Source organism: Hibiscus syriacus, unplaced genomic scaffold (genome assembly GCF_006381635.1).
Source record: "Hibiscus syriacus cultivar Baekdansim isolate YM2019G1 unplaced genomic scaffold, ASM638163v2 tig00112737_pilon, whole genome shotgun sequence".
Lineage (NCBI taxonomy): Eukaryota > Viridiplantae > Streptophyta > Magnoliopsida > Malvales > Malvaceae > Hibiscus > Hibiscus syriacus.
In genome coordinates, this window is record NW_024063391.1 from 71250 (window position 1) to 143338 (window position 72089).

The window sequence follows — 72089 nt, forward strand, 5'->3', positions numbered from 1 at the left end:
AAATTTGCAAACATACAAGGAAAACCTCACAAGGTAAGATGTTTGCACAATTCTAGAACAAGAAAAGAACACTCAAAAATAATTACAAATGAGCACAAATGGTGTTCTTGAAAGCAAAATGAATATTGAAAGGAAAATTGGCTTGATTTGCACAAACTTGGTGTTTGATGCTTTCTCTCTTGTTTCTCTATTATTTCTTGTTGATCAATGGCTTCAGAACTTGTTTAAATACTCTCTCATTTGATTCTGAACGTTGGAGATGATTAGTGGAGTCAATGGAGCCGTTTAAGTGTGAAAACCATTAATACAACATCTTGGAGCATGGGGGGATCGGTTCCCTAAGTGTAAAATTCAAATATTCGACCGTTGAACAGTGGGGGGAATCGATACCTCCTGAGGGGAATCGGTTCCCTCCGAGCATACTGGAATTTCTCATTCAGGGGGGAATCGGTACCCCTTGGGTGGGAATCGGTTCCCTCTAGACATTCTGGAATATTTGGCTTTGAAACGGTTCGAAAAACTTTGTAAAATTATTTTGAAATAATTTTAAGATTAAAACTTAATTTTACACTTGAGTAAGGATTAAAAATGACTTTTGAAGATTTGGAGTAATATTTTGATATTCGAATAATTATATCGAATATACTTAGAAAATCTTTTTGGAAAATCTTAAAATTCATTTATCTTAATTTGTTATATCGAAATATCAAAATATTTTCAACAGTGTATATATAGTACATTATATAAAATATATATTTTTTATTCCTCCATTACTTTACGTAGGCATAGTATATGTATTTAGTATTCATTTGTTAAACATATTTAATATTTATATTAACGTTTTCGTTCTAATGCATTATACCATATGTATGTATTTATTTTAGTTTGTCTCCTATATGTTAATGTATATATTTTATTAATTTTCAGAATTAATATTTTTGGATAAGTTCAAGAGTCATTTTTATTTACTAATATTTTCAAAGACTTTTACTCATATTAATTTTCAAGAACATTGTTCGTAGAATGGACGTGAAAAGTACAACTTGATAAAAGTAGTGCGATTCGACAACATTTAAACAAAAAGTGAACTTGTAATAAATTAAAAAAATTAATAAAAAAGATCGTATTTTAATTTTTGAGTTGAGTTTATGGTTTCTGGTGTTACGACTTCGTATAAATGATTGGGTACCAAATTCGGGTGTTGTGTGGGTGTTTACCTTTTTACATGCGTAATCAACTCTCGAACCCTTTAAATTGAATCTTTGGTGAACGCAAACCAATTTTTGTTTTTAAAATGATTTTTCTTAAAATTGTTTTAAAAGACGTTTTTAGGTATTCGACCAACCTAACCCAGTGGTCAATAACAACTCCAAATCAAATTTAATTAATCCAAAGTCAAATTTATTCAAAAGTCTCAATTTTCCAAAAAGTCATAATTATTTTAAAATTTGATTTAAAAAAACATTATGACAATATATTTGTCCTGTTGACCATTCAAATAACTATTATAGATAAATTTTAAAAATATATTAAATATATTAATTTAAACTATAAGAAATATGAAATAAAAAAATATAATCATAATTAAAATATATTTTATAATAACTCACTCTTAATATTTTAATAGGTAAATCATGAATTTTAATTACTTTTAAGTAATTAAATTAAATTATCAAGTAATAAATTATTTTTAAGAATGTTACTATTAAATTATTTAAATAAAATATAAATACATAATTTAGTGAGTTCATGCATTAGTAAGGGTAAGAATATAATTTCTTTCAAACGAAAAAGTTGAAACAAAAAACTAGAAATCCTAATTTTTGTTGTTGGTTGAAACCATCTTTTCCACTTCAAGATTTTTTACATTTTCACCCGTTTGAAATTGATTTTATAATAAAAAACAAGCTTTTTTTTTTTTAACTAAAAGCACTTTTAGAAAGTCACATCAAAGATGATCTAAGTATCAAATTAAATTTGAATCTATGATAAAAATATTTATTTTAATTAGAAATAATAGTATAATTTTTCTTTATACATTTAAAAGTAAATATTATAATATTTATTTGGTTTAAGTATACAAAAGGTGTTCAACATATACTCATTTTTTTGGTTTAGTGCCTAACGTTTATTTCGTTCTAGTTTGGTGCCTAACATTTTATTTTATTACTCAAAATGGGTCAAGATGTGACAAACCGTTAAATTTGGTCGTTAACCTATTAAAAATGCCACCTGGCATATTTTTTTAATATTAAAAAATCATTTTTGAAAATAAGGAATTAATTAGTTCCAGTTTGGTGCCTAACGTTTTTGTTCCAGTTTGGTGCCTTTTTGAAATTGAATTCAAGAACACTAAATCTAGAATCAACATCAACCATGCTAGCTCTAGAATCTGCAACAACCATGGCACCTTCCTTGAAGATGAAGGCAAGCATGGTGGTTCCTTTAACAGGTTCACCATTTGAATAGCTTCCTTTTGAAACCAATCAAACTGCTACACCAAAACCAACCAACCATCAAAATAAGCCGCAAATTTTCTCCTTTCCAATCATAAAATTGTAACTAATTAGCACAACATATTAACTCACATCAATTGTAATCGAGAGTTCAAACAATGGAGCAGTCGAAAACCCATCGAAAAGCTCACTAGAAGAACTTCAGTGTCGCCGATTCTAGACATGGTGGAGAAGGGAAAGAGAGGGAAAGAAATGTTAGACACCAAACTGAAACGAAAACGTTAGGCACCAAACTGAAACGAAAACGTTAGGCACCAAACTGAAACAAAATAAATATAAAACATTAAACTGGAAGAACAGACATAAGTTGAACACCTTTTATATATTTAAACCTATTCAATTTTTATATATTTTCAATTACCTTCCTACTTTTACAAAATAGAAAATAAAGGAAATTATTATAAATACCCTTATTTGTATTTCATTTTTTTATTGTTCCTAATTCAATAAAATGAATAATTTTTTATTTATTTTTATTGAGACGAACTTTAGTCTCAAAATCTACGTTAGGTTTGATTCAGATAAAATCATCAAATATTAAATTGAATTTGAATTCAAATATAATCTTCAGCAATTTACATCTTTATTGTAATTCTTTTTGCCTATCGAAATTTCTTAAGGAATTCTTCAGTTGAATAAAGCCTTCAGATATCCAAATCCTCTAATTAGTCACAACCCTTTGACATGATCTCTAATAAGTCCATGTGATCTAATATAGTCAAATCTACTATCAAACTCCGAGTCATCATCATGTCAATCTACGAGTCATCATCATGACACTAAGCTTAACACCTAATGATCATTATAAGAGTCGATCATACAAGATTGAGGGTGACTTAACAATTTTCCGAAACTCAACAACTACTTCTCTTTATTCAAATAAAAAAGAGTGAATTCTTTACTATTATAATTACCTTAATTTTACCATCTATCAAATATTAAGCACCACTTATCTGTGAGCCAAAATTAACATTTCTCCGACTACATATATAATCATAAATGTACACGAACCGAACCCTACGAAAGGATGGCCACGAACAAATCCAGTGATAGGAGGATATATGTCAGAAAGAGACCGAACTTGTTCTTCTAAGTTGATATTTAGGTTCTGACGTTCAAATTGAAATTTAATATCAAATTCCTGTAAGAATGTTATATATAGTCAGATACAACAATCTCCAACAAGTTAAAACATTCTTCGAGCATGGCAGTTCCAATAGGTTGCAAAATATATATATATATAAAACTCCAAACTAGTAAACAACATAATCTCTAGACAACAGTAAACAACATGCAAATTCAAGAGTCTTGGATAAAGATTCTACCTTGTCCTTCTTGAGCTTCAGGTTATCCTCTTCCAATCCTGGAACCTTGCTCACCAGCTCATCACGGTAAGCCTATGCGAAACCATAAGGCAAGAGGTGCATACAATTAATGGAACAATAGTTTACATGTACAAATTAGCCAAAAGTAAGTTGAAAGGCTTGCCTGCTGCCTGGCTCGTGAACGTGCAGCGGATTCCCTGTTCTTCATCTTTCTCCTTAACCTCTTCTCAAGTTCATCTTGTGGATCCCTTTTCGGCCCCGTCATAGGTGGATCAGATAGTGTGCCAATTGACCGTGTAAGTGACAATCCGATCTGATGTGGTGTGCTTGATCCGACATCGAATTCCATGTTCTTGACCTTTCTCTTTAACTTCTTCTCAAGTGCATCTTGTGCATCAATTTTTCGTCCCATCATAGGTCGGTCCGATAACATGGCGATTGACGTTGTAGGTGAGGATCTGATCCGATGCAAAAATCTTTGCGTTGTGCTATCCAATTCCATAGTCGGAGCTAAAGCCATTTCGGCAACAAAAAGCCCTGCTTGCACCAGAAAGTCTTCCAATGTGGTTTCACCGAGTGTTGCTTCTCCTTGTTGATGATCCATCTCATTGTCATACCTCTTCTTCTTCCCTTGTATCTCCTTCCACACTTGATCGACCGTCTTCCCACTAAGAGCTTTAACCAAGGGTAGGTAGCCTGATGTTGGAGAGAAGACCATGAATTCTGCCTCGCCGGAGAGTCTTGACGGTTGCTTTGGGATCCCATCATTTGAATCTCCGGTAACAGCAACTCTCACCCTTGAAACCCTATCAATACAATTACAAACTGTCAAGCACAAAACCACCCACAACTTAGTATTGAACAATACTTCACATTCCACTAACTAACGAAATTGATTTCTTTTTTACTTCCAATTTCAGAAGCAAAATTGAATACTAACCAAAACCTGTATACAATAAAAGTCCCTAAGAAATAGAATAATTTCCAACATAAAAAGAAAAATAATATCAAAACAAGCAACAATAATCAAATCAATTTCTCCTCTTTTCCACTGCTCACAAAGTAATCTTTCTCATCAGCTTTTTCTTGCTTCTTGGCTTTTACCTGATTAACTTTGTTCCTTTACAGAGCTTAAAACTTAAACAAGAGAAAGCAAATAACAAGCCCTAACATTTCTACAATCCTTTAATTACGAAAAAAAAATAGAAAAAAATAAATTAATCGAAATTATTATTAGAACAGCCAAATCAACAGCTAATTAAAAAAAACTCACCAATGTAATTAATAATTAAAAAATTTAAAAATAAAGGAATTTTATGTGTTATTTCCTCCGACACTGAGCTTCGACCATAATAATAGGAGGGGAAATCATCTTCTTCTCTTTGCTAAGTGTTGACTTGGCGTGCAGGGCAGAAAGTAGGTTTGGTCTTGGAAAGTTTTATGGTCATTTATGCTGATCTGTACTGGGTGGACCCTATGAAAGACCCGGATCCCGTGGATATTTGAGGTTAATGAGCCAACAAGAGACCGCCTGGTGGTGGATGCATGAAAAGACGTCGTTTATAGTCTTATTTATGATATAGCTATGGCTTATTTAAATAAAGATTTTTTTTTGAATTAGAAAATAACTTCAAGTTGATGATTTAAAAATGAATAATTCTATAATTCAAAGATTTTTTATACAATTTGAAATAAGATGTTGAATGACATATAATATATAAATCAAGAGCATATATTTTCGCTAGTCGATCCGATATCATGTTGAATTCTCATGGGATTCAAATAAGTTCTATAAATCATACTTGATTTCAAATAGTGTAGGTATCTTTTACTAGTGGAAGAGTGATAGAAATGCAACAACGGATGAATGTTGCTCTTGTTGAAGAATCAAACCTAGAAAGCTCTAGACTCGATCAAAGAACGAGGGGGAAAGAAGAGATGTGGGTGGTGGCAAAGATGGATAATGTAGGGATTAAGGTTTCTGTAAAATCAAGAATAAAAATTAAGAAAATAAACATTAAGATGATAAAAATAAATAAAGACAAAGAAGATGAAAACAAAATAAAGAAATGATAAAGATAGAATGACTTAGCCAATTAGGGTTTATGGCTAAAATCGTAGAGATTGTGGTGTGGATGTTATTGATAATGAAGATGAATATGGTGAAAATCGATGAATAAGTGTCCTACAAACCCTCCTAGTTACAATTAACTAGGCAAACTCGATAATCAACTCTAACCAGCACTTCTAATCGCAACGAAGAGGCAAACCGGAGTGTGAAGATCTCTATCACAAAGAGCATAAAAAGAACTTAATGAAAAGAAGCTACGGAAGCACAAGCAATCAACACTTGCAAAGATAATCTCAATATATTGTATTCGAGGAAAATATGTGTTTACAATGGTGGGAGGAGCCTCATTTATATAGGGTGAAGAAGAGCTTGTTGTAGCATGACAAATGCTTGAAAATAATAATAAAATAACAATAAAATATTATCTTAATTCATACTATGTAACACCCTAATCCGGCCTGACTCGAAGACTAGAGGATTTGAATGTCACACGGTGTTATGTTAATCGATCGACGGAATCGGCCAAGAGGGGGGTGAATTGGCAATTAAAAATTCGGTGGAAGCTTTTGCAGAAAATTGAAAAGATTTGCACAGCGATTTAGAGTGGTTCGACTTTCTCAATCAAAGTCTACGTCCACTACCTTAGCTATCCACACTAAGGATTTTCCAACAAATTCACTAATTTGTTCTTTCTTTTGAGGCCAAAGAGATAACCTTACAACACCCTCAAGAATATACCCCAATTCTTGAGAACACTCTTTTCCCAAAGAGAAGATTACAAATTTGCAAACTTACAAGGAAAACCTCACAAGGTAAGATGTTTGCACAATTATAGAACAAGAAAAGAACACTCAAAGATAATTACAAATGAGCACAAATGGTGTTCTTGAAATCAAAATGAATATTGAAAGGAAAATTGGCTTGATTTGCACAAACTTGGTGTTTGATGCTTTCTCTCTTGTTTCTCTATGATTTATTTTTGATCAAGGGCTTCAGAACTTGTTTAAATACACCTTGAATCACTTCTGAACGTTGGGGATGATTAGTGAAGATCATATAGCCGTTTTAGTGTGAAAACAATTAATAAAACAGCTTGGAGCGTGGGGGGAATCGGTTCCCCCTCATAGGGGATCGGTTCCCTAAGTGTAAAATTCAAATATTTTGATCGTTGAACAGGGGGAATCGGTACCCCCTATGGGGGAATCGGTTCCCTCCGAGCATTCTGGAAATCTCGGAGCCAAACCATTCAGGGGGGAATCGGTTCCCTCTGAGCAATATGGAATTTTTGGCTTTGAAATGGTTCGAAATACTTTGAAAGATTATTTTGAAATTGTTTTAAGATTAAAACTTAATTTTACACTTAAGTAAGGATTAAATGATTTTGAAATATTTGGAGTAATGTTTTGATATTCGAATATTATATCGAATATACTTAGAAAATCATTTTGGAAAATCTTAAAATTCATTTAACTTAATTTGTTATATCGAAATATCAAATGTTTTCAACAATCTCCCCTTTTTGATATAACAAAACATTTTAGTAATTTTAAGATTTTGAAATCAAGTTTTGAAATTACTCCCCCTTACTTTAACACTTCTCCCATTTATCATTTTAAAACACACTTAAAACACACACTTCTCCCCCTTTTTGTTAAATCAAAAAAATTCAAAGAAACGTGAAAAACATTTAGCCAATTGATTAGGTATATGTATGCATAAGCTGCTAAGATCACAATCAAGAGAAACGTTAGCCATTAGTTCCATAATCAATATTCATAAACAATGTGATATGGTAAAATTGGTCATATTGCTAATAATGATGTAATGATGCAATAATGAATAAATCACACCAAACATATAAGTTCACACCATCTATAATCCAAACAAATTCACAATCCATAAATTCAAACATTCCAAAACATTCAAAATGTTAAAACAATAAGTTTGGAGTTCAAAGTAAAACATTTAATCACATATCTGGATCAGGAGGAGGAAAACGAGCTCGCATATCGGCCATTTCGTTAGTGAGGTCATTAATACGTGCGTTGGTTGCTTCATTATTTGCACGCATTTCCCGAAGAATTTCTAATTGTTGATCTCCCATTGTGGATAAATGAGACTCTATAGAAGTAAAGCGCGAATCCATGGTCGCATATCGGTAATCAAATGTCTCCATAAAAGATTGAAAATATGGAGGCATTTGAGTCGATTGTTGTGCTTGCTCTTCGGGCTGCTCTTCGGGCTGCTCAGGTTCATCTTCAGCTTCATCGATGTCTCGCATTAATTGCTCAAGCTCGAGATCTTCGTCAGCTTCGGGTGGAGCTTGTGAAGAACTAGCTCCCGGAGTAGTTGCAAAAGATCGAACCCATTCACCGGTTTCTTTATTTTTGACCCATCCCGCTCTTGTTAAAGAAAGAAGATTGATTTGTTTCTTAGCGGCATCTAGACCAACTCGAAGCTCGGCTTTAGAAAAGAGATTACTAAGGATACAACCGTAAACTAGTGAAGAACAGAGTTTCTTATTTGGCACTAGGTTAACGGTTTCAATGATCTCAGCAAAGATAATCTCGGAAAGGTTTATTTTTATGTTGTGTTCAAAACAATGCAACCACCAAAGGTCTAAAGCTCTGAGAGTAGAATAACGACCCCCAGATGGTCGAAACCACCAAGTGATCATGAGATGAAGAAAACGCTCATGAAGATCTAGAACACTTGCACTATCATTTTGTTTATATCATGAGACTAAAACTTGTTTTTCATTTGATAATCCTTCATTATCCAAGCCTAAGGCATTGGCTATGTAATCCGGATAAAGATGGAAATATTGACCTAGGAGGTAGGAACGTACTCCTATGGTTTTGGTTTTGTCACTATTTTTGATACAAACGGCATTACAGTAGAAGATACGAACAAGTTGATGATAGACAACGGGTTCAAGTTCGAAAAGTTTATCAAATTTCCATTCGTGCAAGATAGGGAGATATTTAAAGTTAATAGAAACCATAGCTTGAAGAGATGGGATACGTTCTTCCCTAATCTTATACGAGTCAAAATATTGGTAAAACCAATAACGATAATCTTTAGGACCCGGTTGATTGAAACAAGAATTTTGGATAGTCAAGTTAGGATCAAGATTTGGAATAGGATTTTGAGGAATAGGAAGAGGATTTGGAGGTGGATTTGGTTGATGACTAGAACGACTAGATGAAGACCTAGCACGTTTAGGATTAGACATGGTGAAGGAAATCGGAATAGATTGGATAACCTGCAATTTTAAAAACAAATGTATGCAATTCAATTAATCCCAAAACTCAATTGAGTCCTCAATATTTCAAGGTTCTCTAAATCAATCCTAATGGGCAAAGTTTTTGGAAAACTTTTGAAAAATATGGTTTTGAGAAACAATATATGTATAGTTTTCATAACAACAACATAATTTAATCAAAACACAATAATTTGAAAATTAACTTTTTTTTTATTTCGAAAATTTAAAAATTTTGGAAAATTCTTGTGTTTTTGATGAAATTAGTTGTAACATCTAGTTTCTAATCACTAAACAATCAATTCCCGATCACTATTTCAACCTAGAACTAATTAAAACTAATCCTATGTTCAAAATCAATGAAATATAAAGTTTAGAAAAATTTAGCTTGAAAGATGAAGATTGAGGGGATTTAGATGTTGTTTGCACGATTTTAATGATTCCAACAGGTTTAGAAGATGATATTTGAATCGAATTCCGATTAATATCTTTGATTTGAGGCAAAAATGGAGATTTGAGAAATTGAGAGAGAGAATGGTTTTGGGGTTTTGGGGTGTTCTGCCCGATTTTAACAGAACCCTAGGGGGGTATCGATTCCCCTGTGGAGGGAATCGGTTCCCATTCAAAGGGGGAATCGGTTCCCTCATGGGGGGGATCGATTCCCTCTGCACCAAAATGCTAAAATCCGATTTTTAAGCACACAAAATGCTAAATTAATCTTCTCTAGTGGTATAGGCAACTCATATATTGAAAAATAATTATGTTCATACAATTAAATTAATCTTTAATCGATATTTGATCATAAAATTAATTTTTCATCAAGAATCATAAACTCCCCCTAACTAATAGCAATGAATGCAATCAAAAATTACTATTATGAGCATTTTTCAGTATTTATTAAAAGTGTTGAATTATTTTAAACACTAAGTGAAGATAGGTCAGTTAAACCTAATTCTCTCCTAAGTGTCCAAAATCTTTCCTTATCTAAGGGTTTTGTAAAAATATCCACTAATTGATGCAAAGTATCAACAAATTCTAGAACTACATCTTCCTTAGTGACATGATCTCTAATGAAGTGATGTCTAATGTCAATGTGTTTAGTTCTAGAGTGTTGGATGGGATTTTTAGTGAGACAAATAGCACTAGTATTGTCACACTTGATAGGAATAGTACCTACTTCAATTCCATAATCAAAAAGTTGTTGTTTCATCCATAAAACTTGTGCACAACAACTACCGGCTGAAATATATTCCGCTTCAGTAGTAGATAATGCAATACAATTTTGTTTCTTTGAAAACCAAGAAATCAACATATTTCCAAGGAATTGGCAAGTACCGGAGGTGCTTTTCCTATCTAATTTACATCCTCCATAATCCGCATCAGAAAAACCATGCAAGCTAAAGCTAGAGTCTCTAGGATACCAAAGTCCTAAACTAGGAGTGTCCTTAAGGTATCTAAAGATTCTCTTAACAGCTAGTAAATGTGATTTCTTAGGACATGATTGAAATCTAGCACATAAGCAAACACTAAACATAATTTCCGGTCTACTTACAGTTAGATAAAGCAAAGAGCCAATCATTGACCTATATAATTTAACATCTACACATTTACCTCCTTCATCTAAGTCAAGCTTTGTTGAAGAGCTCATTGGAGTGTCATGAGGTTTCCCATTTTCCAGTCCAAACTTCTTGAGCATATCTTTGACGTACTTAGCTTGATTAATGAAGATGTCATCTTTTCTTTGCTTGATTTGGAGTCCCAAGAAAAATGAGAGCTCCCCCATCATGCTCATCTCAAACTCACTTTGCATTAGCTTAGAAAATTCTTGGCAAAGAACATCATTAGTAGAACCAAATATTATATCATCAACATAAATTTGAACTACTAATAAATCTTTACATTTATGCTTTAAAAACAATGTAGTGTCAACCTTTCCTTTTGAAAAACCTTTTTCAATTAAAAAATTTTACAATCTTTCATACCAAGCTCTAGGAGCTTGTTTTAAACCATAAAGAGCTTTTGTCAATTTAAGAACATGATCTGGAAATTTTGAATCTTCAAAACCTGGAGGTTGTTCCACATACACTTCTTCTTTTATAAAACCATTTAAAAATGCACTTTTGACATCCATTTGATATAATTTAAATTCATGAAAACATGCAAATGCTAATAACATTCTAATTGCTTCCATCCTAGCTACGAGAGCATATGTTTCATCATAATCTATGCCCTCTTCTTGAGTATACCCTTTAGCAACAAGTCTAGCCTTATTTCTCACTACATTACCACTCTCATCAAGCTTATTCCTAATACCCATCTAATACCTACAGTAGATTTATTACTAGGCCTTTCAACTAATGTCCATACTTTACTTCTCTCAAATTGATTTAACTCTTCTTGCATAGCCATAATCCAATGTTCATCATTTAATGCTTCTTTAATATTCTTAGGCTCTATGCATGAGATAAATGCAACATAATTACAAATATTTCTAAGAGAAGATCGAGTTGTTACCCCTTTTGATGGATCACCTATAATTTCACCATCCTTGACATAGTTGTATTCTCTTGGGTAAGATACTTCCCTTTCTTCAATGGTTGGATTCTCAAGAGGATCATGAGTTTCCTCATTTTTCGTTTCTTCCTTTGATGATGGTTCTCGAACTTCATGTCTAACATCATTTGTATTTATAACACCTACATCATCATTCACACAAGAATCCTTCCTTGGAAGGGGATTATCATCGAAAACAACATGTATAGACTCTTCTACAACTAAAGTTCTTTTATTAAATACTCGATAAGCTTTAGAATTTAAGGAGTAACCCAGAAAAATTCATTCATCACTTTTAGCATCAAATTTGCCAAGGTTTCCTTTACCGTTGTTTAAAACAAAACATTTACATCCAAAAGGATGAAAATAGCTAATGTTAGGCTTTTTTATTTTTGAAAATTTCATATGGAGTTTTCTTTAAAATTGGCCTAATCATTACTCAATTAACAACATAACAAGCAGTATTTGTGGCTTCCGCCCAAAAATATTTTGGCAAATTATTTTCACAAAGCATGGTTCTAACCATTTCTTCTAAAGTTCGATTTTTCCTCTCAACAACTCCATTTTGTTGAGGGGTTCTAGGTGCTGAAAAATTATGACTAATACCATTAGAATTACAAAATTCAATAAATCCAAGATTTTCAAATTCAGTGCCATGATCACTCCTAACACTAGTTATAGAGTAACCCTTTTCATTTTGGATTATTTTTGAAAATGTGATGAACTGTTCTAATGCTTTATCTTTAGTACTTAAAAATAGAACCCAAGTATATCTAGAATAGTCATCTACCAAGACAAATGCATATTGTTTTCCACCCAAGCTAGTAGTCCTAGTTGGCCCAAAAAGATCTACATGGATCAATTATAATACTCTACTAGTTGATACGTCATTAATGGATTTAAAAGAAACACGCTTTTGTTTTCCTTTAGCACAAGCATCACAGATTTTATCATTATCAAATTTAAGCTTAGGCAACCCTCGAACTAAATCACCTTGAATTAGCCGTTGCAAAACACTCATACTAGCATGTCCTAGTCTCCTATGCCATAACCAACTATCATGTTCATCCTTAGCAACTAGGCATAAATTAGTTATATCAAAAGAATCTAAATGCACCATGTATATGTTCCCTATTCTATGACCAATAAGCATAATCCGATTAGATGCAATGTCAATGACTTTACAACCATTAATTTCAAATAAGACATTGAATCCTTTATCGCATAATTGACTAATACTCAATAGATTATGATTTAATCCATTCACATATAAAACATTTTTAATTTGTATGGAAGAGGTATTACCTATTGTACCAATACCTTCAATGTGACCTTTTGAATTATCTCCAAAAGTCACTTCTCCTCCATTTTTGGCGTTAAGCTCAATGAACCGGCTTTTGTCTCCGGTCATATGTCTTGAGCATCCACTATCAAGGTACCATGAATTTGAATTTGTTTCCCGTGCCTTGTAGCAATGCTCCTTTCCCTACAAACATAGATTAATTTTTGATTTTTGGTACCCAAATTCTTTTGGGTCCATATTCATTAGTTTCCAAAATCCTAGTCCCCTTAGGTATCCATTTGTGTAGGATATTTTTATCTTTAGTAGTAATGAGTTCTTTAGGAACCCACATACTTCTAACGATTTTTCCATTAGAGGTTCTTTGGGGACCTATGATTGTAGTTTCTAAAACTTTTTCTAACAAAGTTGGATTTTGAATTTCCACCTTTTTCAAAATGTTTTGTTCCAACTTTATCAAAAGAAATTTTAAGATCATCAATTTTCTTTTGATGATTATCATTGATCCTTGAAAGTAAATTTTGCAAATCTAAATTTTTTCTTTTCAAACTCTTCTAGTTTGATTTGCAAATCTTTGATTTTACTTTCAAGATCGTTGTTGGTTTTGGATATGAGTTTGTTTTCATTTTTCAATTTTGAAACATCATTTTTATATTTTAAAAATAATTTCTCATAATCTGAAGCCAACCCATTATATTCCTCTAATAACTCATCATAGGATAAATCATCAAAATCAGATGAGTTAGAGGTTACCTTAGAATCTTCCCCAAATGCCATCAAGAACAAGTTAGCTACTTCTTGTTCCTCTTCATCGGAACTTTCTTCATCGCTCCATGTAGCCACATGAGCCTTGTGCTTATTCTTTGATTGACCCTTTTTCTTCAATTGTGGGCAATCATATTTAACATGCCCTAGCTTTTTGCATTCGTAGCAAATGATTGGGTCATTCTCTTTCGGTTCATTTTTTAGGCCTTCATTTCGTTTGAATTTTTCTTCCTCGATAAGGTCTCATCATTTTTCTGAACCGTTTGGCAAACAATGCCATTTCCTCGTCATCGTTATTCGAATCACTCTCATCTTTTGTGGATTTGAGAGCAACTCCAATGTTTTTCTTCTTCTCCTTCTCCTTTGGTGTCTCGTCAATTTTGTCGAGGTCCACCTCATCTTCGAGCATCATTTCATGAGTGAGGAGTGACCCAATTAGCTCTTCAAGAGTTAAGGACGTTAAGTCCTTAGACTCGATGATTGCCGTCTTCTTTGATTGCCACGATTTTGGGAGGCAGTAGACTAACTTCCTCACAAGCTTTTCATTTGAAATGATCTCTCTATATGATTTGAGACCATTGAAAATCGTTGAAAATCTATCCGTCATAGCTTTGATATCTTCATTTGGTTTCATCCTGAAATTTTCATAGCTATGCGTTAGAATACTAATTTTAGATTTCTTTACCTCATCGGTACCTTCATGAGTGACTTGAAGTTTGTCCCATATTTCTTTGGCGGTTGTACACGATGAAACTCTTCCGTATTCATCTGGTCCAAGAGCACAAAAAATGATATGGATGGCTTTGGAGTTGAGCTGGAACATTCTTGTCTCTCATTCACTCCACAGCCTTGGATGAGTGAGAGGTTTGATGTATCCTTCTTCTACAGCATTCCATGCTCCCATGTCACTTACTTGAATGAAGTACATCATTCTATTCTTCCAATAAGCATAGTTAGCTCCATTGAAGAAAGGATGCTTGTTGACGGGCATCGAATCAAGACCGGAGTCGAAGTTTGAAGTGGAGGCCATTGATGACTTTGATAATCGATAAAACTCTTCCCGAATCGACTCAAGAGGCGATTAAACCTTCAAATGAGTTAGGCTCTGATGCCAATTGTTGAGTTAATCGATCGACGGAATCGGCCAAGAGGGGGGTGAATTGGCAATTAAAAATTCGGTGGAAGCTTTTACAGAAAATTGAAAAGATTTGCACAGCGATTTAGAGTGGTTCGACTTTCTCAATCAAAGTCTACGTCCCCTACCTTAGCTATCCACACTAAGGATTTTCCAACAAATTCACTAATTTGTTCTTTCTTTTGAGGCCAAAGAGATAACCTTACAACACCCTCAAGAATATAACCCAATTCTTGAGAACACTCTTTTCCCAAAGAGAATATTACAAATTTGCAAACTTACAAGGAAAATCTCACAAGGTAAGATGTTTGCACAATTCTAGAACAAGAAAAGAACACTCAAAGATAATTACAAATGAGCACAAATGGTGTTCTTGAAATCAAAATGAATATTGAAAGGAAAATTGGCTTGATTTGCGCAAACTTGGTGTTTGATGCTTTCTCTCTTGTTTCTCTATGATTTCTTTTTGATCAAGGGCTTCAGAACTTGTTTAAATACACCTTGAATCACTTTTGAATGTTGAGGATGATTAGTGAAGATCATATAGCCGTTTTAGTTTGAAAACAATTAATAAAACAGCTTGGAGCGTGGGGGGAATCAGTTCCCCCTCATAGGGGATCGGTTCCCTAAGTGTAAAATTCAAATATTTCGACCGTTGAACAGGGGGGAATCGGTACCCCCTATGGGGGAATCGGTTCCCTCCGAGCATTCTGGAAATCTCGGAGCCAAACCATTCAGGGGGAATCGGTACCCCCTTGGGGGGGAATCGGTTCCCTCTGAGCAATCTGGAATTTTTAGCTTTGAAATGGTTCGAAATACTTTGAAAGATTATTTTGAAATTGTTTTAAGATTAAAACTTAATTTTACACTTAAGTAAGGATTAAAAATGATTTTTGAAATATTTGGAGTAATGTTTTGATATTCGAATAATTATATCGAATATACTTAGAAAATCATTTTGGAAAATCTTAAAATTCATTTAACTTAATTTGTTATATCGAAATATCAAAATGTTTTCAACACACGGAATGACCAAAGTGGCTACCATTTTTTCATTTAAAACACCATATATTTATGAAATGACATTAATAATAGTCATAAACTACTTTTACAAACCGGAGCTCAGTGACATATAGTTTAAATCAAAATAAAAAATATCAGAGAGTACAAATCTGAATACAACAAAAAGGGTCCTATGAATACACATGCCCACTACAAAGTAACCAAACAGTACTTTGTGAGGAATGTTGGAAATCCTGCTACGATGGTGCTCCTCGAACGACTCAATATACTAACTTACGCACGAAAACATATTCTAAACACTGAGCTTACAAGCTCAGTGCCACACAAATAACACAGCTATACTACATCCATCCAACAAATGAGCATGCTACAGGCATAGTTATGAACATAAGAGTAAATTTAAACCATAACAACAAAAACAAGTATCATGGTGTAGTTCGGGGTTATAAAAGCATCATGAAACTCACACTTCTATTTTCTCACAAGTACCTTAGGCTAGGTCCAGGTCACATAGCATCGACACCTTGCCAAGCCATTCTACTCCTTTAGAGTACTCATAACGTGTATGGGTCACATAACATCAACTTAATGTCCAATTAACGGTTTTAAGTGCCCAAGCACTATATTGGATTTATATTCGAATAATCCTCTACTTAATTATACCAATATCATACATAAGTAACTCGAGTTTCTTCAATGTCTTCCCAAGCATCAACCAAGGTATAAGTCTTATGAAATCTTACCTCATAGAGACTTTATGTTATCAAACAATTGTTAAAGTTCTCACTTGTAAGCCTTTATTAGTGTTCCCCTTTGATTTTAACCATTACCTGAATCCCGAGATGAAATCAGGTTTACAACCATTATTATCAGTACCGATACTCCACCATATAATATCAGTATTTGCCTCATTGTGGTACCAATATTTTCCTGAGTATTAGTACGATTTGGGTATATTAGAAATCATAAATTTTTTCATAGTATCAATACTAAACCCCGAGTATTGATACCCTATGAATAGTACAAAGACCCAAAGAATCGGGTATCGATACTTCTATAAAAACACTTTGATCTTCAGCCTAATAGACGAACTGTACCCGTACTATTCCTAAAGTACCAATACCCCAAACCTAGATTATCATGACTCTCACAAGTGCAATACTTTAAATATCTCCTAAAACCCTCCCAAGGTCCCTCAATGTTATTTAAAGCTTATATAGGTTCAAAGGATTATAAAAGGTCTTTGCATTATGCATGAATAACATCAATTACCCATTTTCATGCTAGAACCCAAATGCTCCATACACTTGTACAAGCAACTATACTACACATTTTGAGCTACAAGTCGTAGAGATGGGTTAAAAGTGTTTTCCTTATAACTAGGAGCCGGAGAAACAACCTCAAGCTCACCCAAGCACTATTTTCTCCTTTCCTATAGTCTTGGAGCATTCCCCCACTTCTTTCACTAGAACAACATAGAATGAGTCATTAACCCATATAATAACTTAGGAGAGAAAGAAACATGATTTTAAACCTTAAAACGAGTTAGAACCACTCTAAGGTTCTAAAACCTAAAAGCTCTCTAAAACCCATATCTTGATCACAATAGCCAAAACATGAGAAAGTGAGTTTGAAATGGAGTGGTAATAGTGAAAGTTACCTTTCTTACCTCTATGAAAACGTAATGAGAAAGAGAGATATCAAAGCTTTTCACCTTTGCTTAAAACATTAAAAGGAGAAGAAGAAATTTGAAGTCGAAAGAAGAAGAAGACAATGAAACTTTTTCCTATGTGAGTTAAACTTCTTTAAATGATTTTCAGCCTTTATGTAACTTTAGGGGCAATTTACAACTTTAGTCCTTTTTCAAATAAACCCAATTCAAAAATACCCTTTTCAATCTGACAGAAACCATGTCATCTTCCCGGGTTGGAGTATTCCCAAGGTAAGAGAAAATATTAAAATCTCTTTCTTAAAAGGGAGAATCACATCACCTGAATACACATACCAAGACTTGTTCAAAAAAAAAAGGAAAGAGCTACACAAGGAAAGCAAAAAAGAGGCATCACCAAATTTGGCTAAACTCGCGGTCTAAAATAGCTTATGGTCATTAACAAAATCTTAGGCTAAAATGGAAGTCTTGATGCGGTCTTCTAGAACTCAATTGAGGATTATAAGGAAGAAATCGAGTAGATTTGACTAGAATAAACATCAGGTGGTCTTCCCAAGGAGTTTTGACAAGACTAGATATTGGGTTGTCTTCCTAAGGAGTTTCGACAAGACTGGATATTGGGTTGAAATGGTCTCTTATTTTTATTTTAAAAATTCACTCAGGTTTACTAGAAACTACTAACCTGGTATTTAGGGCTTTACAACTCTCCCCTACTAAAAGAAATTTCGTCCTCAAAATTTACTTGGATTAAATAACGGCCTACTCTTAGGTCAAACACTTAGAAGCCTCAAAGCACTTAAACTCTTATCAAGTATGATCCTTAGAGAAGAAGTCCCCACAACATGACATGCCACTCAAAAACTCACCAAAATCAATCTATGATTTTTCAAAGGACATTACATGCGTCAAACTTAAAGCAAAAAACACTCAAGAAGCATAAAGCCAAAGAATCTTATTCTTGTTGTCTAACACTGAAAACTCGAAACATTTCGCAATGTCAACGCTACTCTACGATTCAAACTGCTATTTCTAAACTTTTTTCTATCTAAATCGACACAATTGAGTCATATACTACATGACTCTATAAGTCTCTTTTACTTACCAAACTCTTAGGTAACTCACTATACTACACATTGAGATCCTGCACACACTTGCCATATACAATCTTGATGTCAACCATTGAAGAAATGATGACGAATATTGACTTTCTACACATCAATCCAAACTTTTCCATTACGCAACTATGATTCATTATTCATCCATGTTGCTCGATTGTTTCTCATTTTCGTTGTTGTTTACAAATGCGTTACTCACTAGATCCTGCATCTAAGGTATCAAAGCTGAAAATTAGTTACCCATTTAATGAAACTAGCAACATCTAACTCTCATAGAGAGAATACATCACAGAGCGAAGATCCGTTACGGACTCACTTGAACACTATTAAATCCATGACTCCACGTCTTGTAGAGGTGAGCAACATCGGGTACCCGCTTATTTTTTTGGGAACCGGAACCTGTTCAACTGGTTCCTAAAAATTGGGATCCAAAACTGGAACCTGTAGGTACAGGTACCGGTTCTGGGTACCCTATTATTTTGACAGCTTTCTTATTTAACCTGTTAATTGTTACACATTAAGTGGGATGGTATGCCGCCTCCACGTTAAAATTGGCCCTTTCATAACCTATTAATTTATTAAACTAAAATACTACTACTTATCACAAGTAGAACTCTTTTCTATACAAAATTTATCCACCATTTCATACTTAAATAGTAATAAAAACACTAGCCCAAAGTACATATTACGAAAATGCAAAGTTAGAAATCAATTACAGCAAGTTTAATCCAAATTCAAAAGTATAGGTCACAAAACGCATAAAGTCCAAACCAAGTAGGTTCACAACTAAAAGATATTACATAATATTTGCAATTCCAACACAAATTTTGCTCAATTCTCAAACTTTGATGCGGTGATTGAGTGTTTCATCAATGAAGACGTGTGATAGGGAGAAGGAGAGACAAAGAGTGACTGCAACTGCTAGGTGGGTGAGTTAGAGTTTTTAATTTTGGCTCTATGTTTTTAACTTTTTACGTTCAAAGTATTTTTTGAGTATGGGCTCAGTTTATTTGGGCTCTAATATTTTGGATAATATAATGTTATATGGTTTCGGTTTCAGGGTACCCAGTATTGGAACCACTTTAGTCGGGTACCCAACCGATTTCGGTTCTAAAATTTTAGGAACCGAAATCGATGTCGACAAGGTCCTTATTTTGCTACCCCGAACTGTTGGGATTGATTCCAATTCTGAAACCGACGGTTCGTAATCGATTTCGATTCCAAAATAGGGTTCTCCATTCTTTTACTCACCACTAACGTCTTGTACTCATTATCACTTACCATGATATGTTATTTAATGTTAGCAACACTAGTCAACTGACACTTAAGGTACTTGGTCTCCTTTAGCCTCATGCAATAATTTTTTTTTGTGCTACTCAAAATCGTATAATATTAAGCGTTGTATATAGATCACGTTCGTATACCAACACCAAGACATCAAGGACTAAGTTTGAGTCGTAAAGCTCAAAAACTTATCTAATCATATAAGTAAAAAATATTGTGTAGTCTGGGGTCACATGGCATCGTATGACTTACACCTCTACCAGTCTACTAAAAAGATACTTTGAATGAGACCTAGGACTCACTCGCACTTAGAACGTACATCCAACAGCCCCACAGAGCTAACACCTCAGTATAACTATTAGAAACTTCAAGTAATCCATTACACATGATCAACGATTAACAACACAAGCAACTCAACATATTTAAAACTTCCTTTGGAGATATAAACCTCTAAATCCAAACTTAGGATTATTCAAGCTCTATGAAGATGGTCACACGAACCATAAACTCTCGAGGCAGACACACACTCGCATAACCTCAGTCTTATCCTTGAATAGTGTAACATCCTTGTAACACCCCAACCCGTACCTGACCCGGATACGAGTCAGATATGTCACATTGACTTTTTAAAACGATGTTCTTCCAAAATAACCAAATATTTGAACTTATTTTAAGAAAATACGATGATATATTATTGAATTATGCTTCATTATAAAAATTTAAGGCAAAAACGTATTCATGAACAGTAAAATATTGTATGAACAGTACCGTGAACAGTGCTCATCTGATTTGATTCTCTTACAATGGATGCCATTGACTCTGATTGTGCATGAGATCGGAAACTAAAATCTCTACTTCTCTTAGGTGGTGCAAAACTTGATGAAGCCCCAGTTCTTTTTAGATGGTTGGGTTCTTTGATTCCCAAACCTTTCATTTTAAGCTCTCTCTAAGGCTTTAGCACGATTTACTACCTCTTGAAACGAGGATAAGTTCAACACTATCAGCATCTTTTTTAAACTTGGGTGTAAGCCCTCAACAAACCACTCGCAAGCATTTTTCTCTGTAGGCACCAACTTTGCTGTAAAGTGACTTAATTTATTAAATTCGCACTCATACTCATATACAGTGCGGTCCAATTGCTTCAGGTTTAAGAATTCTTGCTTTATTTGCCTGATAAACTGGTCTCATATATATTTATGTTTGAACTCTTCTGAGAACAAGGACCATGTCACTTCATTACTTGTCATTCTTAGAGTGACATTTGTCCACCAGATTCTCGCTTGCCCCACGAAGCAAGGAGACCACTCCATCTAACTTCTCTACATTAGAACAGTGGAGACCATCTAACATAATTTTTACATCATTAAGCCAAATGTCCGCAACAACAGGACCTTCTTCGGCTTCACCTTTAAACTCTGGAGCTCCTAAACCCTTCAACTCCTTTGCAACATTCATTCTCAGAGTTGAAGTAGCAGGAGGTTGGAAACGCGTCAATACCGCATCTAATGTTCTAAAGAACACATCTTTATCACTTACAGACACTCCAGAAGGTGTCTGTTCTTCACTTTGCCTGGCCAGGGCAGGTGAATTACTGCTCTCAGCGAGTCAATCATCTCCCGCTTGACTTTTAAAACTATCATGTCCGGACATCTATTAAGAATAAACATATTGTTCTATTAGCAAAACAACATACTCATTACTATATCATATCAGAAGTTTTCACTATTTTGTTGGCATGTATACATTATAAGACACTCTAGACTCTTGTTTATGCATAGAATCGGCTAAACCGTAGCTCTGATACCATTAAATGTAACTCCCCAACCCGTACCCGTCCCGGATATGAGTCCGAGATATCACATTGACTTTTTAAAATGATATTCTTCCAAAATAATCAAATATTTGAACTCATTTTAAGAAAATACGATGATATATTATTAAATTATGCTTCATTATAAAAATTTAAGGCAAAAACGTAATCATGGACAGTAAAATATGGTATGAATAGTGCCGTGAACAGTGCTACAGTGACTTTCGTAAAACTTCATAAAACTCGTAAAAATTTAACCGTTCATTACTATACATTTACATAAATACGTTTAAAATATTACAAAACTTAATCATAGCATAAATACTTAATTTACCAACTTTGTTTACATATCGACCTATTTTCACATAATAAAACATACTATTTAATCTACTTCTGATCTGACCTTCAAGTGGAGTTATGTTGTTCTGCTAAGCTTAGCTTTGATCTTCCTGCTTCTTAGTACCTATGTGTAAATCGCTTACACGCTAAGTCATAGACTTAGTGAGACATATAAATATAATAATAATGCATTCCGTATGAATATGTACATGCAATCTATCCATTCAATCATATCATATGTAATTCAATATAAACAATAATAATATGATAACATATAACTATAATAATGCACTTACCTTTGATAACCTTTTATAGGCCCATGTACATTTTTGAGAACTCTAGGTATTCGAGTACATTGAGGTTGTGCACTATTGCTGTCACCACAGCTCATATGGGGTCCCACTAAGGGCTATAAAATTGTCCCGAAGGACCTATATATTGTATTTGTCTCGAATAATCACTCCTTAAGAACCATATACATATTCCAATGGATCAAATATGTCTCAAAAGACCCTGTAAATATTTCAAAGGATATATATATGTCCCGAAGGACCACGTAGAACCCTCGACTCTTGGCATGCCAACTATACCTATAGCTCTCATATCGTATACCATGGGCATTATTCTTATGTTTCATGTGTTCATGTCGTTTATCTTGTGATCACATAGCTCATATCACTTATCATATTACATGTGCATTTGGGTCTTTTCACATATATCATTTATCAAATCATACGAACATATATACTTTATGCATGTATCATAATAATTATCATGTATTCATGTTCATAACTATTGTACTATGAAAATCAACATAGGAATTAGACTTATCACAAGTCTTATTCCATTATACCATACTTATAGTGTGCACTCACCTATATCCCTTTTCCTTTTCCTCGATCGATCTTACTTGTCACTTGTTCCGGAACTTGTTTAGGCTCAATATATACATCGATGCACCCCTTAATGCATCGATGCACATTCAAAAATTCTCTTAGTGCATCGGTACACACTCATAGTGCATCGATGCACTTGCCCAGAATAAACTATTTCCACCCGAAATTCATCAACACTTCACCCAAATTTTTATGTATAAAATCCTTATTATGCTACTAAATTCATCTATAACAACTTTAACCAATTCCTATCATTCCAACACCTTATAATCTTCCATATTTCATCCAAATTCTTAAGGCTAAGAATCATACCAAATTTTCTATGTTATCCAAACTTTGATTTAACACTTATAACTTCTTATTCACTCCTATGACAAGTCAAATTTAGTTTCAAATTCAACTTATCAACTTTTTTCCAATAATTCACTTAAAAACCCATTTTCTTAAATCTTTCAAAACTTCTTCATCTTTTGATTTTAAGATTACCAAAGCTTTCCTTAAGCTTAGTTATCATCTAATGATCAAAACCCAATCTTAAAATTAACAAATATTTACTAAACCGAAAACTTACCTTTAATGGAGACCTACGGAGAGAAAAAGAAGGAGAAGAAGATAAGCTTCCAGATGCCCATTCAACCCCCATGCTTATCTCTTAAATAAGAGATAAATATCTTTTTCATGAAAAGACAACCTTACCCTTCATACTTTCCTTCCTCACAATTTAATCCAATACTAGAATTTATCACTTTAAAATTCTGAACTTTTCAATAAATTCTACTTTAATCACCAACTTTTGAACTTTTTACAATTTGGTCACTAACCCATAGTTTGGGATGTTACAAATCTTCCCCCTTTAAGAAAATTCGTCCTCGAATTTTATTACACAAGGAGATAAGATACTGTCTACATATCTACTATTCATTTTCACATATCACCTCTTCAATAAATCTTTCGTGCTATCATGAACTTTACTTCATTACTTTAATTCTTCTATTACCTTTTTCCTTTATGCTCTCACATTCCTTTCATATCCCTTATACTTATCCCTCTTTATCATTTTAAACTTTTATGTCAATTCTTACTTCCATCAACATACCAACCCTTTAACTTTATTACACTCACTATCATACTATTTTATTATTCAACTTATTTCTTCCAGTCAAAACGTAACCTTCCATCAAACCATCCATATATATTTTTCCCAATCAAAAATAGTTCATCCTCCATTTCCTTAACTTATCAAACCTTTATTCTCACTTATCCATAATACAACTTTCTTGGTTCACATTCAAACATTCCATTTACCTATGTCTTATAAATTGATTTCTAATGAACATATTTTTCAATTCCTCCAAAATAATAGTATATATCACTTGTTCTTTTAATATCCTCCTAATAACATCCATTTCTTCTACTTTATCTTGTCACTGAAGTAAAGAAACTACTTTATTTCAGAACGATGGAGATCCTCTAACTCTATAGTTTCCAATCTTACTTCAAATCATTTGAATAATAATTCCATCAAATTAACATGGAATTCATTTCTCTGAATTTTAATGGAACATTCTCAATATATCTTATTTATCCAAACATTGTACCCTAATAAATTTGTCACTTCCACATCACTATAAATAACTTCTAATTGAATTCTCAATTATCACATCAATTTACTACTAATATATGAATATACAAGTCCATATCAATCAATATCATAACGTATCTATTACATAATAAAAAGGTACCTGTTATTATCTCTGGATCATCAAAATCTTCATTAGTATTAATATTATACACTCGAGCAGTGGAGTGTATTTCCTATTGAGTAGAGGATTCAAGTTGACTTTTATCTCTTCCTCTACCTCTTCCTCTTCGAGACATCAAAGCATATCGCTCCGACTGTACTAGTTCTCTTGTCCCCAATAGACAATCTCTCATGAAATGTCCTACTTCACCACATCGAAAACAAGCTCCAGTAACTACCCTACACGTTCCGCTATGGCTTCTTCCACAAATTTCACATTGTCTAATTTGACTCTGTTGTGCTAGTCCATCACCAGACCCTACAAATTGAGTTTTTCTAGCTTTCATCTGATTTGATTCTCTTGCAATGGATGCCATTGACTCTGATTGTACATGAGATCGGAAACTAAAATCTCTACTTCTCTTAGGTGGTGCAAAACTTGATGAAGCCCCAGTTCTTTTAGATGGTTGGGTTCTTTGATTCCCAAACCTTTCATTTTGAGCTCTCTCTAAGGCTTTAGCACGATTTACTACCTCTTGAAATGAGGATAAGTTCAACACTATCAGCATCTTTTTTAAACTTGGGTGTAAGCCCTCAACAAACCACTCGCAAGCATTTTTCTCTGTAGGCACCAACTCTGCTGCAAAGTGACTTAATTTATTAAATTCGCACTCATACTCATATACAGTGCGGTCCAATTGCTTCAGGTTCAAGAATTCTTTCTTTATTTGCCTGATAAATTGGTCTCATATATATTTATGTTTGAACTCTTCTGAGAACAAGGACCAGGTCACTTCGTCACTTGTCATTCTCAGAGTGACATTTGTCCACCAGATTCTCGCTTGCCCACGAAGCAAGGAGACCACTCCATCTAACTTCTCTACATTAGAACAGTGGAGACCATCTAACATAATTTTTACATCATTAAGCCAAATGTCCGCAACAACAGGACCTTCTTCGGCTTCACCTTTAAACTCTGGAGCTTCTAAACCCTTCAACTCCTTTGCAACATTCATTCTCGGAGTTGAAGTATCAGGAGGTTGGAAACGCGTCAATACCGCATCTAATGTTCTAAAGAACACATCTTGATCAGTTACAGGCACTCCAGAAGGTGCATGTTCTTCACTTTGCCTAGCCAAGGTAGGTGAATTACTGCTCTCAGCGAGTCGATCATCTCCCGCTTGACTTTTAGAACTATCATGTCCAGACATCTATTAAGAATAAACATATCGTTCTATTAGCAAAATAACATACTCATTAATATATCATATCAGAAGTTTTCACTATTTTGTTGGCATGTATACATTATAAGACACTCTAGACTCTTGTTTGTGCATATAATCGGCTAAACCGTAGCTCTGATACCATTAAATGTAACACCCCAACCCGTACCCATCCCGGATACGAGTCCGAGATATCACATTAACTTTTTAAAACGATATTCTTCCAAAATAATCAAATATTTGAACTCATTTTAAGAAAATCCGATGATATATTATTAAATTATGCTTCATTATAAAAATTTAAGGCAAAAACGTAATCATGAACAGTAAAATATGGTATGAACAGTACCGTGAACAGTGCTACAGTGACTTTCGTAAAACTTCATAAAACTCGTAAAAAATTAACCGTTCATTACTATACATTTACATAAATACGTTTAAAACATTACAAAACTTGATCAGAGCATAAATACTTAATTTACCAACTTTGTTTACATGGCAACCTATTTTTACATAATAAAACATACTATTTAATCTACTTCTGATCTGACCATCAAGTAGAGTTATGTTGTTCTGCTAAGCTTAGCTTTGATCTTCCTGCTTCTCAGTACCTACGTGTAAATCGCTTACACGCTAAGTCATAGACTTAGTGAGACATATAAATATAATAATAATGCATTCCGTATGAATATGAACATGCAATCTATCCATTCAATCATATCATATGCAATTCAATATAAACAATAATAATATGATAACATATAACTATAATAATGCACTTACTTTTGATAACCTTTTATAGGCCCATGTACATTTTTTAGAACTCTAGGTATTCGAGTACACTGAGGTTGTACACTATTGCTGTCACCACAGCTCGTATGGGGTCCCACTAGGGGCTATGAAATTATCCCGAATGACCTATGTACTGTATTTGTCCCGAAGGACCACTCCTTAAGAACCATATACATATTCCAATATATCAAATATGTCTCAAAAGACCCTGTAAATGTTCCAAAGGATATATATACGTCCTAAAGGACCACATAGAACCCTCGACTCTTGGCATGCCAACTATACCTATAGCTCTCATATCGTATACCATGGGCATTATTCTTATGTTTCATGTGTTCATGTCATTTCTCTTGTGATCACATCACATAGCTCATATCACTTATCATATTACATGTGCATTTGGGTCTTTTCACATATATCATTTATCAAATCATATGAACATATATACTTTATGCATGTATCATAATAATTATCATGTATACATGTTCATAACTATTGTACTATGAAAATCAACATAGGAATTAGACTTATCACAAGTCTTATTCCATTATACCATTTTTATTTTAAACTCAAATACCCTAGGTCACGGGTTCAAGCCTAGCCAGACCCTTATTACCATTTTTATATTTTTGTTGTCAAGAGAGTATGGGAAAATTAGGATTAGTCCATGAACTTCCCAAACTTTTGAAATTAACCCAAAATTTTCAAAAAACTTACAGTATAATCCTTAAAAATTAATTAATTAATTTTGGGGTGTGACATCTAGTTTTTTTCAATTTCAACGTTACTTTTGGAAGCAGATTATAATTTTACCTTTAGCAATGTATAGATTCCACTCAATTATGTATTTATATTTTATTTTAATAATTTAATACTAATGTCCATAAAATTAATCTATTACTTAATAATTTATTTTAATTACTAATATTTTTTTAGTATTATTTTTGTCAAAGCAAGTATTTAAAATTATTATTCCATAATAAATTTATGTCCCCATGTAAAAAATTGATAATATATTTTTACTCAAAAATATTTCATATATAAAAATATTATTAATGTGTTATCTCAAAATATTTTTATTATAGTATAAGTTGATATATTTTATATATCATAGTATTAATAAATGTAAATATAATTTAAATAATATATTTTTAATTTACAACATAATATTTATAATAGTCAATATATTTTTTTAAACTCGCTATTTAATTTACAACTCAATTTTAAACTACACATTTATATAACACTTTTAAAAATTCGTTTATACAACATTTCAAAAACCAATTTTCAAAATCTGCGCAAAACTATCCCGGCCTAGGTATGATTGAGCTGACTCATATCGAAAAAGTTCAAAAATTAGGTTATTAAACATCTTCGTCTACCGAGTAAAATACACGTGTCTTCAGGGCCTCACAACAAAACTAAAAAGATCATTCATATTTTCAAAACAAAAAATAATAGAGAAAATAGAAAAACAATTATGTTTAAAAGAAAATCAAAGGTAAAAATGAATCAAAATATAATTATAACAGAAAGGCTTAACCATGGTTTGTTTCCAATTTCACATTGGAGTCGAGCATATACATGAACATTTTTCATATTCATATACACTCATTTTCAAAGAAGTGGAAGCTTGATATTTCTCACAAATTGGTTTGGTTCAATAATTGACATTTTGTTTCTCCTTATCTTAGAAGAAGCATGAGGATTATGAGTAGCTGACATCAAGTTTCTAACTTGCTTGACATTAGATTCGGTTGAAATTAGAAAGAAAAAAAAACAAAACAGCTACTGGTCTAAATCTAATTACAGGCTGTAAGACCATCGTAGGCTAGTTAAAGGTAAAAACTGCCAAGAACATGATCATCAAGTCAAAACATCACTAACCGAAGAACCGAGCTTGATGACATAAGCTTACATATTTGATAGACATTTGCCTTTAAATTATGAACACTAGTTCAGTTTCTACCACAATATGAAGTAATCATCATTAAGATCCCTCATCCACGGAAAAACATTTCACCTTGGATGAGCAGAGCTCCTAGTTACCCTTTTCATTTCAGCTTGAGAACTACATCCGACAGTATTGGCATCATCATTTTGGCTTAGCCTTTGCCTCTTTCTCTTGGATCTTAGAGATGATTGACTCTGGGCGGGCCTGGAAGATGGCTGGCTTGGCATGGGATCAGTTTCTTCTTCCTTGAGTTCTATGGGTTCCGTCTTGGGTGGCTGGTACTGCCACCGAGTATCACAACTTGGACAAACAACGACACCCTGCAATTTATCAAGCCAAACCTGTGAACTGACATGAGAAGTATTGATGATAGGAAATGAAGAAGAAAATGTGAAGAAAAAAACTCGTACTTTCTGAGAAAATATCTTTTTTAGGCAGTGCTCATGGATTCGAACTGTACAACCTTCATTTGGGCACAGTTTGGCCTGCCAAAGACAATGGAGTATTAATATGTATATAAAAGCAATCACTACACCATCAAAGCTTCAATATATCAACCCTCTACAAAATATTTCCCATTATGTTATATTTGTCAGAACATTAAAAGAAAGAAACGCAATGAAGTAACCAAACTGGGAAACTGATAAATTCAGGCCAAAAAAGTGTAAAGGAAGCATCCACAAGAAAGACAAGGCAAACACTGAAAAGAACCTTCAATCCAGCTTCATTGCACACTTCACAAGAAGGAACACCAGCATTATTGAACCAACTACGCAGATCGAGAACGGACCTAACACCGACTCCAATATTATCATCTTCAGTGTAACAAAGCCACTTGTCTTTCACAAGTTGATCAAGAGTCTTTTCCTTCTGGGACATTGTGAAGTTCCTGAACGCAGCAGGGATGCCAAGTGAACCATCCTGTGATTGCGCAACCCAGAAATGATTAGAACCTAGAGAGAGAAAAAGAAAGAAGGTTTTTCATGTTTCGATATGGAAAATTATTAACATAAACCATTGTTCTAACTTAGCAAATGGTTCACAGGCCAAGCATACTTGTTTGACTGAATAATCAGTTAAACATTCAGCATACACACTGAAATGTCAAAATCTTCAACAACCAACACAGACAGGGGAGATGCCAAAGGATCCAAAAACACTAGGTTTTTGGTATACTCTTCTTCTTTATATTAGCTTAGGGTGAATACAAGATAATACTTGTTCAAAAACTTTCAACCATTTGACATTGACCACTCATAACACTGCATACGTAGAGCTCGAATCCGGAAGCTCAAGAAATAATAACAATTCCTTAACCACTAAGATGACTTGATTCGTGCAAGTTTTTGGTATACTCATATTCGAGAAAAAGATACTACAAAACTATTTTGGCCACGGTGGAAAATTCATAATTTGCCCCTCTTTTACTCCAGCACCCCCAACATAAATTCCTGGATTTCCATTTAAATATAGTCAAGCATCAATAGATACAAATAAAATCAAACAGTAAAGATACAATCCGTAGTATATGAACTCGTGAGATGTGTATTCATGCTTAAATGAATCTGCTTTAAGAAAAAAAATGTAAAGCCATAAACAATGGTACACATATAATTTAGATAGAAAATGGTAAAACCTGGTTCTCCAATTTAATATTGAGAACATCCATGTTGCAGATGCAGCCCTCGGCTGTAACATCTTGTGCTATGGCTTCAACCTAGATTTACAACCAAAAACGAAGATTTTCAAGACAATGTATAATAGCATACATCAAGCTCATGAATATGCATAAAAGAAGTAATACTTCTCAAAGCATAAAGAAAATTCCCGTGTTCAATATCAATTGAAAAAAAGAGAGGAGAAACTTGATTTACAATAGCCTTAAAGAAAGCAATTTGTGGGACAGAATATTTGGTTCCAAGCTTCGATTGATTGTCAGAAACATTGTTAACAACTCCATAATAAACTCGACCATCATATGTATCTCTACACGCCCTTAAATCCAGTTGAACATACGAAAGCTCCCTGTTTATCTTGAGAAGATAATCATTGAATTTTCTTGGATGGGTACCTAAAAGAGGACACAATTTTTTTCCTTCGAGATAAGTAACGGGGAGATTTTAGTTTTTTTTTTTGGACAAAAAGGGGGAAGAAGAAAGAGAACCTGGGTTTTCGCCGGTGATGGCAGTGAAAATTGAGTGGAACTCCTTCTCCGTAAGAGGGCCACGTTCTAGCAGCAATTGAATGAGTGTGTGGTGCTTCCAGCTTAGCACCGCCATGATCAGATTGGTTTCCAGAAGAATGGAATGGGAAATATAGAGAATTACCGGGGAACCACGGGAGTTAGGGTTTAAATGGCGGGAAGGTTTTCAATTTGGGTATTTATATTTGTCTCCCTTAGGCTCGGCTCGGCCCGTTAGATAAGTTAAGATTTAAAGATGAAATGGGTCAATGATATAGTGATAAGATTTAATGCGGTCTTGAATGATAAAGTGGCAGAATTTTATTACATTAAATTGCAATAATTGACCCATAAAATAAATAAATATTAAAATTGCTTATAAACTTTCATCAAAGTAATAACGTTGCTCTCTTTTAAAAATTTAGATCCGAATAATTATAATTATAAAGTGTATATTATTATTATTATTATTATTATTATTATTATTATTATTATTATTATTATTATTATTATTATTATTATTATTATTATGCATTATTGTCGTAGCCATGATAACACAATCAAAGTACGACTTTGATAACACAATGTTATAATTATAAAAGATTCAAAGTAGGACTTTATGTATGATTACAGATAACACAACCAAAAACATTCAATTAAAAGTAGCCATGAAAATTTGCATTCCTTTCGATTGTGATTTAGAAATTCATGTATCCTTAGAAACCCACACATTAGAAGATCCGAATTTCCTATGAGGGGGTTCTAGAATGCCCATGCTTCCCACAACATTCTTTCATATAGCTCTTGCAACCTTCTCCAGTTCCACACCCGTACAAGTCTCATGCATTGGAATGTCAATGGCAGTGTGCCTTTTGGGCCTTTTTGAATACGTTACCATGTGGATGGTTATGAGATGAATGGCAATGGCCGGTTTTACTTCCATGTTGGTGCATAAGTGATGCAGCTGAATTCGGCTTGCAACATTTGCCTGCATGTTTGTGTGTTCCCTGTAAAAGGAGCATGCTATTGAAGATCACCAACAAGCATGTGCCGAGATCAGCAAGAACCGCTGCCCACACGTGGATGACCAGCAAACGCCGATGCAAGGATAGCTGCCTTGCTACTGATTGACAAAACTACATTCTTAATGACTTTACTGCGAGCCTTTCTCTCCAGTTGGTTAGCTTTCGATATCTTTCTAATGTCATTTGACATGAGAATCACGTGGCCGGTCTCTGTCTTAAGGGCTGAACCCGAGAAACCCATTGAGATACCGATATCAGCTGTAGCAAGTGTAGATGCATCGTTGATGCCATCTCCAACCATTGATGTTGTCCCTTCTTTCTTGAACTCTTAGATTATTCTCGCCTTGTCTTCCGGAAGAAGTTCTGCATGGATCACATCTAGACCATTCCCCAGCTGCAAGTAATACACATTCAAGTGGGATTACTTTTCATCTTAACCTAAATAGAATATCAACTATAACAGCCTTTTTATCTGCACAGAATTTCCTGTGTCATCATTACTAAGTGGAAGTGCACCTGTTCTTGTACGTTCATGGCTGTTGTTTGATTGTCTCCTGTAAGCAAAGCAGTTTTGATCCCCATTGACTTTAGCTCATTTACTGCCTCTGCTGCGCCAGTTCTACAAGCATCTGAAAGACTGAAGATTCCAACTGGGGTTTCTCCAGAAAACACATATCCAATTGCATCATTTCAGCTTGCAGATTTGGAGCTATACACATGATACTCGCATTAGAATATGATAATATTCTTAGCCGAAGGTGTCTGTAAATTAAATAAGGTGAGGCAAAAGTTTTCACCTGTCCCATGGGCTCTCTCTATACTTTTCTGCTTCCAATGTAAATATTTCTTCCATCAATTCTCCCGTAAATACCTTCTCCAGGGAAATTTTGATAATCCTCCACTGTTTCAAGCTTTGGTTCAATTGAATGTGATCTTCCGTATTCTATAAGCGCAGCTTCCATTGGATGACTTGACTTACTCTCAATGCTTGAAACCCTTTAAAAATATTGTATAACAAATATTAACATCCAGTAAAGTGGGGAACATTCCAATAGTGCCAGAGCGGACAACATTATATATTCAGATTCAATTCTTTAATCGGAAGTAACAAATATTAATCTCATGAATTCCCTTACCAGTGAAGCAATGTGTTGAGGCTTACATCTCCAGAGAGAGATCGGAAATCGGTGACAACAAATTCTCCCCTGGTAAGAGTACCAGTTTTGTCAAAAGCTGTGATGTTAATCTTGGAAAGAGTTTCCAGATAGTCTCCCCCCTTAACCAGAATTCCTGATGTTGCTGCTCTTGTAAGTGCACAAAAGGTGGCAACAGGAGTGGAAAGGATAAGCACGCATGGGCATGCGCTCACCAACACAACCAATGCCAATTGAAACCAGTGGTGGAGGTTATGCACTCGTATACAACTATAATTGCTGCACATAAGAAGAGTAGATGAGTAGTATTATTATGTTTGAACTTTGCACTTGTTCAAGAAAACCAAAAGCAACCAATTAGTGATAAGTCTAGATGCGAAATGAACAAACCCTGGGAGTAGAACTGAGCACATTTGTCTATAAATCTTTGGGTGGTAGATTTGCTGTTTTGAGCTTCCTCCACGAGCTTTGCCATTTTAGCCACGACGGTAGTTTTGACGCTAGTGTAACCATTTAGATTGATGGTGGAAGACCAGACAGTTGAACCCTTTTGTTTGGGGACAGGAAGTGGTTCAGCAGTGAGGGTTTTCTCATCCACTTCACATTCCCCATCCACCACGATTCCATCAATGGGTATAACCTCACAAGCTTTAACTGCCACGACAGTGTTCAGTTCGACTTGATCCGCATCCACTTCTTCTCTATGGGAAAATAGCGTAGAGTAGTAAGAATTTGACCCATAACGTGCATTTTATTTATTGATTCAAAGCACTCTTTATATACAAGTTTACAGTAACCACAGCAGCCTTTAACTGCTTAACAACTAACCAACGCTTAACCAATCTAGCAACTGCTCTAACAGCTTCCTTAACTAACCATACACATCAGCTATCATCCAACATTCTCCCTACTTTTCCTTCTTCTTCCCAGAGAAAGACTGCACATTCTCCACTCTCTGCTATCACCGGTTTTTGAGGACTAATGCTCATCAATGACCACATAACTGCTGCAGCCTGATATAATTATGGCTTAAAGGTGAGAAGAGGATGCTCATTCAAAGGGTACATAATGAGTGAATATGTAGCAAACCTTACGGATTGCTCTTGATTCAAGCCATTCCGCGGTGGTGAAGAGGAACACTATAGTGGCGGCTTCAATGTAGTCTTTCATTACAAGGCTCCCTATCACTGCAACAAACAAATTACAGACACTGTTTAAGTATCAAGCTAAGATGACAATTAAATGAAAAAGGAAAACATTAGTTTTTCGGTCAATAAAAGCTTGCCCATGATGCCACGTCAATCTCAACAAAAAATAAAAGATGAAACAAGTTAAAAATTAAAACTTTAAATATAAATATAAATAAAAACGCTGCTATAAAAGAATAGTTTTTTTCTTTAAATAGAGAAAGGTAGGTTGATGTCGAAAATAGTCATAACAATAATAAAACGATTTATTCTTTTGATTGTTGATCTGTATTTGTTGTAAAGTTGTTGTCTACTTTCTTGGATAATAAAATAATAATTATTTAAAATAATAGAGCGGTGTACATTGGTTGATAAGGTTATGTAAGTTTGATTTCCCCTCAAGTTTATTAATTTTTTTATAAATTTAGGTTAGTATAACTCAGTATCTATTTAATATTAAAAGTTTATATCTCTAGTTAGTTAGTTATGATATTTAAACTTAAAACATTTAAAAATAATAATAATTTTTCTTACACCTAAATTACTTAATTCACGTAACTCTCACGTTTATTCTCTTTTACGGGAAAAAGAACCCAGCCTGAAATGGGTGATGGCGGCGTAGCCCTTTAAAAGAATGGGGCCGATGCCAACAACCACCGCTGCCAACAACCTCCGCTGCCACGGCTACCCATTGCAAGGGACGGTACACATACTTGAACAGGAAATCAAAAGTAACAACCCGCAAGCAACTGCAGAAGGACTTGGCAGGGCCGGCCCTGGGCATAGGCTAGAGGTGCGACCGCCTAGGGCCCCAAGCTTGAAGGGGCCTATTTTTAAAGATATTGTTAAATTTAATAATTAAAAAATATTTTTAAACGTATTTTTTTATTTCAAACATTCGAAAATATGATAATTTAGTGGGTCTTAATAATTAAAAACTATTTTTAAACATCATTTTTTATTAAAAAAACTTGAAAATATAGTGATCCAATAGGTCCCATTTTAATGATTGAAAGAAAAATTAAATATGGATCTCCACCTACCTTATTGTCATTCCCTCCTGACCTAAGGTCCTTAAAATGTCAGGACCGGCCTGGGACTTGGCCATTTCTTTCGGTACTTTATCTCCCCATGGAGTGCTCTCACATTTGCTTCCAGCCTTCCTTGATTTAGAGCCTTTACTGTTCAGAAGTAACATCTAACTTAAAAACCGTTTCGGACACAACAAATAACTATGTTGAAGAAGAAGAGTCGGTTTTACCGATTTGAGTCTGAGAAACAAGGAGATTATCGTGAAGAACAATGACGGTTCTGGTAGGAACAATCACAGATACTTGTTTCACCCCTTCAATTGATTTCAATATGTTTTCTATCAGCGGGACCTCGGAGGAACAGCATAGTCCCAACACATCAAAGTAGCTCTTCTGCAGTTTTTTCTCATCATTTTCACCCATTCTTTTTTCTTCTGCAAAAATTCAAATTAAAAAAGCTGATCCCTTTTGAGTTTGGAAAAAGGGTGTTGAGGCTCTTAAACGTCTGAATGCTAATGGAATTCTAAAGAAACATAATAATCTGAGCAATGGAATTAAGAAAATGTTTAAGTAGAGGAGATATTGGAGTTAGAAACATTACCTTGGTAATGAGAGGAGACGAGTGATAGAATTGGTTCAGAGGCAGCTAGGAAGGGTTTAAGTAGAGATGATGGCCTTACAGAGATGACACGATTAGGTAGGAAATATTGCTAATGGAATTTTTTTATTTTGATCCAACTCAAATATTACTTTGTGATGTTTCATACGCCGACCAAGCTTTCCTCTTTCTCCTTCATGTTGTTTGTCTGATTCAAAATATAAAAAACTTTAGGGAACTACAGAAATGGTAATTTTTGTTTGAGATTTATAAATTTTTCTTCACTAAATTCAAAAAAAAAAGAAAAAGATTTGATCATTTTTGCTTTGTTTTAATTAAAATGAGGTTATTGAAGGTTAAATGCCGTTAAACCTTTAATGATTTACTGATGTACATAATAAATATATAAAATTAAAATTATATCATTTTCACGTAAATAATACATAGATTAAGTTTTGGTTACTTTCCTTTAAAAAACATAATTTCTAATCACTTACGTTATCGTTTTATTAAATTAATGGGTCACGTCACCAAACTAATGGTATTCAACGTCCAAGTGACTAAAACTTAATAAAACAATAACATAAGTGACCAAAATTTAATAAAATAATAACACAAGTGACTAAAACTTAATAAAACAATAACACAATTGACCAAGACTTATGTTTTTTTTAAGGAAAGTGATCAAAACTTAATCGATGTATTATCTTCATGTACAACTACTTAAATAATATTACATTGCTTGATAATTGAACCAACCTTCACAATCCCATTTTATCTTCATGTGCAGCTACTTGGCGATCTTACAAGTGTAAGGTGTAAAGTTCCCTCAAGTGGTGAATCAATTCTCATCTTCCTCTCTAAAACAAGGACTTAAAACTTAAAAACAAATAATAATAATAATCAAATTTCTTTAGAAATATAAAATTTAAAACCTTGATTAATTATTATAGTCAATTTTTTAAAAATAAAACCACTAATTTTATTAAAAAGAAAGGAATATTCAAAATTAAAATAAAAGTTCACTGCATAATAGTAAAATAAACACTTAATTATGATATTTCATATAACCATTAACTTAATAAAAGATAGATACGAACAGATCTAAATGCATTAATAAATTAACCACAATAGCGAATCAAACTAATGAAAGACCATCGAAAATCACATATTAGAGTCAAACGTCGTGAGAAAACCATCTACAAACGCAATCCAATCTTAATGCAATCCAAGGGCCCAACGCGGAGAAAGTCAACATGATAAAACATAAAGGTCAGCTTAATCAATCGAGAGAATGTCAAATCTAACCATGTAAAAATTAAACGAAAATAAATGGACAGATGAGCAATATAAAAGACTAAAATATATCAAAAGATAAAAAAATGTGTCATAAAAATAAAAATAAAAAAATTATAAAAACATGATTATGAGCTAAAAAAAATAAGAAACACATACCGTCATCGACCAGAACCAAAACTTATGCCATCGTATGTCAAACAAGATTAAAAAAGGGTACAAAGCAAGCAACGCTTAAAGAGAGAAAACTTTTACATTGTAATCAATATTTAAAACACTTAAAATATTTATTATTGAAATATAATACTATAACATTAAATGTTTCTAAGCATTAATTTAAATTTGTCAATAGGATTGTAATACCCGAATTTCATCAAGTCTATCTTTTCCTAAGGTCTAAATATTTTTATTGAAGTTAATTTTAAAGCATGAGACATCATCTGATATTTCCAACTAATTTTAAAACGTCTCAGTCAAACATCATAAACTCGCAAATATAACACATGCAAAAGATTAAATACGGTCCAATACGAGAATTTTAATTTACTATAAATTTTTAATTATTTTATTGATTGTTTGTAATTAAATTTAAATTTAAACTTTCCACTATTTATTTAGGATAATTTATGATCGCTTTATTATTCTATTTTTTTTCTTTTAATTGATATATCTACCATTAATTAAAAGATACTAGATCTTTCTTTTAGGGTTTTTTGGAGGCCTATAAATAGACACTCAGCTTACGAGGAGGAAAAAAGGAGAGAAAAAAAAATGGTGGTACCCTAAGTATTGTAATATAAAAGATAAAAGTAATAAAAGAAGAAATTTCAAGTTCGGATGAACTTCAGGTTATATCTCGTTCAGATCGGATAACATCATTGGTGAATAATATTCAGATCGAATCTTACTAGTACGAATAGACTTCAGTTTTAGGTTATTTTTTGGTTAATTATTTTCTGTCTTTTATAAACATTGAGTTATATTTTGTAATTGTATAGAGTTTGGAGTAAATTAAAAAATAGAAATAATTATGGATCAATTCTAAATGAATATATAATTTTACAGACTAAATTGAAAAACCATGACACTGTAAACTAGAATTTGAATAAATTAAATAACAAGCAGAGATCAAATTGAAACAATTGTAAAATATGAAGTTAAAATTAATATAAAATGGACTAAATTGCATTCATTAAAAAAGTTGATGAACAAAAGTTTATAGGATTATGAGAGAGAGTATGATATAATTTATAGGGTTTGAAATTAAGTTTATGATGTGATTTAAATTGTTTAGAGTAAAATATAAAAATAAGAATAAGCATGGGCTAATTTCATATAAAAATATATTTTTAAGAACTTAATTAAACAAACATAAAATTACAAAGTGAAATTTAAATAAATTAAACAACACACATGGATCAATTTGGTACAATTATACAATGTAAAGCTGAAATTAAAATCAAATTGGACTAAATTGCATTCATTTTAAAAGTTGATGAACAAAGCTTTATAAGGCTTAGAGATTATGATATAATTTATAGGGTTTGAAAAGAAGTTTATGATGTGATTTATAAGGTTTAGAGTACAATACAAAAATAGAAATAATCATAGGCTAATTTCATTTAAAGGTTTAGAGTACAATACAAAAATAGAAATAATTATGGGCTAATTTTATTTAAAAATATACTTTTAAGGAAACTAAATTGAATAAACATGAAATTATAAAGTTAAATTTAAATAAATTAAACAACAAGAAGGAATCAAATTGAAATAATTGTAAGATATAAATTTAAAATTAATATCAAATTGGACTAAATTGCATTCATTTTAAAGGTTGATGAACAAGTGAACAAAAAATATATAATTTGGAGATTATGATATAATTTATATAGTTTGAAATAAAATCTATGATGTGATTTATAGGGTTTGGATTAAATTATAAAAAAATTAGAAATAATAATGGGCCAATTTTAGATAAAAATTTAATTTTAATGACTAAATTGAATAAACAAGAAATTACAAAGTGAAATTTAAATAAATTAAATTAAAACAATTGTAAAATGTAAAAATGAAATTAAAATTAAATTGGATTAAATTGTGTTCATTTAAAAAGTTGTTGAATAAAAGTTTATAAGGTTTTTGATATTATTATATAATTTATATGGCTTGAAATGAAATTTATGATGTAACTTATAGGGTTTGAAGTAAATTATAAAAAAATATAAATAATTTTGGTTCAATTTCAAATAAAAACATTATTTTAAGGACTACATTATGCGTGTGTGAACACACACGCTGACTCGTACAGATGCACACATACGCACACAAACGTGCGTGCGCACACATAGACACACATACAAACACGTACATAAACACACATGTTTTAATAAATTATGCATGCATACATATATACATATCATTCATTCATGCTCACACACACATGTATCAGTAAATTCTGTTCGAGTTGATCGTGAGAGACATCACTACCGTTATTAGTTATTTTTCCGAGATGTGTCTATATTTGGTGTTATATCTATTCTATGGTAATTGTTTGACTGATTGAAAATTGATTTGAAGCATGAACGTTCTGTGATATTATTGTAGTAAATGCAATTCAAATAAATACGTTCTGTGTCATCACCTTTAGGTCGAGTAAAAGGGTTACACAAGCGATATTGAATGACAACCAGCAGCTTTCAACTGGATCACTCTCAACACTGACGGTAATCTCAATCATGCCTCAAATATCGATTCGGCTGGTAGAAATGAGCCACAAATCTGAGAAACTTAAAAAATCGATCCGAATCAAAATACGTGGTTCAATTTGGTTTTTTAATTTACGGTTTATTTTCGTTTCGGTTTACGAGAATAAATATGTAATTTGGTTCAATTTCGATTTTTCTATATGAAAAATCGTTTGAGCCGGACCGAATTATAAAATAAAAGGAAAAAATATCCAAAATAAATTCATTTTGAATTTATTACAAGACAAATTTATATAAATAAAATCTTAAAACTAGTAATATATTTTTATATAAATTTAAATTTATAAATTTGTACTCGATTCAAGCTTTAAATTTGCTTTTTTGGAGGTTGAATTTAAAAAATAGTAAATAATAAAAAATCGATAAACAGAACCAAACCGAAAACAATGGTTTTTATGTCATTTGGTTTCAGTTTCGGTTTTAATTTTTTAAAGCCAACAATTACATTTCTATTCAGATTGTAGTAAAAAAAACAAAACCGATCCAAACCGAATATACCCCTATCGGTTGGAGGTCTTATTTGAAACCACAATTGAGAGTGCATCATTGGAGAAATGATTACGTGCGGTAATCTTAATATACGGCTAAAAAAAGACATTATAGGTTTTGTTATTATTTAAATAATAAAATTGGTAAAAAAAAATACCGAAAATATTATTATTTCTATTGATTTTGTTATTATTAGACGTTTTATCGGTTTTATTATTGTTGATCACTTTACCGAAAATATTAAAAAATATTGATATTTTTTGTAGAAATAATAATATATTAAATAATTTTTTACTGATTTTATTATTTAAATAATAATAAAATTAATAATATTTTTTAATTTTATATTAAAAGTGTTGTACTGTACAACTTCCAGTGTCATTGGCTTGAATAACCATTCCAAAATTTCCACCATTTTCGAAGCCGAACTTTTGGGATTTTATGAAGCTGTCAATCAAGGCTTCACTGCCAAACCGATAATACCGAGACCTACAATCTAATCACCTCGCCTCTAGCCACTTCTGATGCCTTTTCTCTCGTCCGCGCTGTATCCAGAACCAGCAAGCAACCTTGGTCCATTGATTTCTAGCTCACAAGGAGGGAAGCATACTTTGCGGTTGACTCTCTCTCTAAACTAATGACCAACCCTGATCGTTCAACCCACATCTTTTTGGAAGCTCCCTACTCTCTCAACGCTACTCTTTGTAGAGATAATTTTGGCCCTCCTCGTTTGGGAGGTCTTAGCTCTACGATGTAAAGTCTCTGGCTTCTTTCCATTCAAAATAAAATAAAATAAAAATACCATTACAATAATATGAATTATTATTTAAAAAAATATTATAATAATAGTTTTACCACGGCCATTCCATTAATTCAATAAGAAATTTTATAATAATATATATTTTTTTTATTAATCTAGCGTAAATAAAAGACAATATCTGTTTTAAGATAACTTTCTATTCCTTTATCACTAAGGTCATTATTTGACATTGAACACTCACACGTCTAACATTTCTAATACTCAAACTCAAGTTCTAAAGGAATAATAACAATACTTTTACTATTGAAGTCGTTTGATTTGTGCATAATAGATAAATTATTATAATAGTCATGTTTAAAATAAAAAATTTTAAGACTTGAATTTAATTGCAAGACATAATTTGACATCTAATTTTCTAATCCTATTAAGTATGTGATTTTGGTTTTATAAAAAAAATATCTGAATTTGGTCATAGGTTTCAGTTTGAGACTTAAACAATTTTTTTTGGGTTCAATTAGGTTTATGAATTTGATTTTTAAGTTGAATTTGACACTTAAACTTACTTTAATGATTCGAATTAATTCAAATAAATCATTTATTATAAGTATCAATTTGAAATAAAAAAATTAGATATCAATTTTTAACAATAAATCAAGTTTCAGTACATTAACAAAAATATTAAAAAATAAATTAAACCCTAAAATTGAATTCAAATATCTAATTAAAATAAATAATAAACTATACATTAAAATCAAATCAATGTATTAACATATATATTTACCCTAAAATAACCCATTCAGGTAAATACCAAGTCAGGTCAAATATCATATCAATTCAAAAACAAGTTGAATCATTTACATATTGAGTCAATAACATATCAGATTCATAGCAAGTCAGGTTGATAACCAGTCGAGCAATATCAGTAATTTATCAGGTTAATCTCGGGTTTAGGTTCATATCAGGTCGGATGCATGTCGGGTTCGGTTATCACATTATTAGGTTCAATTCAGTTTAGTTCATTCTCAGGTCAGTGCAGGTTGGGTTCAAATCCGAAATTTCCAAGTCTAACTTGGGTTCAGGTCGACACCAATTAAGACTCGAATCGATTTCGAATCATCAACACCTCGGGTCACAAACAATTCTAACTCAAGTTAGTTTTGCATGATGGGTCAGTCTTTTACATCCCTATTTATCAATAGGTTAGATTCATTTTAAACATATATTATCTTGTAATCACCGTAAACAATTAAAAATAATAATATTATATGTCAACTTCGATTTTATTTAATTACACATAAAAAAATGTTGACTCTTGTACACATAAAATTTTAATTTTGATTCTATTATACATTTTAAAAGGAAATATATTAATTTATTTTCATATTAAATGAATATAACTATTTATGTATATAATATGTAACACAGAACAATTTTAAAAACTAATAAAAAGATCAAAATTTTATGATATAAAATCAAAAGTTACATATTATGTTACACATTTGATGATTTATTTCTAAAAGAACAAAAAGTAACTTATTAAACTCTTCCTCTAACCTCGCTAGTATATAATAAACATATTTAGAAGCAACCTTCTAAATATCAAATTAGTGTCTTCCATGCCTATTACATGTAGAAGATACTGTTTTAATCCTTATTAACATTAAATCTTAAATTTGATCACGGATTACATCTCATTTCTTTTATACAGTTTGTAACGATTCCCTATTTAATGTCCCTAATCAAAACAATATCCTTCTTAATGTCCCCAAAAAATAATAAGACCACTAATTTTAGGTTCAACCTAATCACCTTAACTTAATAAAAAAAAAACCCCTACTAATCCAATTCTTAATTTTACTTATTTGGTAGTGTCATCACTTATGAGTTATGACCATATAAAAGTAACATTAAGGGAGTGTTTGGTTTGGGGTATGTGGAATTACCAGGGGAATGAAATTTTCATTCCCCCGTTTGGTTGGCCAACATTTCCAGCCCCCGATAATCTTTTATTACCAACAGTGATATTTTAGAGGTATATTACTGGAAATGTGATTACCTCCCTTCCCTTATATATTGTTGGATTACCGGGGTTTTGGACTAAAATGTCCTTAATTTTTTTTTTTCAAAAATATCATTATTCTGTCTTCGAATAATAAAAATTATAAGAATATTAAATTACAAATTTATCCTTAAACTATTTTAGATTTACAAAAAAATCCATAATTAATATTTTATATAAAGTTCAGGGGTTAAAATAAAATTTTACCCTTTCATTAAACCTATTTATCTTTTCAATTTTGTATAAAAATTATATAAATTTTATGAATTTAATTTTTTTAAAGAACAACAACAACAACAACAAAACTCTATTCCCATATGTAATGGGGTAAGGGGGATGTAGGGTAGTAGGTTGTCCCCCAACGCCAGGTTGAGAACAGCTTCCGTGGAAGACCTCCGGCAGTCAAAAAATTAAAAAAAAAAAGATAAAATACAATGCATGTTTAAATAAATAAATAAAATACGTAGTTGGACAATCTTCATATGCAGTCTTCATATGCACGTCTGTAATGGGAAGTAATCCCTGCAAATACACCCCTGCGTAAAAATATCTGCATATAGACAGAAAAGTAAGACCCATCCAAAATTTTAAAGAGGAAACATGAAGAACAATATACAAGGAATTCAACGATAGCAGGTTTCGAGAATGGATAAAGTCAAATGGGTTAAAACCTAAACTAAGACAACACTACTCCGCTACCTTAGTTCTAGGCCTTCATTAATTCCAATGACAGAAACGTATAAAAAGTATAAGTAATGAAATTAATACAAAGGCATTAAAAGAAGACAAAGATGATACACCCAATGGATGTGACTCGCCCTACTCGGCTACCCTGGTCTTAAGTCGCCATAATTTCCTATCAGAAGTCATGTCCTCAGTAAGGGCTAAATCCTTTAAATCAGATCTCAAGCAGTTTTCCCATTTCCGCCTTGGTCGACCTCTCCTTCTGGTACCGTCGACTGTAATCGACTCTACCCTCCTAACCGCATATGATGGTTGTCGTCTTTGGACATGCCCAAACCATCGTAGTCTTCCCTCCCTCAATTTTTCGGATACAGGCACCACCCCCAAGGACATCCTAATAGCAGAGTTTGGTGTCATGTCCCATAGAGTCCTACCACACACCCATCGAAGCATTCTCATTTCTGCGGCCTCCATCTTCCATACGTGATCCTTCTTGATAGCCCAACATTCTGATCCATACAGCAACGCTGGTCTTATTGCCATTCTATAAAATTTTCCCTTAAGTTTTAGAGGTACATTCTTGTCACACAAAACTCCAGTAACAACCCTCCACTTTAGCCATCTCGCCTTTATACGGTGTGAAACTTCTTCATCTACACCCCCATCTTTACGTATCATAGACCCTAGGTACTTGAAATAATCCTTTGAGGGGAAAAACGTGTCCTTCTATGCATATTTCTACGTCTACATCGTTTTGGTTCCCACTGAAGTTTGAACATAAATACTCTGTCTTTTCAATATTGATCCTTAGTCCTTTTTCTTCCAAAGCTGTTTTCCAGGTAGACAGTCTACTATTCAACTCAGTTTTTGATTCAGCCACTAAGACAATGTCGTCAGCGAAAAGCATACACCATGGAACACCGTCTGGTGTCGCACAATAGATGTCATCCATAATCAAAGCGAAGATGTAAGGGCTAAGAGCTGACCCTTAGTGGAGTCTGATTTCCACCGGGAATGCCTCGGGTGTCACCAACTGTAGTCCTGACGTAGGTAGTAGATCTACAATACATATCACGAATCGCACGGATATAAGTAGTTAGGGTCCGTCTCGTTTCCAATGTCTTCCAGATCGTATCGCGAGGAACACTATCATAGGCCTTCTCAAGGTCAATGAACGCCATGTGAAGATCTCTATTTTTTTCTCTATATTTCTCCATAAGCCGTCGAAGTAGATGAATCGCCTCCGTAGTAGACATGCCTGGCATAAAGCCAAATTGGTTTTCCGATACCCTAGTAACATGTCTCAACCTGACCTCTATCACCCTTTCCCATAGCTTCATGGTATGACTGAGTAGTTTAATACCTTTGTAGTTGCCACAACGTTGGGGATCTCCTTTATTCTTATAGATTGGTATCACCGTAGACTCTCTCCACTCCTCTGACATTTTGACAGTCTCTAGAATAATATTAAAGATGTTGGTCAACCACTTTACTCCCTCTTCTCCTAGGGCTAACCACACAGTGATAGGAATTTGATCTGGACCGACAGCTTTGTCCCTTCCCATCTTTCTAAGAGCCATTTTGACATCCTCAAACCCAATCTTACTTGTGGGGCAGTCAATGACCGTTGTATGATGGTCGTCTGACCCATCAACATTACTATCTCTACAGGGAGAGACACCGTCATTAAATAAGCCAAAGAAGTAATTACCCACACCATTTTAATATCATGATCTTTCACTAAGAGGACACCATTGTTGTCCTTAATAAACCTAATGCGACCTAAATCTTTTTTCCTATTCTCCCTGGATTTTACAAGCCTGAAGATGCCGTTTTGTCATTCCTTAGTGTCTAATTTCTTGTACATTTCCTCGTATGCCTTATCCTTTGCTTTGGCCACCGTTTTCTTGGCTTCCCGCTTTGCCTCCTTGTATCTTTGTTTAGCTTTCGATCTTTCTTCGTCGTCAGTGCATTGTAACAACTCCTTGAAGCAAGTTTGCTTTGTCTTCACCTTAGTTTGGACTTCGTCGTTCCACCACCACGATTCTTTATGTTTCTTGCCCTTCCCTGTCGACAACCCAATGGTGTTTTTTCCTACCTCTCTAATGGAATCTGCCATATTTTTTCATAACATATCTGCATTTTTTGAGTTTGAAGTACCAAAACCTGTATTAGACAAAACCTTACTCCTAAACTCATCAACTATCGCTCCATATAAATTAATTATAGTAATATTATAATAGAATTCAACTTGTTAAAAAAACAAATATATAATAATAACAATTTGGTAAAATATACATTCCAATAATCTTTTATTCCTCTAACCAAACACTGTAATATTACATTCCTGCTAAACCAACCAAACACAAAATACAACATTTTCAATAATCCTATTCCCCGATAATCTTTTATTCTTACTGGTAATCTTACATTCCGTGAATCAAATGCACAGTAATGGTATTCTAATATTCCCCATTAACTAATCAAACATATAAATGGCTCATGGGAAAGATTAAACATTTAATAACACTAGTAGCGCAACAATTTGAATCCCAAACCTTGCAGTATCATTTAGTATTAATGAATATATCTAAATATTAGTATATTTTTAACCAAGTAAATTGTTCACCACAAGAAAGTTCTCTAACTCCTCGTCAATTTCATATCTCTAAAGCAGAGCATTATTTAAGAATCTATTTGAATATTCGAAAACCCTTATAATGAAGGTAATGATACTGTTGTAAGAAACAAATTGCCTTTATCAACACAAGAATTCATCAAATTTATGTCTAGATAGATCTGACAAAATCGTAACGAAATACGACGATGATCTTAAAAAGTCACTCACAAACACTAGTCAATAGCATCGCCATTCCACATCAAACGGATATAAACTAAAACGGAACAATCTTCTCACTCAGTAGCTTAATGATCTCCGGGCACGCTATTAATTATATCAGAATCACCTGAAATGAAAAAGAAACACAAAATATTACCACCACCAGAGGTAAATGCCTAGAGTGTATGTAAACTCAATATGTTATCAACTCCTTCATACATACCCGGGTTGATGATGCCGAGGCAGCACACTCGGAAATATTTGCCACATGCAGTGCCCAAGTCTACATTGTCTGTAAAAACGGAACCACAAGATTTTTAAGAATGATCCTTAAAACAAAGTAATCCATTTGCTCAAGTGAACCAATATATCACAAATTACACATGAAAAACTAGAGTGACGCGCCTCGATGGAGAACATACACCATATACTATAACAATCAATTCATTAAAGGACTTCGACAAACATATTAGTTCCATAAAAGAAAATGCAAATATATAGGGCTTTTAACAATATCTTCAGCTGCAAGACCTACTGCTGAACTAAAGAATCAAAGGGGGTAGGGAAGGGATGAATTAATTTTATCAATAATCCGTGCACTGAGCATGATGTGGAGTTGATTCAATGTGATGCGAAAAAATAATCAAATATGCAAAGTAATGGTACAGGTCAAGGTACATACTTCCATTGTAGTGGTGAACTCCAACCTTGCACAACATGGCATAATATTCAATCTCCGACTTCCTAAGAGGAGGGCAGTTGTTGGCAATGATAATCAACTTACCTACACAAAATTATCAGTGATTGTAAAATCCAATATCACACAAATAAAAAAAAACCAATCCCCTTGTTTATGTTAAACACTATTTTAACCAGAAGTAAGTTCATCCAACATCAATCAACCATCCAAAACAATAAAATAAAAAAATCCCATCATTTTTTAGTACAAAAAAGTACTAAAAGTGCCAGGAGTTCTCAAATCAACCATCAGGTAGCTCAGCAAAGTAAAAAATTTGTAAAAACGGTTCAGCAACGTTAAGGAAAATACGCAGAATTAAAAGAAAATAACAATACCTTTGGAGTTTCTGAGAGATTTAAGAACAGTTTTGTAACCCAAAGTGTATTTCCCACTCTTCATAACGAGAGCCAATCTGTTGTTAATGCTCTCATGGGTCTTCTTCTGCATTTCATGAAATACCCAACCAAAAAATACGTACATTAAGTTGCTCATTTTGCATAAAATTAAGAATAAGTGTAAACATTAAACAAAAATTAAAAATGGGAGATGGAGATTTACTGTCTTCTTGGCGGCAACCATTGTCGTCGGAGGCGGCGGAGGGACAAAAGCAACTACAAATGGTTCATCTAAAACAAGGAAACCCTAAAACCAAACGAATATATTGATTCTGAGTTTAGGGTTCTTAATGGCTTCCTTATTGGGTTGAATTTTACGGCCCATTAGTAACAGTGGATCAGACCGACACGTGAAGGATTAAAATGATTGGACCAATTTTGGATGAGCAACCTGTAAATTATATATAAACGCAATATATTAAATTCTTGAAATTTAATTGTTTTTTTTAATATTTTATGTTTATTGATAATTTTAAATTATTATTTTTTATACTCAAAAAGGAAAATAAAAATCAAACTTATTTAAGGAGTATTTTTTTGGAAACTTATTTAAGGAATATTATTTTAATAGTCCAAAGTAATTGCACGCTAGTATCTGTTTAAAATTTTCTTTAGTCACACACACTTTACGGCGCAATTATTCAAACTTGAAATCTTTAGAGAGAACAACACTCTTATACTATTGAAGTCGGTTCATATAACAAGTACAATTATAATTAAAAAATAAATATAATTATTTGACAAATTTAATGATTGATTTATGAGAGTATTATTTTACACTGATATAATTGTATCCTCATGTGTGTTTAATAGCTTGCAATGCAGAGAGCAGGATGGTCCTTTCCATGGCAATAACATTTCAACCATTCATGATTGAGATTTCATCCAAATTGATCAAAACCATAAAATTAGGGTTTTTTATTTGAAAAAAAAAGAGCCTAAACATTACAGACATGGCTAAATTCACTAAACAAAAAGCGTAAGCCACGCTAAACACTATGTTTGAATTCACATTCTTTTTACATGTACAAAAATATATAAAAATATGTTACACAACGCACTTGCACAGAGGAGGAAAATTACACAGTTGAGGGGGGGAATCCATTAATATACAGGCCACAAAATCAGGAGCATTCCCATACCATCATCTTGCCATGAATGACCAATGAAAGCTGGCATGACATTCACAGAGATATGCTACTTTATCCCTACGTCGACACCTTTATCTCCTCTGCTTCTTCGATAATGGCTCTGCCTGTGCTTTGGTCTACAAAACCGTAAAATGACATGTCAAGAGGCGGATGTGAATTTCTAAGGTGAGATGTCACCAGGAAATGACATTTATTCGTATCATTATGATGAACATTTTTGTATGCATACCAAATTATAGATGACTGCGATTAGTAATGGAAGATGGTGCTTACAACATTTGAAAGCTGCTCTTGAATGTAGGCCATTGATCTCAACATTGCACCTAATGTATCCCTGGACACCTGGAATTTAACCTCAGACTCTCCAGTAGAGGTCTCAGAGTCTTGAAGCTGGAACAGAGATGAAAAAAGAAAAATAAGCAAAAGACGGAAGTGGAATGTTTAGAGGGTAAAAGAAAAACTCTAGCTCAAGTCTAATGGGATATGATGTTAAAGCAAGAGTCAAATAATATATTCATTTCTGCAATGCAAATTTAGATTCAACACGATTCCATTAACAAAACAATCTTACAAACATATTAGTACATATCAAAATTTATCATATAATCACAAAAGGTCAACCCCATATAAAATATCTTAGCAGAGGTTTATTTTCTCCAGCATTATAACCATTAGGAAGAGTGTGGCTTAACATACCTTTAAATTGATGACGGCAACCCTGTTAGCTGGGGTGGAGAGCTGTTCACTAATATAAGCCATTGACCTCAGCATAGGTTCTAAAGTAACCCTTGAGAGCTGAAACTTGACCTCCATTTCAGCAGATGGATTCTTGCCGTAATCTTGCAACTGTATCGATTATACATCAGATACGCATAAGAAATGGGTTTGGAACAAGTTAAAAATATTTGAAAGTGTAATGACTAAAAATATCAATTATACATCAGATATGCATAAGAAACGGGTTATTGTACTTCATCGACTAATTTAAAGGTTATAATTGTGACACTGACTACTAGGATTTTACCATACATACCTTTAAATTAATGACTGCCACTCTATTTCCAGGTGTTGAATTCTTATTCTCCATCACCCAAGTCATCGATTTCAAACAAGGAAGAACCGGCTACATCAAAGCAGCCCATAAATTTATCAAGTAAATATCATTTTCTTCAGTACAAGACCAATGAAATGACATTAAAAAGAAACAAAAACAAAGAATTACTTATTGTACCATGTTATCAGGATGATTATCATCCTGATGGAGCGAAACAGGAGCCATATGCGGCAGATTCAAATCTGAGACAGATTGATCTGGAGCACCAGTGTCATTAAGATTGAATCGCCGTGTATTTTCATCTTGCTGTGGCCATAGCAAAGGGGCTGTATCTGCAGCTGAATTTGATCTCCTATTGTCACCATAAGCAGCACTAATAGCCTGTGAACCAGGAGGTGCAACTTTTGCAACGTTTTTCTTTACGACAGAAACCTTCTTCCCACCTTCCTTAAGAGCACCCATTGCAACATTATAAGTTTCAGTAGCAATTGCCCCATCTTCAGCATATTTGATTGCTTCCCTGCACAAACTATTATACCGTGCTGTCAGGGACACTTGGCCTTGCAATTCTCCACCATGTTCGTCTATCCCAACCCCAGACTTAGCATTTTGTGTCCATCGTTTCAAGATGTAATGAGATGGTAGTGTAAGTACATTTGTCACAGTGAAAACTGTCAAAACATGTCTACAAAGGATGCCAGAATACTCAAACATTTGACAACTACAATTGGCTCTCATTTCAGGGTAGTTTAATGTAACTATGTATGCTTTGTTAACGTCCTCAAACTTAGCAACTCTAAATGTGCTGATTGTTTCATTCCCTTCAATTCTATTAGCAGTGTAAACAAAAGTTTCAACTAGTTCTTCCTGAAATTTTGTGAATATTTTCCGTGTATATAGATCTCCTGCCTGTTTCTCCATAGGTGATGGCGTCCGCAGGACAGGAGTGGTGCAAATAGTGTCAAAATCAGCCTCAATCTCCCTTTCAAACCAACTCTCCATTGCTCGTTCATACTGTCTAAAGAACATAGGTATTGTGGTCTGTTGATTCACATAACCATCAAAAAAGGAGCCATCAAGTCCTTGATTAGGGTATATTGCAGCAAAAAATGAATCTCGAAAATAGACAGGGACCCATTGAGCTCGAGCACTATATAGTGACTGAAGCCAATCATGTGCACTAAGATTATACTTCTCAATAAGGGAACTCCAAGATAATTCAAATTCCTCAATAGTTTCAGTCAAATTGATGCAATTATACAGTTCTACCTGAAAATTAGGATGCACATGACAAACATGAGCTAGCTTCTCCGGACCTTCTCTTAAAACATGCCACTTATTAATACAATGTCGAATACCTGGAAAAACCTGTGACACTGCTGTCTGCATAGCTCCGTCTTGATCAGTGATTAAAGAAACAGGTTGACGATCATTCATTGCTGTAAGAAATGTTTTAAAAAGCCAAACAAAAGATGTCTCGGAATCATCTAGTAGTAGTGCACAACCAAACAAAATTATCTGACCGTGATGGTTGATCCCTGAAAATGGAGCAAATGGCACCCTATACTGATTTACTCTGTAACTCGTGTCCAGTTTCACTGCATCACCAAAATGCATGTAAGCTGTCCTTGACCTTGCATCGGCCCAAAAAACATTAGCCATTTGATTATCATCATCCAGCTGTATTGCATAAAAGAAACCAGGGTTCTCAGCCTGCATCTTCTTGAAATAATCAAGCAGATTTTGAGCATCCCTCCCCAGTGTTCTCTTTCTCGTAAGAGGCCTAACAGCATAATTCAGTGTCCCAATATTCTTCACTGAGGGATTTGCTTCGGCTGGAGGATTGCTCCTGACACCATGATTATTTGTGTCCGTGGAGACATGATTTCCATCCACAGAAACATACATCACACCACTTGGTACGATTCCCACCCCTTGGTAACCATCAACCATGGTCTTTGCAGCACCAGCAAAGTACCTACGGGGACGAAGGTAATGCACTTTGCTTGGACTCATCGCAGGATGTCTATGCTCCTTCACAAATTTTGTAACAACCCACTCATCTCCCTTTAACTCTATTCTAAGCATCGCGTCACAACTGTCAGCAGACCTTCTTTTCACACTGTCTCTACCACAGACAAACTCCCTAGCAACTATTGTCCCATCAGTATTAGAACAATAAAGCTGGCCAAATTTGGAGCTAAATCCCATATGTCTACAATACTCGTCATAGTAAGCTTTAGCAGCGTCTTCAGAATCGAATTCCATACCGAGATATGGCTCAGAAATCTCATCCTCGTCATGAGCTAGGGAATTATTTACATGATTTAATTCACCTTCACTAGGTTCAGCATCCCCATCATCTGACATTCCAGGATGGCTTATACGCTCTTCCGAATCAATCACGTGGACATCCATACTACACCACAGTAATATTTCATACAGTGCCTTATTTTGTGAGCAGGTAATGCGGCATATCCTATTCGTTTAAAAGCAACATGAACTAATTTTCAGTCAGCCAATATGAAGCAACTCAGTAAACACAATCAACAAATGAGCACTCTGACAAACACACATTTATAAAAACTTTAACAAAAATTACTGTTAATCAAGTTATGTAGTCACCGCAAATTCTAGCCAATTACATGGAACCATGATGCAAAACAATAAATGTAAACTCAAAATGAATGGTATAAACACAGCTTTCAAATTGACTAAAGGCCCTAAAATATCTCTCAAAATTTGTTCTGTACGTAATTGTACATACATATGAACACGCTCACATAAAATGTAAGAAAACAATAAGTTGAGCAAAACAATAATAATAATAATCTTCTTTTCCTCGTATCAATATCAATAACAGCAAAGAAACCACTCAAAGTGCTCAAAACTAAAACTCCATGGATTGAACATGATAACCAACACGAAAGAAAACCCATTACACAGAATAATCTAAAAACAGAAACCCAGATGGAAAAAGAGCATAAAGGTACTAGCTTTTGATCAAATTCATGAAAATCCCATGAAAGGAAGTGAATAGAGATAGGCAGTACCTGGAAATGTGAGTCTCCCAAAAAAAAAGTTGACAAAGAGAAAAATATGAAGAATTAATGAGGGCAAAGGTCTTCGGAACTAAAATCAGAATGAGAGATTGATCATTTGATTGGGAATGAAAATCTTAATTATCATTTTTTTATAAAGCGATAAACCCTAAACTCTAGTATTTTTAGGGTTAACAAATTTGCAAAGACGCCCCCTAAATTGTCTTGTTAGGCAATAAGCATACTGCTAAACATCCTGACCCTCAAATGGATTACAGAAGGCTTAATTCAGCAATCGGTCCTTAAATTATATTTTAATTTTTTAATATTTTCATTTCAAAAAAATATTGAAAATAATTTGTCTTCTTCGACTAAATACTGTTTTTTTTATAATTTCTAATATTCATTTTTCGAAAAAAACTATTTAATATATTATTTAAATTAAGTATGTGGATAAGCATATTATTTGATAAAATGCTGTATTTCACCTGATAACTTTATGATTTTAATTTTTTACATATATTAGTTCAAATGCTGAATATAAATGGATAAATTAAAATTTCTTATATTTATATTAATCATCAATAAAATCTAAAACACGTTATGAAATTTAATATATATATCATCAAGTGAAAAGTTAGAATGATAATGGAAAACTATGAATATTTATATATTTATTATTTTAGTCAAATTCTTCTATTAGTTTAAATATAATATATGGTATGAATTTAACTTTAATGCTTTACTTTGATATTTTTAATTTCAATAATTTTAAATTTTAAATTTATATTTTTTCTTGAATAATAATTGTTAATTTTGTTAAGTCAAGTTTTATTATTAATTTTTGTATTTTGTGTAAATTAAAAAATACACCTAACTTAAATTTTAATTTTAGATTTAGGCTGTTAGGTGTGGTCTTTTTAAACGTATGTTTAGCTAAAAAGTCTATTTTGACAGTAAAATCAATGTTAAATAAGTAAAAAAATACGATGGAAACAATGATTTCAAATCAAGGACAAAAAATAGAATTTGTAGTTTTTTCATTTTTCAACTTTGTGTTTGAAAGCAAACTATAGTTTTACCCTTATTAATGCATGACCTCTACTCAATTATGTATTTACATTTTATTTTAATAATTTAATATTAATATCCTTAAAAATAATTTATTGCTTAATAATTTATTTTAATTACTTAAAAATAAATAAAATTCATATATTAAAATTCATATATTTTAAAAATAATTCACAATTTATATATTAAAATTCACCGTTTATATATTAAAGTTAACTTTAATTTGGTTGTTCTCTTATTCTCCTTTTTCATTTTTTTCTTTACAATTTGTGTTATTTTTTATAGATTAAATCAACTTTTTCTTCTTTGATTTTGTTTAGACGACGACATCACTTATTTTGATACTAATTGTCAACCATCAGTTGTCTTTTCTCTTTGTTTTTTATTTTTTAAGAATAACTATATCTTTATGACATGTTTATCTTTGTTTTTGTGGCACGTTTATATATATCTTTTGGCAGTTTTAGGTTTTTTGTTTCTGTTTTCGTTTATTTTTTTATGGTTGGATTTGACATCGTCACAACTGATCAAGATGACGCTTATTTGTTATCATGTTGATATTCCCTGCTTTTGACCCTCAAATTAATTTGGATACACATTTTTACGTTCGTTGATAGTTTTCTCACGTCACTTGACTCTGATTTGCGATTTGTCGGTGTTCTCTCAATAGCTTCATCCTCTTTTGTCATTTGTGTTGAAAATATTTTGATATTTCGATATAAAAATAAAGTGTTAATTAATTTTAAGATTTTATATTCAATTTAAAATATAATATTTGATTCAATTATTCGAATATCACAAATATTACTCCAAGTTTTTCAAATATCAATTTTTACTCCTTACTATATGAAAAATTGATATTTATATTTAAAGTATTTTTGAAATAATTTTTACAAAGTATTCCGAACCATAATCGAGTCAAAATTAAGTTTTAAATATGGAAATACTGATACCTCCTTAACGAGTATCGATACCCCTCAAACATCGAATGCAAAAGAGGTACTGATAAAATGATGTATTTCACCTGATAACTTTATGATTTTAATATTTTACATATATTAGTTCAAATGCTGAATATAAATGGATAAATTAAAATTTCTTATATTTATATTAATCATCAATAAAATCTAAAACACGTTATGAAATTTAATATATATATCATCAAGTGAAAAGTTAGAATGATAATGGAAAACTATGATTATTTATATATTTATTATTTTAGTCAAATTCTTCTATTAGTTTAAATATAATATATGGTATGAATTTAACTTTAATGCTTTACTTTGATATTTTTAATTTCAATAATTTTAAATTTTAAATTTATATTTTTTCTTGAATAATAATTGTTAATTTTGTTAAGTCAAGTTTTATTATTAATTTTTGTATTTTGTGTAAATTAAAAAATACACCTAACTTAAATTTTAATTTTAGATTTAGGCTGTTAGGTGTGGTCTTTTTAAACGTATGTTTAGCTAAAAAGTCTATTTTGATCGTAAAATCAATGCTAAACATGTAAGAAATAAAAAAATTACGGTGGAAACAGTGGTTTCAAACAAACGACAAAAAATAGAATTTGTAGCTTTTTCATTTTCAACTTTGTGTTTGGAAGCAAACTATAGTTTTACCTTTATTAATGCATGAACTCCACTCAATTATGTATTTACATCTTATTTTAATAATTTAATATTAATATCCTTAAAAATAATTTATTATTTAATAATTTTATTTTAATTACTTAAAATAATTAAAATTCATATATTTTAAAAATAATTCATAATTTATATATTAAAATTCACCATTTATATATTAAAGTTCACTTTAATTTGGCCACTATCTCCTTCCCCTCTGTCCTTTTTTTTCTTTACAATTTGTGTTATTTTCTATAGATCAAATCAACTTTTTCTTCTTTAATTTTGTTTAGCCGACGACATCATCGATTTTGATATTGATTGTCGACCGTCAGTTGTTTTTCCTCTTTTTTTTTTATTTTTTAGGATTAAATATGTCTTTATGACATGTTTTTGCCTTTGTGGCACATTTATATATATCTTTTGGCAGTTTTAGTTTTGTTTTTGTTTTTGTTGTTTTCGTTTATTTTTTAGGGTTGGAATTGACATCGTCACGACTGATCAATATGACGCTTATTTGTTATCATGTTGATCTTCCCTTCTTTAGACCCTCGAATTAATTTGGATACACATTTTTGCGTTCGTGGATAGTTTTCTGTTATGAATTAGGAGAAAATGATTTCATTCATTCATAAGAGATGATTCCAAAAGGAATCATGTACCGTTTTATATAATTACAAGTACCACAGCTGGCATACTGGAAATCTAACAAAATAACTAATTTACTGCCGACTCATGCAAGTGTATCATATTGGGCATCTCAGCAGATTACACCCAGAGGCCCACCATTAACCAGGCCCGTCTGGCCCCAATGGTAATTATATCTCTTTTCTCCCCAGACCTCTCATTTCTCAATGCTTCCCCGTTCCAAATCCATAATTGAGATAAATTCCTCCCAATTTCCCCTTTTTCCAACCCTAATTCCTCTTCTATCATGACAATACCCCCTCCACCAGAGGATCCTTGTCCCCAAGGATCAAAATCTGGAAATTGAGTTTTCAACACTGAATAATCTTTCCAAGTCACCTCTGCTGGTCCCATATTCGTCCATTGAATCAACAATTGGGTTATTGCCTGGTTTTGGCGTTTAACCATCCGTTTATTTAACACAATAGCTGGGTAAACTTTCAACTGACCATCGTTCGTGATCTTTGGAGGATCAATTGAAGGTACTCGCCCATTTCCAATTTTTCGCTTGAGTAAACTGACATGAAAAACATGATATATTTTCGAATGTGATGATAACTGTAACTTATATGCCACTGACCCAATTCGTTGTTGTATTTTATAGGGACCGAAGTATCTCGCAGCAAGCTTCAAATTTTTCCTTAGAGCCAAAGAGATTTGCCGATATGGTTGCAGTTTTAGGTAAACCTCCTCCCCTACAGTAAATTCTCTGTCTGTTAATTGTTTAAGTAACTGATTCCTGCTACTTTTTTTTGACTTCCCCTATAGTTATGACATTCCCCTTCCCTTGAAATGATCATTGTCCCCAAGGATCAAACCCTTCTGATATCTCATTACTGATTTTCATTTGCAATAAATGATATCTCCGCTTGAACTGTACCAACTCCCGGAGAGCCTTCACCTTTTCATTTGTAAATTGAAGCAAATTTCTATGAAGTTCACCTATCTTTTTCTGAAAAGCTATATTAACATTTTTCTCAAGTAAATGCCTTTCTTCCTGCTGCAATAAAAGCAACATTGCTGCCACCTTTTCTTGCAATGCCTGTGCAAGGGCTTCTGAGACATTAAGCTTAGTCTCAGCAGTATTTGAATTGTGCAAATCCCTATTTTCTTTCTGTTGAAAACATTTTGATATTTCGATATAACAAATTAAGTTAAATGAATTTTAAGATTTTTCAAAAATGATTTTCTAAGTATATTCGATATAATTATTCGAATATCAAAACATTACTCAAAATATTTCAAAAATCATTTTTTAATCCTTACTTAAGTGTAAAATTAAGTTTTAATCTTAAAACAATTTCAAAATAATCTTTCAAAGTATTTCGAACCATTTCAAAGCCAAAAATTCCAGATTGCTCAGAGGGAACCGATTCCCCCCCAAGGGGGTACCGATTCCCCCCTGAATGGTTTAGCTCCGAGATTTCCAGAATGATCGGAGGGAACCGATTCCCCCATAGGGGGTACCAATTCCCCCCTGTTCAACGGTCGAAATATTTGAATTTTACACTTAGGGAACCGATTCCCCATAGGGGGTACCGACTGTTTTATTAATTGTTTTCACACTAAAACGGCTATATGATCTTCACAAATCATTCCCAACGTTCAGAAGAGATTCAAGGTGTATTTAAACAAGTTCTGAAGCCCTTGATCAACAAGAAATCATAGAGAAACAAGAGAGAAAGCATCAAACACCAAGTTTGTGCAAATCAAGCCAATTTTCCTTTCAATATTCATTTTGCTTTCAAGAACACCATTTGTGTTCATTTGTAATTATCTTTGAGTGTTCTTTTCTTGTTCTAGAATTGTGCAAACATCTTACCTTGTGAGGTTTTCTTGTAAGTTTGCAAATTTGTAATCTTCTCTTTGGGAAAAAGAGTGTTCTCAAGAGTTGGGGTATACTCTTGAGGGATTTTGTAAGGTTATCTCTTTGGCCTCAAAAGAAAGAACAAATTAGTGAATTTGTTGGAAAATCCTTAGTGTGGATAGCTAAGGTAGTGGACGTAGACTTTGTTTGAGAAAGTCGAACCACTGTAAATCGGTGTGCAATCACTTTCAATTTTTCTGCAAAAGCTTCCACGAAATTTTTATTTGCCAATTCACCCCCCTCTTGGCCGATTCCGTCGATCGATTAACTCAACAATTGGTATCATAGCCTAACTCATTTGAAGGTTTAATCGCCTCTTGAGTCGATTCGGGAAGAGTTATATCGATTATTAAAGTCATCAATGGCCTCCGCTTCAAACTTCGACTCCGGTCTCGATTCGATGCCCGTCAACAAGCCTCCTTTCTTCAATGGAGCTAACTATGCCTATTGGAAAAATAGAATGATGTACTTCATTCAAGCAAGTGACATGGGAGCATGGAATGCTGTAGAAGAAGGATACATCAAACCTCTCACTCATCCAAGGTTGTGGAGTGAAGGAGAGACAAGAATGTTCCAGCTCAACTCCAAAGCCATCCATATTATTTTTTGTGCTCTTGGACCAGATGAATACGGAAGAGTTTCATCGTGTACAACCGCCAAAGAAATATGGGACAAGCTTCAAGTCACAAATGAAGGTACAGATGAGGTAAAGAAATCAAAAATTAGTATTCTAACGCATAGCTATGAAAATTTCAGGATGAAACCAAATGAAGACATCAAAGCTATGACGGATAGATTTTCAACGATTTTCAATGGTCTCAAATCATATGGAGAGATCATCTCAAATGAAAAGCTTGTGAGGAAGTTAGTCTACTCCCTCCCAAAATCATGGCAATCAAAGAAGACGGCAATCATCGAGTCTAAGGACCTATCGTCCTTAACTCTTGAAGAACTTATCGGTTCACTCCTCACTCATAAGATGATGCTTGAAGATGAGGTGGACCTTGATAAAGTTGAAGAGACACCAAAGGAAAAGGAGAAGAAGAAAAATATTGGAGTTGCTCTCAAATCCACAAAAGATGAGAGTGATTCTAATAATGATGATGATGACGAGGAAATGGCATTGTTTGCCAAACGGTTCAGAAAAATGATGAGACCTTACCAAGGAAGAAAATTCAAGCGAAACGAAGGCCTCAAAAATGAACCAAAAGAGAAGGACCCAATCATTTGCTATGAATGCAAAAAGCCGGGGCATGTCAAATATGATTGCCCACAATTGAAGAAAAAGGGTCAATCAAAGAATAAGCACAAGGCTCATGTGGCTACATGAAGCGATGAAGAAAGTTCCGATGAAGAGGAACAAGAAGTAGCAAACTTGTGCTTGATGGCATTCGGGGAAGATTCTAAGGTAACCTCTAACTCATCCGATTTTGATGATTTATCTTATGATGAGTTATTTGAGGAGTACAATGAGTTGGCTTCGGATTATGAGAAATTGTTTTTAAAATATAAAAATGATGTTTCAAAATTGAAAAATGAAAACAAACTCATATCCAAAACCAACAACGATCTTGAAAGTAAAATCAAAGATTTGCAAATCAAACTAGAAGAGTTTGAAAAGAAAATTTTAGATTTGCAAAATTTACTTTCAAAGATCAATGATGATCATCAAAAGAAAATTGATGATCTTAAAACTTCTTTTGATAAAGTTGGAACAAAACATTTTGAAAAAGGTGGAAATTCAAAATCCAACTTTGTTAGAAAAAGTTTTAGAAACTACAATCATAGAGGTCCCCAAAGAACCTCTAATGGAAAAATCATTAGAAGTATGTGGGTTCCTAAAGAACTCATTACTACTAAAGATAAAAATATCCTACACAAATGGATACCTAAGGGGACTAGGATTTTGGAAACTAATGAATATGGACCCAAAAGAATTTGGGTACCAAAAATCAAAAATTAATCTATGTTTGTAGGGAAAGGAGCATTGCTACAAGGCACGGGAAACAAATTCAAATTCATGGTACCTTGATAGTGGATGCTCAAGACATATGACCGGAGACAAAAGCCGGTTCATTGAGCTTAACGCCAAAAATGGAGGAGAAGTGACTTTTGGAGACAATTCAAAAGGTCACATTGAGGGTATTGGTACAATAGGTAATACCTCTTCCATACAAATTAAGAATGTTTTATATGTGAATGGATTAAAGCATAATCTATTGAGTATTAGTCAATTATGCGATAAAGGATTCAATGTCTTATTTGAAATTAATGGTTGTAAGTCATTGACATTGCATCTAATCGGATTATGCTTGTTGGTCATAGAATAGGAAACATTTACATGGTGCATTTAGATTCTATTGATATGACTAATTTATGCCTAGTTGCTAAGGATGAGCATGATAGTTGGTTATGGCATATGAGACTAGGTCATGCTAGTATGAGTGTTTTGCAACGGTTAATTCAAGGAGACTTAGTAAGAGGGTTGCCTAAGCTTAAATTTGATAATGATAAAATCTGTGATGCTTGTGCTAAAGGAAAACAAAACGAGTTTCTTTTAAATCTATTAATGATGTATCAACTAGTAGAGTATTACAATTGATCCATTTAGATCTTTTTGGGCCAACTAGAACTACTAGCTTGGGAGGAACACAATATGCATTTGTCTTGGTAGATGACTATTCTAGATACACTTGGGTTCTATTTTTAAGTACTAAAGATGAAGCATTAGAAAATTTTATCACATTTTCAAAAATAATCCAAAATGAAAAAGGTTACTCTATCACTAGTATTAGAAGTGATCATGGAACTGAATTTGAAAATCTTGGATTTATTGAGTTTTGTAATTCTAATGGTATTAGCCATAATTTTTCAGCACCTAGAACCCCTCAACAAAATGGAGTTGTTGAGAGGAAAAATCGAACTTTAGAAGAAATGGCTAGAACCATGCTTTGTGAAAATAATTTGCCAAAATATTTTTGGGCGGAAGCCACAAATACCGCTTGTTATGTTGTAAATCGAGTAATGATTAGGCCAATTTTAAAGAAAACTCCATATGAAATTCTCAAAAATAAAAAGCCTAACATTAGCTATTTTCATCCTTTTGGATGTAAATGTTTTGTTTTAAACAACGGTAAAGAAAATCTTGGAAAATTTGATGCTAAAAGTGATGAAGGAATTTTTCTGGGTTATTCCTTAAATTCTAAAGCTTATCGTATATTTAATAAAAGAACTTTAGTTGTAGAAGAGTCTATACATGTTGTTTTCGATGATAATCCCCTTCCGAGGAAGGATTCTTCTGTTAATGATGATGTAGGTATTGTACAAGCAAATGACGTTAGACATGACGTTGGAGAATCATCATCAAAGGAAGAAACAAAAGATGAGGAAACTCATGATCCCCTCGAGAATCCAACCATTGAAGAAAGGGAAGTATCTTTTCCAAGAGAGTACAACTATGTCAAGGATGGTGAAATTATAGGTGATCCATCAAAAGGGGTAACTACTCGATCTTCTCTTAGAAATATCTGTAATTATGTTGCATTTATTTCATGCATAGAGCCTAAGAATATCAAAGAAGCATTAAAAGATGAACATTGGTTATGGCTATGCAAGAAGAATTAAATCAATTTGAGAGAAGTAAAGTATGAACATTAGTTGAAAGGCCTAGTAATAAATCTACTGTAGGTACTAGATGGGTTTTTAGAAATAAACTTGATGAAAGTGGTAATATAGTGAGGAACAAGGCTAGACTTGTTGCTCAAGGCTATACTCAAGAAGAAGGCATAGACTATGATGAAACATATGCTCCCGTAGCTAGGATGGAAGCAATTAGAATGTTATTAGCATTTGCATGTTTCAATGAATTTAAATTATATCAAATGGATGTTAAAAGTGCATTTTTAAATGGTTTTATAAAAGAAGAAGTGTATGTGGAACAACCTCTAGGTTTTGAAGATTCAAAATTTCCAGATCACGTTCTTAAATTGACAAAAGCTCTTTATGGTTTAAAACAAGCTCCTAGAGCTTGGTATGAAAGATTGTCAAATTTTTTAATTGAAAAAGGTTTTTCAAAAGGAAAGGTTGACACTACATTGTTTTTAAAACATAAAGGTAAAGATTATTAGTAGTTCAAATTTATGTTGATGATATATATTTGGCTCTACTAATGATGTTCTTTGCCAAGAATTTTCTAAGCTAATGCAAAGTGAGTTTGAGATGAGCATGATGGGGGAGCTCTCATTTTTCTTGGGACTCCAAATCAAGCAAAGAAAAGATGGCATCTTCATTAATCAAGCTAAGTACGTCAAAGATATGCTCAAGAAGTTTGGACTGGAAAATGGGAAACCTCATGACACTCCAATGAGCTCTTCAACAAAGCTTGACTTAGATGAATGAGGTAAATGTGTAGATGTTAAATTATATAGGTCAATGATTGGTTCTTTGCTTTATCTAACTGCAAGTAGATCAGACATTATGTTTAGTGTTTGCTTATGTGCTAGATTTCAATCATGTCCTAAGGAATCACATTTACTAGCTGTTAAGAGAATCTTTAGATACCTTAATGACACTCCTAGTTTAGGACTTTGGTATCCTAGAGACTCTAGCTTTAGCTTGCATGCTTTTTATGATGCGGATTATGGAGGATGCAAATTAGATAGGAAAAGCACCTCCGGTACTTGTTAATTCCTTGGAAATATGCTAATTTCTTGGTTTTCAAAGAAACAAAATTGTGTTGCATTATCTACCACTGAAGCGGAATATATTTCAGCCGGTAGTTGTTGTGCACAAGTTTTATGGATGAAACAACAAATTTTTGATTATGGAATTGAAGTAGGTACTATTCCTATCAAGTGTGACAATACTAGTGCTATTTGTCTCACTAAAAATCCCATCCAACACTCTAGAACTAAACACATTGAAATTAGACATCATTTCATTAGAGACCATGTCACTAAGGAAGATGTAGTTCTAGAATTTGTTGATACTTTGCATCAATTAGCGGATATTTTTACAAAACCCTTAGATAAGGAAAGGTTTTGGACACTTAGGAGAGAATTAGGTTTAACTGACCTATCTTCACTTAGTGTTTAAAATAATTCAGCACTTTTAATAAATACTGAAAAATGCTCATAATAGTAATTTTTGATTGCATTCATTGCTATTAGTTAGGGGGAGTTTATGATTCTTGATGAAAAATCATCTTTATGTTCAAATATTGATTAAAGATTAATTTAATTGTTTGAACATAATTATTTTTCAATATATGAGTTGTCTATACCACTAGAGAAGATTAATTTAGCATTTTATGTGCTTAAAAGTCGGATTTTAGCATTTTGGTGCAGAAGAATCGATCCCCTCATGAGGGAACCGATTCCCCCTTTGAAGGGGAACCGATTCCCCCCACAGGGGAATCGATACCCCCCTGGGGTTCTGTTAAAATCGGACAGAACAACCCTAAAACCCCAAAACCCCAAAACCCTTCTTATTCTTTCTCTTAGCCGTTTTCTCTCTATCTCTCACTCCAAATCTCAATTTTTCATCAAAACACCATTTTCAATCGGAATTCACTTCAAATATCATCTTCTAAACTTGCTATCATCATTAAAATCGTGCAAACAACATCAAAATCCCCTCAATCTTCATCTTTCAAGGTAAATTTTTCTAAACTCTCTATTACATTGATTTTGAACATAGGATTAGTTTTAATTAGTTCTAGGTTAAAATAGTGATCGGGCATTGATTTTTTAGTGATTAAAAACTAGATGTTACAACTAATTTCATCAAAAACACAAGAATTTTCCAAAATTTTTTAAATTTTCGAAATAAAAAAAATGTTAATTTTCAAATTATTGTGTTTTGATTAAATTATGTTGTTGTTATGAAAACTATACATATATTGTTTCTCAAAACCATATTTTTCAAAAGTTTTTCAAAAACTTTGCCCATTAGGATTGATTTAGAGAACCTTGAAATATTGAGGACTCAATTGAGTTTTGGGATTAATTGAATTGCATACATTTGTTTTTAAAATTGCAGGTTATCAATTCTATTCCGATTTCCTAAACCATGTCCAATCCTAAACGTGCTAGGTCTTCATCTAGTCGTTCTAGTCGTCAACCAAATCCTCCTCCTATTCCTCAAAATCCTATTCCAAATCTTGATCCTAACTTGACTATCCAAATTCTGTTTCAATCAACCGGGTCCTAAAGATTATCGTATTGGTTTTACCAATATTTGACTCGTATAAGATTAGGGAAGAACGTATCCCATCTCTTCAAACTATGGTTGATATTAACTTTAAATATCTCCCTATCTTGCACGAATGGAAATTTGATAAACTTTTCGAACTTGAACCCATTGTCTATCATCAACTTGTTCGTATCTTCTACTGTAATGCCGTTTGTATCAAAAATCGTGACAAAACCAAAACCATAGGAGTGCGTTCCTACCTCCTAGGTCAATATTTCCATCTTGATCCGGATTACATAGCCAATGCCTTAGGCTTAGATAATGAAGGTTTATCAAACGAAAAACAAGTTTTAGGCTCACGATATAAACGGAATGTTAGTGCAAGTGTTCTAGATCTTCATGAGCGTTTTCTTCATCTCATGATCACTTGGTGGTTTTGACCATCCGGGGGTCGTTATTCTACTCTTAGAGCTTTAGACCTTTGGTGGTTGCATTGTTTTGAACACAACATAAAAATAAACCTTTCCGAGATTATCTTTGTTGAGATCGTTGAAACCGTTAACCTAGTGCCAAATAAGAAACCCTGTTCTTCACTAGTTTACGGTTGTATCCTTAGTAATCTCTTTTCTAAAGCTGAGCTTCGAGTTGGTCTAGATGCCACTTTTCCTCTTAAGAAACAAATCAATCTTCTTTCTTTAACAAGAGCGGGATGGGTCAAAAATAAAGAAACCGGTGAATGGGTTCGATCTTCTGCAACTACTCCGGGAGCTAGTTCTTCACAAGCTCCACCCGAAGCTGACGAAGATCCAGAGTTTGACCAATTAATGAGGGATATCGATGAAGCTGAAGATGAGCCTGAGCAGGCCGAGGAGCAGCCCGAAGAGTAAGCACATCAATCGACTCAAATGCCTCCATATTTTCAATCTGTTGAGTTAATCGAATGACGAAATTGGCCAAGAGGGGGGTGAATTGGCAATAAAAATTTTGTGGAAGCTTTTGCAGAAAATTGAAAGCAATTGCACAGCGATTTACAGTGGTTCGACTTTCTCAAACAAAGTCTACGTCCACTACCTTAGCTATCCACACTAAGGATTTTCCAACAAATTCACTAATTTGTTCTTTCTTTTGAGGCCAAAGAGATAACCTTACAATTCCCTCAAGAGTATACCCCAACTTGAGAACACTCTTTCTCAAAGAGAAGATTACAAATTTGCAAACTTACAAGAAAACCTCACAAGGTAAGATGTTTGCACAATTCTAGAACAAAGAAAAGAACACTCAAAGATGAATACAATTGAGCACAAATAGTGTTCTTGAAAGCAAAATAAATATTGAATGAAAATGGGCTTGAAATGCTCAAACTTGAGGTTTGATGCTTTCTCTTTGATTCTCTCTTGATTCTAGTTGCTTGATGTTTCTTGTTGTTGATCAATGGCTTCTAAGCTTGCTTAAATACACCTTGAATCACTTCTGAACGTTGGGGATAATTAGAGAAGATATTATAGCCGTTTTAGTGTGAAAACATTTAATAAAACAGCTTGGACAGTGGGGGGAATCGGTTCCCTATCATAGGGAATCGGTTCCCTAAGTGTAAAATTCAAATATTTCGACCGTTGAACAGGGGGGAATCGGTACCCCTTGGGGGGAATCGGTTCCCTCCGAGCATTCTGGAAATCTCGGAGCCAAACCATTCAGGGGGGAATCGGTTCCCTCTGAGTATTCTTGAATTTTTGGTTTTGAATTGGTTCGAAATACTTTGTAAAATATTTTGAAATTGTTTTATGATTAAAACTTAATTTTACACTTAAGTAAGGATCAAAAAATGATTTTTGAAATATTTGGAGTAATGTTTTGATATTCGAATAGTTATATCGAATATACTTAGAAAATCATTTGGAAAATCTTAAAATCCATTTAACTTAATTTGTTATATCGAAATATTAAAATGTTTCACAATCTCCCCCTTTTTGATATAACAAAACATTTTAGTAATTTAAGATTTTTGAAATCAAGTTTTGAAATTAGAAAATTAAAATTAGAAATTACTCCCCTTACTTAACACTTATTCTTCTCCCCTTTTTGTTAAATCAAAGACATTGTAAAACAAGGTTTGTAAATCATTTAGCCAATTGATTTATTAATTATAAGCTTAAGCTGCTAAGATCATAATCAAAGAGAGGTTAGCCATTAGTTTCATAAATCATATTCATAATAATGTGATATGGCAATTGGTCATATTGCTAATGATAATGTAAATGATGCAAAAATGAATAAAACACACCAAACATATAAGTTCACACCATTCATATATCCAAAATCCAATCCACAAAATCAAACATATCAAAATGTTGAAACAATATTCATTTTGTTCAAAGTTTTAAAGCTAAACATAAAATCAAGCATCCGGATCGGTAGGAGGAAAACGGGCTCGCATGGCGGCCATCTCGTGTGTGAGTTCATTTACGAGCGTTGGTTGATTCATTGTTTGCACGCATCTCCGAAGAATCTCTAATTGTTGAGCTCCCATTGTGGATAAATGAGACTCTATAGAGGAAAAACGCGAGTCCATGGTAGCGTATCGGTAATCGAATGTCTCCATAAAGGATTGAAAATATGGAGGCATTTGATGCGTTTGTTGTGCTTGCTCCTCGGGCTGCTCTTCGGGCTGATCAGGTCTTCTTCAACTTCATCAATATCCCTCATTAATTGTTCAAACTCGGGATCTTCGTCAGCTTCGGGTGGAGCTTGTGAAGAACTAGCTCCCGGAGTAGAAGAACGAACCCATTCACGGTTTCTTTGTCCTTTACCCATCCCGCTCTCGTTAAGGAAAGAAGATTTATTTGTTTCTTAAGAGGAAAAACGGCATCTAGACTTACTCTAAGCCCGGCTTGGAAAACAGATTACTCAAAAAGCAACCGTAAACTAGAGATGAACAGTGTTTCTTGTTAGGAACAAGATTTACGGTTTCAACAATTTCAGCAAAAATAATCTGAGGTAGGTTAATTTTAATACGGTTTTCGAAACAATGTAACCACCAAAGATCCAAAGCTCTAAGAGTAGAATAACGACCTCCGGATGGTCGAAACCACCAAGAATCATTAGATGAAGAAAACGCTCATGTAGGTCTAAGACACTCGCACTATCTCTTTTGTAACGAGAACCTAAATTTGTTTTTCATTCGAGATACCATCATTATCTAATCCAAATGTATTGGTATATGCCGGGTCAATATATAAGAATTGTCCTAGGAGGTAGGAACGAATTCCTATAGTTTCTGTTTCAGCTTGGTTTTTAACACATACAGCATTAGAGTAGAATATACGAACAAGTTGATGGTAAACGATGGGTTCAAGATCAAATAGTTTATCAAATTTCCATTCTTGTAAAATGGGAAGATATTTAAAATCGATAGCTAACATAGCTTGACGAGAAGGAATACGTTCTTCCCGGATTTTGTAAGAATCGAAATATTGATAATACCAATATCGGTGATTTCTAGACCCAGGATGATTGAAACACGAATTTTGGATAGTCAAGTTAGGATCAGTGGGATTGGGATTAGAAATTGGAATAGAAGGAGGATTTTGAGGTGGATTTGGTTGACGACTAGAACGACTAGATGAAGACCTAGGACGTTAGGATTTGACATGGTGAAGGAAATCGGAATAGATATAATAACCTGCAATTTTAAAACAAGTGTATGCAATTCAATTAATCCCAAAACTCAAATGAGTCCTCAATATTTCAAGATTCTCTAAAACAATCCTAATGGGCAAAGTTCTTGAAAAACTTTTGAAAATATGGTTTTGAGAAACAATATATGTATAGTTTTCATAATAACAATATAATTTGATCAAAACACATAATTTGAAAAATAACATTTTTTTTTTATTTCGAAAATTTTAAAAAAATTTGAAAAATTCTTGTGTTTTTGATGAAATTAGTTGTAACATCTAGTTTCTAATCACTAAATAATCAATGCCCGATCACTATTTCAACCTAGAACTAATTGAAACTAATCCTATGTTCAAAAATAATGAAATAAAGAGTTTAGAAAAATTTACCTTGAAATATGAAGATTGAGGGGATTTAGTTGATGTTTGCACGATTTTAATGATTCCAACAGGTTTGGAAGATGATTTATGAAGCAAATTCCGATTAATATCGTTGATTTGAGGTAAAATGGAGATTTGCGGGGTTTAGAGGGTGAAAACGGCGGAAGAAATAAAATGAGGGTTTGGGATTTGGGGTTTTCTGTTCGATTTTAACAGAACCCCAGGGGGGTATCGATTCCCTGTGGGGGAATCGGTTCCCCTTCAAATGAGGAATCGGTTCCCTCAGGGGGGAATCGATTCCCTCTGCACCAAAATGCTAAAATCCGATTTTTTTTTTTTTTTTAAGCACAAAATGCTAAATTAATCTTTTCTAGTGGTATTGACAACTCATATATCAAAAATTAATTATGTTCAAACAATTAAATTAATCTTTAATCGATTTTTGAACATAAAATTAATTTTCACTAAGAATCACAAACTCCCCCTAATTAATAGCAAGAATGCAATCAAAAATTATTATAGTAAGCATTTTTCAGTATTTATTAAAAGTGCTAAAATTATTTTAAACACTAAGTGAAGATAGGTCAGTTAAACCTAATTCTCTCCTAAGTGTCCAAAATCTTTCCTTGTCTAAGGGTTTTGTAAAGATATCCGCTATTGGTGCAAAGTATCAACAAATTCTAGAACTACATCTTCCTTAGTGACATGGTCTCTAATGAAGTGATGTCTTATTTCAATGTGCTTAGTTCTAGAGTGTTGGATGGGATTTTTAGTGAGACAATAGCACTAGTATTGTCACACTTGATAGGAATAGTACCTACTTCAATTCCATAATCAAAAAGTTGTTGTTTCATCCATAAAACTTGTGCACAACAACTACCAGCTGAAATGTATTCAGCTTCAGTGGTAGATAATGCAACACAATTTTGTTTCTTTGAAAACCAAGAAATCAGCATATTCCAAGGAATGGCAAGTACCGGAGGTGCTTTCCTATCTAATTTGCATCTTCCATAATCCGCATCAGAAAAAGCATGCAAGCTAAAACTAGAGTCTCTAGGATACCAAAGTCCTAAACTATGAGTGTCCTTAAGGTATCTAAAGATTCTCTTAACAGCTAGTAAATGTGATTCCTTAGGACATGATTGAAATCTAGCACATAAGCAAACACTAAACATAATGTCCGGTCTACTTGCAGTTAGATAAAGCAAAGAGCCAATCATTGACCTATATAATTTAACATCTACACATTTACCTCCTTCATCTAAGTCAAGCTTTGTTGAAGAGCTCATTGGAGTGTTATGAGGTTTCCCATTTTCCAGTCCAAACTTCTTGAGCATATCTTTGACGTACTTAGCTTGATTAATGAAGATGCCATCTTTTCTTTGCTTGATTTGGAGTCCCAAGAAAATGAGAGCTCCCCCATCATGCTCATCTCAAATTCACTTTGCATTAGCTTAGAAAATTCTTGACAAAGAACATCATTAGTAGAACCAAATATTATATCATCAACATAAATTTGAACTACTAATAAATCTTTACCTTTTCTCTTTAAAAACAATGTAGTGTCAACCTTTCCTTTTAAAAAGCCTTTTTCAATTAAAAAATTGACAATCTTTCATACCAAGCTCTAGGAGCTTGTTTTAAACCATAAAGAGCTTTTGTCAATTTTAAAACATGATCCGGAAAATTTGAATCTTCAAAACCTGGAGGTTGTTCCACGTACACTTCTTCTTTTATAAAACCATTTAAAATGCACTTTTAACATCCATTTGATATAATTTAAATTCATTGAAACATGCAAATGCTAATAACATTCTAATTGCTTCCATCCTAGCTACGGGAGCGTATGTTTCATCATAGTCTATGCCTTCTTCTTGAGTATAGCCTTGAGCAACAAGTCTAGCCTTGTTCCTCACTATATTACCACTTTCATCAAGTTTATTTCTAAAAACCCATCTAGTACCTACAGTAGATTTATCACTAGGCCTTTCAACTAATGTCCATACTTTACTTCTCTCAAATTGATTTAATTCTTCTTGCATAGCCATAATCCAATGTTCATCTTTTAATGCTTCTTTGATGTTCTTAGGCTCTATGCATGAAATAAATGCAACATAATTACAGATATTTCTAAGAGAAGATCGAGTAGTTACCCCCTTTTGATAGATCACCTATAATTTCACCATCCTTGACATAGTTGTACTCTCTTGGAAAAGATACTTCCCTTTCTTCAATGGTTGGATTCTCGAGGGGATCATGAGTTTCCTCATCTTTTGTTTCTTCCTTTGATGATGATTCTCCAACGTAATGTCTAACGTCATTTGCTTGTACAATACCTACATCATCATTAACAGAAGAATCCTTCCTCGGAAGGGGATTATCATCGAAAACAACATGTATAGACTCTTCTACAACTAAAGTTCTTTTATTAAATACACGATAAGCTTTAGAATTTAAGGAATAACCCAGAAAAATTCCTTCATCACTTTTAGCATCAAATTTACCAAGATTTTCTTTACCGTTGTTTAAAACAAAACATTTACATCCAAAAGGATGAAAATAGCTAATGTTAGGCTTTTTATTTTTGAGAATTTCATATGGAGTTTTCTTTAAAATTGGCCTAATCATTACTCGATTTACAACAAACAAGCGGTATTTGTGGCTTCCGCCCAAAAATATTTTGGCAAATTATTTTCACAAAGCATGGTTCTAGCCATTTCTTCTAAAGTTCGATTTTTCCTCTCAACAACTCCATTTTGTTGAGGGGTTCTAGGTGCTGAAAAATTGTGGCTAATACCGTTAGAATTACAAAACTCAATAAATCCAAGATTTTCAAATTCAGTTCCATGATCACTTCTAACACTAGTGATAGAGTAACCTTTTTCATTTTGGATTATTTTTGAAATGTGATGAAATTTTCTAATGCTTCATCTTTAGTACTTAAGAATAGAACCCAAGTGTATCTAGATAGTCATCTACCAAGACAAATGCATATTGTTTTCCTCCCAAGCTAGTAGTTCTAGTTGGCCCAAAAAGATCTAAATGGATCAATTGTAATACTCTACTAGTTGATACATCATTAATAGATTTAAAAGAAACTCGTTTTTGTTTTCCTTTAGCACAAGCATCACAGATTTTATCATTATCAAATTTAAGCTTAGGCAACCCTCGAACTAAATCACCTTGAATTAGCCGTTGCAAAAACACTCATACTAGCATGACCTAGTCTCCTATGCCATAACCAACTATCATGCTCATCCTTAGCAACTAGGCATAAATTAGTCATATCAATAGAATCTAAATGCACCATGTAAATGTTTCCTATTCTATGACCAACAAGCATAATCCGATTAGATGCAATGTCAAT

At 33.2% G+C, this 72089-nt stretch overlaps 3 protein-coding genes and 2 pseudogenes across 4 annotated transcripts; all 5 read right to left on the reverse strand.

The window, feature by feature from the left end:
* Positions 1-3580: 3580 nt before the first annotated feature.
* On the reverse strand, positions 3581-4606 carry LOC120182740 (annotated as a pseudogene).
* A 24129-nt stretch (positions 4607-28735) lies between these two features.
* Positions 28736-31108, reverse strand: LOC120182686 (non-structural maintenance of chromosomes element 1 homolog). 2 transcript variants are annotated; one of them, XM_039187582.1, is made up of 6 exons: positions 30938-31108; positions 30648-30844; positions 30410-30490; positions 29485-29694; positions 29184-29258; positions 28736-29093 (listed from the first exon to the last, which is right to left on the reverse strand). In XM_039187582.1, the coding sequence occupies exons 1-6, from the start codon at positions 31050-31052 to the stop codon at positions 28839-28841; spliced, it is 933 nt and encodes a 310-aa protein (XP_039043513.1). In that variant the 5' UTR covers positions 31053-31108; the 3' UTR covers positions 28736-28838. The 2 variants fall into 2 exon arrangements, with proteins under 2 accessions (XP_039043513.1, XP_039043514.1); XM_039187583.1 differs by having other exon boundaries at positions 29485-29734; positions 30402-30490.
* A 1027-nt stretch (positions 31109-32135) lies between these two features.
* LOC120182685 lies at positions 32136-35786 on the reverse strand (annotated as a pseudogene).
* An 11127-nt stretch (positions 35787-46913) lies between these two features.
* Positions 46914-48254, reverse strand: LOC120182742 (60S ribosomal protein L30-like). Its single transcript, XM_039187618.1, has 5 exons — positions 48140-48254; positions 47917-48022; positions 47525-47626; positions 47066-47134; positions 46914-46969 (listed from the first exon to the last, which is right to left on the reverse strand). Exons 1-5 carry the CDS (start codon positions 48158-48160, stop codon positions 46929-46931), a joined length of 339 nt encoding a protein of 112 aa, XP_039043549.1. The 5' UTR covers positions 48161-48254; the 3' UTR covers positions 46914-46928.
* Positions 48255-48946: 692 nt separating this feature from the next.
* LOC120182741 (protein FAR1-RELATED SEQUENCE 3-like) lies at positions 48947-53376 on the reverse strand. Its single transcript, XM_039187617.1, has 6 exons — positions 53235-53376; positions 50359-52660; positions 50161-50250; positions 49824-49973; positions 49401-49517; positions 48947-49243 (listed from the first exon to the last, which is right to left on the reverse strand). Exons 2-6 carry the CDS (start codon positions 52597-52599, stop codon positions 49199-49201), a joined length of 2643 nt encoding a protein of 880 aa, XP_039043548.1. The 5' UTR covers positions 52600-52660; positions 53235-53376; the 3' UTR covers positions 48947-49198.
* Positions 53377-72089: the final 18713 nt, after the last annotated feature.

Excerpts from the sequence above, each read along its gene's own strand:
- LOC120182686 (XM_039187583.1), bottom strand. The coding sequence starts at position 31,052 with ATGGCGGTGCTAAGCTGGAAGCACCACACACTCATTCAATTGCTGCTA. Across the intron at positions 30,845-30,937 it reads CATCACCGGCGAAAACCCAG|GTACCCATCCAAGAAAATTC; the intron begins GTTCTCTTTCTT and ends GTCCTCTTTTAG. Across the intron at positions 29,259-29,484 it reads GCAATGAAGCTGGATTGAAG|GCCAAACTGTGCCCAAATGA; the intron begins GTTCTTTTCAGT and ends TGTCTTTGGCAG.
- LOC120182742 (XM_039187618.1), bottom strand. The coding sequence starts at position 48,160 with ATGGTTGCCGCCAAGAAGACA. Across the intron at positions 48,023-48,139 it reads TGGTTGCCGCCAAGAAGACA|AAGAAGACCCATGAGAGCAT; the intron begins GTAAATCTCCAT and ends CATGAAATGCAG. Across the intron at positions 46,970-47,065 it reads CCTCGGCATCATCAACCCGG|GTGATTCTGATATAATTAAT; the intron begins GTATGTATGAAG and ends TTTTCATTTCAG.
- LOC120182741 (XM_039187617.1), bottom strand. The coding sequence starts at position 52,599 with ATGGATGTCCACGTGATTGATTCGGAAGAGCGTATAAGCCATCCTGGA. Across the intron at positions 49,974-50,160 it reads TGGCAGTCATTAATTTAAAG|TTGCAAGATTACGGCAAGAA; the intron begins GTATGTATGGTA and ends TAATCGATACAG. Across the intron at positions 49,518-49,823 it reads TTGCCGTCATCAATTTAAAG|CTTCAAGACTCTGAGACCTC; the intron begins GTATGTTAAGCC and ends TCTCTGTTCCAG.